The sequence below is a fragment of the Lytechinus variegatus genome, chromosome 6 (assembly GCF_018143015.1).
Source record: "Lytechinus variegatus isolate NC3 chromosome 6, Lvar_3.0, whole genome shotgun sequence".
Lineage (NCBI taxonomy): Eukaryota > Metazoa > Echinodermata > Echinoidea > Temnopleuroida > Toxopneustidae > Lytechinus > Lytechinus variegatus.
Window position 1 is genome coordinate 40,792,888 of NC_054745.1, and position 60,343 is coordinate 40,853,230.

Here is a 60,343-nt window from a genome sequence, read left to right on the forward strand (position 1 = left end):
AGTTGATAAGTAGACGATGTGGATATTGGACCAACTGAAATTAGCCGACATGGCTATTGGACCAAATGAACGGTGGACGAACTGGTTAATGGACGATTTGGCATTAGACCAAATGGATTTAGACGAAATGGTTGGTAGACGAAATGGTTGTAGACGAATTGGCTGTAGTCTAACTGGCTATTAGACTAAATGGCTATTAGACGAAATGGTGATTGGACGAAATGGGTGGTAGACGAAATGTTGATGGACGAAATGGCATTAGACGAAATGAATGTAGACCATGTGGTGAGTGGACGGGATGGCAGTAGACGAATTGGCAATTTACCATGCCAATTCGTCTAACTACCGACTCGTCCACTTACATTTGGTATCTACTATATGTAAACTTTGTTGACCAAGGGCCCGTTGCAAAAACAGTAATAATCAATCGCAACTCTAAAAAAAAATCAACAGCGCGCATTTGGGACTTGCGATTGATTTTTTGGCTTGCGTTTAAACGCAACTCTTTCTGCAACGGGCCCCTGGGGAGCGTTTCATGAAAGGACTTGTCAGATGTCGTTGGGACAAATATTATGGTAACAGTGCCTCTTAGCCAACCTGACAACTTGTCGGACATGTCGGATGAAAATGTTAATGAAACACCCCAAGGCCTTTGTGAGCAGAGATGGGATGTGACAGATTCTGTAGAGACTAGGTTGCCCGCCCAGATTCATGTCCATCGTTAGGAGTGAAGCAGGGCTGCATCTTAGCCCCAACTCTCTTCTTGATTTTCTTTGGCATAGTGATAGATCAGGCTATCTACTTCAGGGGGTACGTACACGCTTAAAATATTGGACCACGTACTGTGCACTGTGTTGGGTAATGTATGTTGGTAAAGAATATATATTTTGGCAATTGTTATCCAATTTTTAACAAATACATGACCCAATTATAAGTTTGTATTACCCAATTTGGGCAGATTTTAAGCAATAGTTGTGACGACAGTATATTGCCCAGGATTGGTTAAAAGTTGAGCATTATAGCCTAACCATTTTAGAGTGTATACATCCGCTTCCGTGCAAACAGGGGCTGGTTCAATCTTCGGATCTTCCAGGCTCACAACAAATCACAAGAACATCTTGGGCGTAAACTGCTATTTGCAGATGACAGTGCTCTAGCACCACACAGCCAGCAGGATTTGCAAAGCATATCATGCTTCTCTAAATCATTAAAGTTGTTTGATCTATCTACTCTTCCAACCAGCACCATGCAGGGCTCCGTCTTACAAAGAGTTAATTGATCTAATCAATCGTAACGCGATGAAAATCCATCAGTGTCATATTTTTATAGGAAATTTGCACAATGTCCTGTGTAAAACAAAGAGAAGCACAGTGAATTCTCGAGAAAACAAAGAATGCATGAATATACATCATAGCTAGAAAATATTTTGAACAAACATGCATAAAACATCTTGACGTTGCTGGCTGTCCATAGTTGCGATTGATTGGATCAATCGTAACTGTTTTTAAGACGGGGCTCTGAAGGCTACTCTCCTCCAGTCATAACCATTGAAGGCACAGAGTTAAACGCTGTTGATCACTCCACATATCTCGGAAGCAATATCTCCAATGAAGCTAGACTTGACAACAGATTGACAGCAGACTATCTAAGCAAACATTGTGTTTGGTAGACTACGGAAGAGTGTCTGAAGCAACCACCATCTGAAAACAGAGCCTGAAGTAAGCGTCTACAGAGCTGTTGTCGTTTCTGCCCTCTTGTATATGGAGCATAGTCCTGGGGCCTGTTTCATAAAGAACTTGCAACTGTTACCATTATGGCAACTTCCATTGGTAACCTTTATTTTGATTGGCTGCTGAGCCCTGTTACCATGGTAGTTGCCATAATGGCAAAGTTGCAACAGTTGCAAATTTTTATGAAACGGTCCCCAAGACTTTGTATCGTAGTCACATACGCCTGTTTGAACGTTTCCATTAATGGTGTCTTCGTAACATCTTATGATTCGCTGGCAAGACCGTGTGACAAATATTGAGGTTCTCAAAAGATCAGCCATATCTAGCATCGAAGCCATGCTCATCCAGATACAGCTGGGCTCTGCTGGACATGTCTGCAGATGGAGGAAGACAGACTTCCGAAAACCATGCTATTTGGATAATTCTGTTCTGGAAAGGGGAAGAGAGGAGCACCTCGCGAACGCTTTAAAGACTCCCTAAAATGTAACCTAACATTGTCCAAATAAGTCCTGCCTAATGTCATGGGAAGCACATGCAAAAGACCAATAAGGCAGCAACTTCTTTTGAATTAAGAGGTACTTATCAAGAAGAAAGGCGCCGAAAGAGAAATGTAGGCGCCCAAAACAAGGATGCTTCTCGTGATCAGGTATAATTACGATCAGGTACAATGCTTGTCCTAGATGCGGGAGAGAGTGTCTTTCTTGGATTGGACATTATCTTCCCATTGCAATCTTCGCTAGAAATGTATAGCCATGATATGATGATACTATCATTTGGTCTATCATCAATTCGTTCACTATCCAAGTGGTGTAATTGCCATTTCATCCACTCACCTTTTCGTCTAATAACCAGTTGGTCCAATAGCTTTCTAGTCCATAAACCATTTGGTGTAATTGGCTGAAATGATTAAAGAGAGAAAATAGGTATTAGACTAACTGGTTATCATACGAAATGGTCATAAAACGAACTAGTGATTCGATGAAGTGATTATTGGACCAAAGAGTTGTTAGACTAAGTGTTGATAGACTGAATGACGGTAGACCATGTGATGGGTTTACGAGCTGGTAACAGACGAATCTGCAGTTTACCATTGTAACATGGTATTAAAAAAACTTTGGGTAAATCATGTTTACTGTGAATATAAATGACCCTAAATTATAAACACAATTTTTTCAACATTTTCCCAATCAAAACACCTTAATAATTATGGAGCGAGTTCCCCTTTTAGCTTGTCTCGATTTCTTTCCCACCCTTTCCCAACAACAGCTATCCAAAGTTCAACGCCTTCAGAATTCTGCAGCTAGACTGGTGACCCTCACCAAGAAAAGCCTTTCACATAACCCCTGTTCTGCAGTCCCACTGGTTACCAATCGATAAGAGCATCATCTCCAGACTCATGTTGCTTACTTACCACACCACACAGCCCATGGCTCATCACCAATCTATCTGCAGAACTGGATACAGGCATACCAACCCTCGCTTGTTCTACGATCATCAGACTCTTCTCTACTCAAAATTCCTAGATCCAAGCATTCTTTGGGTGACCATAGCTTTTCCCACACCGCCCTTCTCTGTGGAACAGTCTTCCTCTTCCTCTCCGCCAGGTTCACTCCGTCTCTTCTTTTACACAATTACTCAAAGCACATCTTTGCATCTTTTTACTGGTACTTTATTCTTCACTTGTATTTACTGTTATTATGTTTAAAAGATATGTAGCATTTTAATCATATAATTCGGTCTAATTGATAACATTGAAGTGGCCTAGATCATATAGATTAGTTAATTACGAATAGAAATAAATCTGATCATTGAAACGGAGAACAGTTTCGTGTCCGATCCGGGACGCTTCTTCAGCTCGTCTGAACTGGCGGGAAATCGTTGTTGCCGCTTGGTTGCAACGCACAAACGTCTATGAGACGTTAATAAATTATTCGGATTACAGGGATGTAAGTCCAAGAGAGGTTGTGGCGTAGACTGCTTCGCGGACTCCCCTCTTAAACCATCTAAGTTGTTTGTCCAGAGCTTAGAAGAGCTGAAGAAGCGTCCCGGATCGGATGAGAAACTGTTCTCCGGTTCAAACCAGTAAGTCCAGATAATCATGTCTATTTCTATTCTTAATTTGTATTTTCCTGTATGAATCAAATTATACATCAGTTTATTTGTTATATTACTCAATTACGCTTATTTGTTTATTATTTGATTAAAATTAAAATAAATGTTTCTGTTAATCAAACTATGTTACGTCTGTTTAAATGTTCATCCAGTTTTTAGCCCCGTTTCATTACGTTTGAAAGTTTTTTTTCAATTACTAGGTGTAAGACAATCGGAATTTATGTCCTTTTTTATGATTGTACATAAACGCCATGAGCGTCATGCCTGACGGATGTGTGCGCTTTTAAAGAATCCACCAATATCATTATTATTGTTATTATTATTAGTAGTAGTATTATAACCATCATTATTATCATTATTAATCATATTAATTATATTAATTTTCATTATCCACACTGGGCTGCACTCGACCCAGGTGAGGTGAATGGGTACCCAGCAGGATTAATTCCTTTTATGCCTGAGCGCCTAGGCAGCCCAGCTAAAGCCGAGATAATAATAGCATGGCCCGCTGGGAGAACAATTTTCGGAATCTAAGTGGCTACCCTGGGTAAATCTAACGCTCCCATTATAATAACCTGTTCGCTCATTGGCGTTGTGTTTCATTTCTAGGACGCAAATCTAACACCTCAAAGACACCCAAACCAGTCATTTTACTCCGGTGTACAGTGTAAAATTGTCGGTTTAACCTGAATTCACCTTGAGTTCACACTCGAGTTCAACACCTACAGGTGTTATCAAAACACAATTTTGTATAGCTTGTACACTCTTTGGTGTTGTGTTAAATCTCTAGAGTGTATTGTTTACACCTTAGAGTATTGTCCTCACGGACACCCACCGATGTTTTGTCCTATAGTATCTGGTTATGTACCAACTTAAATTGGTATACCGGATTGAAAATAATTATATCTAAATAAAACTTTATAGAGCAAAGATCATGAAGCATTACGCTAAGAATTTTTATTAAATCAGATAACGGGCGATTCCATGATGTCAAAACAAATGAGGCACTTAAATTTGTTTTGCAGTAATGATAAAGTACTGGGTAGTAATGTAAAAATTACAACCAACAAAAATATGTCGTCCATGGGTAAATTAGAGGTGAAAATGTGTAGTCGTTTTCACCTTAAATTGACCCATTTACTTATTTACTTATTTTGTTTTATTTATTTATTTTATACTGCAGGGTATGCCTGTTCAGTTCTTAAAACTGCTTTACAAAGGCGCCCTGCAGTTTAAAATACATGTCAATATAACTATAAAATATACCATTAAAAAAACGTCAAAAATACAAACTATTAAACATCAGAAACAATTAACACCAAAATATAGAGTGGGAAGTGACAATTTAAACATACAAGTACATAGCATTGTAAATCAATGGAATATTATTTCGCTCTTTATCAATTCGTATGAAAGGCTTTGCATAATTTTTTAAAAACTAACAAGGAGGTACAGGCTTGTAAATTTGAAGGAAGTGCATTAAATAATTTGGGTCCGAAATATGCGAAAGATTTTCTTTTATATTCAATTCTAGCTTTGGGAAGCTGAAGGGGGCATCGCAAAGAAAACCGTGTCCTGTATTTCACGGGCCGTTTACATACTAAAGGTTTTAAATAATTTGGAACTAAATTATTCATCATTTTATATACAAGAACACAATACTGATATTTTATACGCTGATCTACTGATTGCCACTTCAGTGACTGCAACAAAGAAATTTGTGATGTATTATAATCTTTTTTCAAAAGCATCCTGGCATATTTATTTTGAAGTTTTTGTATCTTATCTAAATGTATTTTTGCACTGCTTCCCCAAGATGTACTACAGTAATCAATGTAAGGTAAAATCATAGAAAAGTACAGCTTCTTCATGATATTAAAGGACAGTAAATACTTAATCCGTCTTATACAACCTATTGGTAATCTATTTTTCAAATGGTTATCAGTTTTCACATGACTACCCACTATTACTTAATCATTGACAAAAAATGAATTTTATTGCTCAAGCATTCAGCTAAGAGACAAAAATTGTTGCAGAAATATCCCGTACGACACGTATTGAATCGCCCTACCTAACAACTGTTTGATTTTGGGCATTATTTCGTAAATAAAACACAAACCGTTATCTGATCGTCACCATGGCAATGCAATAAATGAGCTAATGATGTCATGTCCGCATTTCCCTTTTCTTATGTTGTTCCCTAATAATAATATAAGTCCATACATGTGTGTACGATTTTGCAACGACAATTATCTTACACTGATTTGATTCATTACTGGAGAGCACAAATTGAATAATATCAATTCATGTAATAAAATAGAAAAATAAAACGTGTAATGATATCATATCATCAGGTTCTTCATTGCATACTGTTCTTCCTCTTCACTGACATAAACAAACTGAAAGCATCGTCAAAATGCTCTTATGTTACCATGGCAACCATCTCTGTGAATCTCGGATGAAAAGAACGACTCGACGATGCAAGGCATAGATTTCTACAACTCAAACTTTGCAGATAATGAAGATCACTGTTGCAAGATGGTATGACATTATACTCCTGGTTATTCGCTCGTTCTTCTTTCTCTTCATCATCATCATCATCACTGGGACCGTCCAGCGCTGGAAACCCAGATTATAATCAGGAATGTCTATTGGAATTCCAGTCCTGCATGACGTGGTCATGTTTGTCAAATAAATATTTGTTTGTATGAAGAGAGAGAAAAAATAGACATGCTTAGAATCATCTCACCGAAATACATTTTAATGCAAAACACAAAAAGGGAATACATTTGTTATTCCTTGTTTGATTTTGGTGAAGATTTTCAGTGTTCTGTTTGTCTGATTTACTTTATCTCTTCATTTCATATGATTCTTGAGTCCCCCTTTAAGACATTCGATTCTACGAAAGAATAGTAAAACTAATATTTATGTATTTGATGTAATAAAGGTTTCTTCAGAAAAATATCAACAAACTTATGTATATTTTTTTCCTGTGGAATGTTTCATCTAATATGCGCTTTTCTGGAACATTTTATACTTACATAATGTTGTATAGGCCTATGTATGACTATGAATTTGATGTATTAAAAGAATAATCTTAAGATATAAAATGGCAATGACGAAACAATTTTTTTTAATTATTGAGATATCATTGTGCAATACAGTTGCCAGATAATTAAATTCAGGAATAGTTTGTATTGCCATGGTTGTTCCTATCTAAAACTTATTACGTAAGAGTTTGTTGCATGTTGCTACCCATATGAACCAAAAACAGGAAGAAAGAAATGACGCTTACCGATAGACACTTCTTACTCTCTCTCTCTAACGTTTTTTTAAACCGTTTTTCATTGATTTGTTTACATGACAAAGGCGATAATTATAGCATTAACATACACGTTTCTAATATCTAAGTTAATAAATTCTCCAAACGGTATAACTGTAGAAACTAGAATTTCTGTGTTGCATGTTGCTCTGTGTAGCGGGAATGCTGAAGCAAGATTTTTAAGGGAGGGGGGTGTGCTTCGTTTGTTATTTACCATAGGCATCATCCCCTGGGAATCAGACCTGGGCTCCGTAACACAAAGGTTTGCGATGAATACCAAATATGAAATAACACTTCTGATTGGTTCCCAGTCAGTATTTTGCGACAAATGCGCGTGTAACAATGATCTTGATTGGTCAATTCATCATGTTAGCGATTGATCGCTAATCTTTGTGTTACGGGGCCCTCATGAAGTAACCAAAAGACAACTTGTGGTGGTTTTGATTAAATGACGTTATCGAAAATCCTGGGCATGTCAGCATCATACCAATTTCTATTAGGTATGAATCCAAACATTGCCCTTTACCATGGTTTTCATATACTTATGCATATGTGTGTATAATGCGTGTCACTTTTAACAAGCGACACATTATGTGTAGATACCAAAACAAGATATTAAATGATGATCATATTTAAAAAAAAAATGCAGCAATGACAATCTGACATGTTAAATCAGTGGTTCGTTCGAATTCCTTGATTCCTTGGAGGGGGGGTGGCAAACTTTGAACAAATATAACTTCAAAATACAAACAATTTGTGAGGAATTGACATCATGAGCTTCCCCTTTGCATATTCGTGAAGACATGCCTAGAACTGTTTCACCCTTATAATGCAAAGGTTTAAAATGCCATAATTTTGTAAATCCAATTTTAATGAATTTGTTTAGTGTTTGTTTGTCTAATAGTACTTTTTAAAAATCATATAATTCTCAGCACGGAGTATCCGTTGTAATTTAAAGTCTCTCTAATCGTCCGATAGATGGCGCCCTTATACTATGATATCAGAGACAATTGAACGAATTACAAGACCTGGATCCGGTTTCAGAAAAAAGTTATATAACGAATCTGCTATCAACCAATCAGACTGAAGAATTGGGGTTAGGAATTTAATATAATGATTATCTTTGCTGGAACATACATTGGAGACATAATACAAACATTAATGAAAAATGAATTAATTGCCATTATGATTTGTGTGTGTGTCAGACAATGTGTGGTGTGTGTGCTAGCTGCAAATGTATTACTCCAAGTCGTTTGATAGTATTCACGTGCAGCGACAATGGGGGGGGGGGGGGGAGGGGGGATTCTGAAATATGTCTGCAGAAAAATTTTGGTGTTTCTTCAGAGTTACAATAATTCCGTATTCTGACATTTCTTTTATCTTTTCTTGTAAATGTTTTTTGTAACTTTCACTGAGCATGCAGTTCGCCAGAGCTATATGATGCATAAAGTTTATAAGGGCTCATATATCTGTGTGCGCAAAACAACGTATATAGATAAAATGCATTCTGACAATTGTGTTATCTTTGCGTTGTGTTAACTTCCTTGCAAAATGCAAGAGAAATCACGAGAGGTAGGGGGCTATTGTAACTTTATGGCGAATGCGATATTTATTCGCTCGAAAATGATGATTTCTTGCTGCATCCCGCAAGAATATTTTGGTTTACAACTGGAAACCTCTCGAAGACATTAGACAGACGGATTGGTAGACTTTTCAGCTCTTCTTTTTTGTTTCTTTCTCTCCAACTTGTTTCACTTATCTCTTCTATTTTTTTTCGCTATTTAGCAGTCAGAGGAATGGTCAACTCTTATCCCCATATAGCGCCACTCCTTTTAGTGATACCATCAATGTCTGTCGTAAAAGGACATTACAATTTGTGATATTTTGTTTTATCTGTCTCAGAGTTTTTGGAAATTCTCTAAGCTGGATAGAAGCGAATCTTCTGATGAAATACTCGTGTTTTTATCATGTCATGTTTAAATATTTGGGATTCAATTTACATACGGCAGAGTGAAGAAACACCAACAGAACAGTTGAATTTGGTTTATATTTTCTTTTATTGTGCGAAATATGATAACCATAAGAAAACACAGTCAAATAAATTAGAAATAACACAAATAGAAACATTAAGCACATTAGATCTAACAAACACAATTAAATAAATGACTTCATTTGAAAAGTGAAAAGGATGGGGGGGGGGCAAATCATAGAGGCAAGCTCTTACCATGCTTACAGCTTGTAGTTAGAAAAACAAAATCTAAATTAAAAAAAAAAAGCATAGACACAGATTCCAAACCATCAGTAACCGGAGGAGTGTGAATGGTATATTTGTTCTATAATAACTGAGATGAGTAAAAAAAAAAGATAATGAAAAGAATGAAGTATATAAATGTTCCAAATATAAACGCATATTGAGCACATACAGAGAGTTTGTTAGTTGCTAATTGTTGTTAGTTTGTTTATAATTCCAATGCTTCTAGGAAACTATGAGGTAAGGTTTTCATATGATCTCAAAATATATGAATCGGTAGCGGAAAATAAAATTATACATAGATAAATAAATGTAAAAAAAAGAGGTAGGAATACGCAACCCTGTGGAACTCCAACAAGTAATTGGAAAAGTAGACGAATTGACATGATTTGATAACGCAAAAAGACTACTTCAAGTGAATCTATAATGCACATAAGTTTACCCAAGGGATAGTTTCTCAATTCCAGATGCTCATATCTCCTTTGACTTGAAGGGACAGATGGGACTTTTCGCAATCAACACGCAGATGCTTTCTGGAACATTTCGAATCTATTGTCAAACGCGGTCCATGACAAAGAAGCATTTTTCAGAAAAAATAGGTGAACCAGAAGAGCAGATTCGTCGTGGACTTTGGTCAAACGCGATATTTGCAACTTTTCATCAGCTCCGAAGGACGATCTCTTCAGGTTCACCGACAAAGATATTTTCGACAATGACCTCATAGCTGTTGGTTATCCGGGCACTGTCAGTAGATTTGTCTATGTTTTATAATCCGACCTCGTTGCAATTGCAATTATTTGCTATTGTCTCATGTCTCAGAGACAGAGTCTGGCCGCATAGATTTTTAGTAGCTCTATAAGATGATACCATTGAAAAGTTGAAATTCGTATTAAAAAGTGAACTAAAATGGCAAAGAAAATCACTCTTTTCAAAAGGGGTTAGGTCCATTTCAGTTAAGTTGCAAAATGGGTTAGGTCCACACAGAATATTTTTGGAAAATAATGAATACAGGTAGATTTTTTTAAATACCAAATTTTATGTTCTCATGGTAGGGTATTATGAAAATTCAGTTTCGCATAAGAATATTGTAATTATGGGAGAATTAAAAAAGTTTTGCTTAGAGTGGACCTAACTCCTTTCGGAACTAAACTCTTCTGAAGAACTCGTTTGTCAAAAGGGGTTAGGTCCATTTTTCATAAATTTTATTGTTTTCTGTCTCTAAATCCCTAAATTTTTAGTCACTCTGATGATACCAAAGAAAATTTGAAATTCAAATGAAAACGTGAATGGAAGTGGCAAAGAAAAAACACTTTTTTATCAAAAGAAATTGGATTCACTTTACTTGCAAAAGGGGTTAGGTCCACAATAATTTTTTGTTAAGTATATAGAAAAAATTGAAGACAGGTAGATTTCTTTTATGCCCAATTTTATGTTCACTGTTCACATGATAGGGTAGTACATCATGACAATTTAGTTTCTCAGATGAATATATTCACCGGGGGTGAACTACTGTGTCACCCCTCCCTCACTTGAATAGCCTGACGTCATGATAAGATATCAAGTATGTGACCAAGTATTTTTAATGTTTCTTAACCACACAGCAAAAACTGTGGTGTTAACCGGTGTACATATAGAGGACCACACCAGTAATTTTACACCGGTGTTAAATTGGTGGTGTTAGTTTTACACCTATAGGTGTTATTAAAACACCTATGGTTGTTACATTTACACTTTTTATTGTTATGTACAATCTGTAGGATGTTATTTTAACACCTCAGGGTGCGGTCCTCTATTAACACCAATTGGTGTCAGTTTTAACACCACAGTTGTTACAGTGCATCATCTGTAAGGGACCCTCTATATTTCTATCTATATATCACTCACTGTATTTGTATTTATATTCATTTATGTATATTTGAAACTGTTATTGTCCATAAAAGTGTTTGCAAGAGTTGAGAATACATTTTGAAACTTTAAAAACTTGACGTTACGCCGGTGGCCTGCTTCTTTCGCTCTCCTGGGTGTCATTGTCTCCGTCTCAGCCGTTAGGGGTCAGCAGCCAAGTCTCGATCTAGTTTCGTCTGCGAATCTGTCGCGTCGAACGATAGATTAACTCCTTGAACGCTGAATTATTTGGGGGGGGGGCGATAATGACAATTGAATTGGCTTGAATTTATAAACAAGCTTTATTCATAAGGCATGACATTTTTTTTTAATATACACAATGATAACATAAACAAAAACATTAATAACTGTATGTCGTATAAATCAGTAATACATCAATACATAGATTTCCAATTATTATAAAGATATACATCTATATACATTGAGAGATGACTGATTGAAATTTAACCTAAACAGGTGTAGCATAATACAATATACATAAGTTATCTAATTATCGAATACAAATCAGGAAGTAAATAATTGTAAAACTTTAGAGATATATCTTTGGTAATGGTGGGTTTTAGATAGCTTGAATGAAATTTAAAAAGAAAAATGTACTATGTTAAAACTCACCCCTTTTATTCATAATCACTATGAAGAACTTAGAAAAATTATCAATCAAGTTTTCATTATCAAGTTTCATTATGAATATATAAATTTGTCTTCATCGCCAAGGTTCTTAAACTGTTTATGCATTTCAGCTATTTTGTCAAATAACACCACCATTTCAGTTGTGTGTACATTACATTCTATTATCGTGTGATACCCATCCCAACCCTTCCTGAATTAAAATAATTGCACGCTTTAAATGTGATGGTATTTGATCTGGACGTCTGTGTGTTCCAGTTTCAAGTGGTAAATTATGGGAACTTATTCGAAATCGACAGATGTTTTTCCGTATTTTCTGATTTTAACAGTTAATAGATATTTCCCTGTTTGTATATTCTGTTTAAAAAGTGTATAAGCTCTCAATTTATTTTGTACAACATTTGCTCGATCATTACGTAAATCCAATAAGAACTGGCGATTGAATATAATTGTACCGATTATATTTTCTGTGAGTATAGAGTTCCAAATTTCAACATCGATATTGATCAGTATAGACCAGTTCGTAGTTACTCATGGGCAATTTTGGTCAAATGACCTTTCATTTCTTTCATCATGATAGGCAGATTTTAAAGCAAGATACTACGTAAGCTTTCCTTACATAGCAGGATGAAAAAATTGCATAGAGGAGGTGACTAGAATAGCACACCAATGAACACTTAATGAAGGTATTTGTTGCATTCCTACTTTGAATGCATATCTTAGAATGTTGCACAATGTACTTGACAAACTGTGAAATACCAGTCGTTCGTGGAAGCATTGTTGTTTTTTGTGGATGTAAATGAAAACGACAATTCAAAAGAATATATGAATAATCAAGACATCAAAGTTGGTGCTTATCTCATTAGATTTTAAAGCACCATGTCACTTTACTACAAATGACCTTCTTCTGATCATGCTTAGAATCTTTTGATCATGCACAGAAAGGAACTACGAACTGGCTTATTGTATAGATGCTACCAGAGAACTTTAGAGATATTTATCACATTCCCCGGTATTAAAGGTATTGTTTAACTTTGTGAGCAGCCGATTTAAAAAATCCTCAAATCAAGATGAAACATGTATACAAGTGCATGTATTAGAACTAATAAACCCTGACAACAACCATTATTGAGAATGAAAAGCTAAAACTACATGGCAAACCCTGATTTTGTAAATAGGCGTCTTATAGACACCTAAATAGTACATATAAGTGTATGGGATGAAACTAAGATGGTGTTTCCGGTCACTTTGTATTTCAATTGTGAAGCACTAAATAATTATTTTCGAACGCAATTTTTTCTGGGCTTCATTTTTGTAACATATCACAGACACAGGTGACAAGTGTGACCTTCTAGCTCAGATTTTTTAAAGTCAAACCAATGTTAACCAATCCCTTTAAGGTAAGGGAGAAAAACCATCTTTACGATTACTGAATTTAATTGTATGAATGTGCAAAAATGCAACATCAGCGCAGCAAGAGTTTTAAAAAAATGAATTAGAATGATTGATTCAACGCTAACAGACTGATCTGAGTAAATTTCATCTTCTATCAATACATTATTAACGTAACAATCTGAGGGTGTGCACGGGGGGGGGGGGGTAACCATGCAGAATAATAGGAAAAGATTTAAAGATAATTTCAACGGATATTACCATTGGATGAATGAAGGAAGGAACTTATTGGATATGGAACAAGTAATGGAAATAAAGTTATCGGGAAATACATGAGATTAGAGCATGGCATTAAAGCAATTGACGCCGTTCAACTACTCAATTGTTTGAATATCTGCTCCAATCCCCCGAAACAACCGCAGAATCATAAACGTCATAATTGCTTTTAAGCTAGTTTATTCCTTTTTTTTTATTAATCGTAATTGTGATTTTCAAAACTAAATTTATACCTAATGGAATTTTATATTCTATGATGCATTTTAGATAACGAACATTGGCAAATATAATTTTTCCAACCAAAATTGCAACACTGCAAAAAGAGAGTAAAATACATATCATCCGCTTTAGCTATCATAAGTTTTGTCTGAAATTTATATCACTTGTAAATTTCAAGTACAATTATTTCAAATGTATTGCCGTTAAAAATGTTACGTTAATAACTGTTCGAAAACTGCTTTCTATGGCATGAACCCCCTCCCTCGTTTGATCATTCCCCGTATAATGAACTAATAACCAATCTACAACAATTGTGAATTCTAATAAAGCGATTCGTTTTTGTGTTCTGCCTTGTGACTTTGCAATCATAATCAAATCCTAATTTCAAATAGAAACAACCTTTGTGCCTTTTTAACAGTGTTAAGCGAGAGCATGTAAAGAGAATGTCCAATCTCTCTATACAGAAAATGATAATACACATTTTAAAAACAGTTTTGTAAATAATTACTAGTTACTGTATTTCACTAGACGATCTACTTATAAACAAGAGGGTTATCACTTTACAGATTTTTTTTTTGTAAACTTAACCAAAATTCTACAATTTACATCAACTATCATGGCTCCGTAGACTGAAATATTTTCAACAGCGATTTCCAATATGTTTTTTTAAGGATGTCTGAGCTAAGAAACATCGAAATATGTTTATATATTTCATATTTCTTACATATAACGTAACGTATTCCCATGCTTTGGTGATAAAAAAAAACATTCATGTGGACTCTTAGACCCCCTCCATTCCCAGACCAGGCTATTGTTTTCATATTCCATTTTCTTTTCTTTTATTTCAGCCTCCAGTGCACGAATTGACCTTTTAATCTCTCAAAGAATTATGCAAGGTCAATCTCAGTTTCTTCTTTTTTTTTCGAAACGACCCCTAAATCTGTCATCGTAATACCAAATTCAAGTAATATATTTGCATGCCATCTGTGTATAATTATTTATCATTTTAAGAGTTAACGGTGTAGACCATGTCTCCAGGAATTCCCCTCAATCTAGACCAACATTTGGGGCCCATAAATACCTAGAAAAGAATTTGAAAAGAAAAATGTGTTCATGGAAATTACAAATTTATAAGATTTTGCCTTATTTCTTCAAATCAGAAAAAGAGAAAAATAATGTTTCATAAAACACAAACTTAATCACGCTTATTTCCCAGCTAAGATAGTGGACCCGTTCTTTTCCATTTCCATATTCTATTTGTTATACTGCATTTTTTATTCCGTCAAATTGTATCTGTACTTTGTATTATGTTTGAATGGAAATGAGATAAAGAATTGAAATAAATTAAAATTTCTACAAACGTTTTGTTCGTAAGTTCCCTCTTAGTTAAATTGTGTCATTATTTTTCGGCATGGTAACCTTTGTTTTAGGTGATTTTTTCCTTTAACTCTGATTCCTAAAAACCACCTGGCTTGCTACGGTCTTTCCTCAAGCCTGTTTTCCTGGAGTTCGCGTTTGTCTTGCTGGCTCCAAAGCCGGATTACCACTTGACACTAGAATCAACAACACCAAATTAGAAACAAATCTATTTTTAGGAATATGAATCTAATTTCTCTGCAAGCCCAGACATTTTCCCCCAAAATATATTTCCACCGATTGCAACTATGCGACCAAATTTTGAGGGTGGGTTTTGTTTTCATATTTTGTCTTAGGAGTCGGAGATGGTGGGGAAGTGGAATTTGATATGAAATTCTGGTATAAAATGGTGTCAGATGGACCACGATTCATCAGAATATCTACAACTTTCACCTGAGATACATTTCAGAGATTCTAGACGTTCAACGGCAATCCACACCAGTCGAACATTCCCGCCATACACCTATCGATATCCGAGCCACCTACTATCGCATTATCGCTGATCATGTCGTCTGCTACAAAGGTAAAGTATTTTACGAGATGATTGCTTATGTGCAAGACATATGCTTGCCGATTAATAGTTTTGAACTAGCTCCTCACTAGCCATGGTCCTGCTTGAGAAACCACAATGCTGCACAGTGTGTTCACAATGTGGAATACAATGTGAAAAACACCTTCACACTGCTAAATTTGAGAATTTCAACAGTGTGAATCACGTATTCACATAGTCGACCATGTGAACACGCTGTGAACAGTCAAATTGTCGAGGTGTCCACAGCGTTAAAATATCTCCACACGGTCGAATTAGAGCATTTTAACAGTGTGAATAATATGTTCACATAGTTTACAATGTGAACACACTGTGCTCACACTGTGTGACAATGTGTACTTTTGAGTAGAAGTCCCTTCTAGAAAAAAAAAATACAATGTCAACCAGTGTGCTCAGATTTTGTTAAATCGACAAGCTTCTTCGAGGGAGATTGTAAAGATAATTATGATGTCATGATACTTGATTTTAACAGTGTAAAGAAAGGCAATGCTGTGGAAACTTTTACAATATGACTGCTTAGTGTGTTCACATAGGTTACGCTGTGGTTCACACGGGAAATATGCCTTATTTTAACAATGTAAAGAAAGTCACACTGTGGTCACTTCTACGACGTGAGTGTTTAGTGTGTTCACATACTTTACCTTGTGTTCACAATACAAATATTGCTTGATTTTAACAGTGTGAAGAAACCCACACTGTGAAATGTGTACAATGTGAATGTTCAGTGTGTTCACGTAGTTTACTCTTTGGCTCACACTGTGAATAATTCTTTATTGTAACAGTGTAAAGAAAATCCACACTGTGGATGTGTGTAGCTAAATTATTGCCCTGTCCATTTTTTTTTCATCGCAATCAACTTGACATGTTTGACTCATGGAAGGTAGTTATGAAGATTTTTTTTCTTTGTGTGTGTGTGTGAATTAGGTAAACTGAAATTGTGAGCGTTTGGTGCCATTTTGACAAAGCGCGTTATTGTGAAGAGTTAAATCCGTTGTTTGAAACTGATATGCATATTGTATAGACGTTCACTGAAAAACTCCAAAAGGAATGCCACATTCATTGCATTTTGATGGTAATAATGGTGATAGATATAAGGTGCCAGTCGGAATGGGATTATTACATCCCAATCCAAAGACATTTAAAATATAAAGCAACGTCCGTAAGAAAGAATTAAAAAAAAATAACTATTGTATGATCTTACCGCACAAAACGTTACTCGTCTAGAAAGTGAAAAAGTGGAAAGGAGAAGGTAAAAATAAAAAAAAGTTCAGAACGACATGAAGAACACGAACATTTTTTAGCTCTTTTACAAGAAGAAGAAGAGAAATGAAAGGAAAAAGAAGACGAAAAAGGAAAGAAGAAGAAAAAAGAAAAGAAGGAAAAGAGGAAGAAGTAGAGATGACAAATGATGACAAGTATGTTGAAGACAAGGGCCGCGGAACGTTTTTCAAAGGAGGGGGGGGGGGGGGGCTGACAATGCAAAAAATCACAATCATATGGTAATTTTTACTTTTTTGTAAAGAGTTTTTGGGGAAAAAGTCCGGTGGGGGGGGGGGGCTGGAGGCCCACCCGCTTCCGTGGCCCCTGTCAAGAAGAACTAACTCGAAATGGTAAAAATAAGAACACTAAAAGTGTGAATTGAAGGGGGGGGGGGTTGTCCTGTCTCTACAAATGCACATTTCATTCACAATAATAGGAAAAACCTTCAAATATCACCTTCTCTCTGAAATTGGAATAACGATCACAACAGGAAAGGGAATGCATAGGATGTATTCTGCAAATGTTAAACATTTAATTCCGTTTCCTTCTTTCCAGTGTCTCTATTTAGGATTGGATTTTATGAAAAAAAAATCAACCCTGGGCCAAACATTTCTCAAATACTTGAGTTCGTACTACACTATCGGAGACCAACGGGAATGTAAATTCACTTCTCAATCCTTCAGGATATTGTACCCCGAATGAAAAGTTAATTTTAATGTTAAAAAAAACCCTAACGAAATAACAAATGAAGGCAACGAAGCGGTAAAATATGACAATGGTCGACTAAGAAAACGACAGAAATAGGATTCTGAACGTGTATCAAATTAATGAAATGAAATTTAAACTAAAATGCATCGAAAAAGTGAGCGAATGTATAATCAAATTTATGGGTGACGGTGTAGTAATCTAACCAGTCCCCTTTTCGATTTCTTTTTAAATCAAAGAAGTCCTTCAGTTATTTCAACTTCCTGTTTCAACAGTTCATGTCTACACATAATTTACTCTGCCTCTATATCAAATGTTCCAAATATCTTTTCCATTTTTTTCTTCAAATTGTGAAACTTGTTTGTAGAGTAACGAAATTCACCTTTAATGGTTGTTATTTGGTTACACATATCGATTCTTAAATGGTTTTATATACATACAATAATTGAAGAATTATTATATTTGTATTTTTTATACAGGTTGCGTGCTTGGTTGCAATTACCTTGATGTATACCACACCTCTATTTGGATTTGTGGTAAACCACAAAGCAATGACAATTGAACCAATCGACTCAAGCGGTGACAAATTTGATACGGAGACCTCAAATCTATCTACGACTCCAGAATTCTCATCAAGATCAAACGGGTCCATCTCTGTCGATTTACAGTCATCGTCACTGCACACCGAAGAAAACGTCACGGTTGATGCGCAACGCGACCAACCAATCAGATCCTCGGATGGAGCTGTGCACACGGCACGCAAAAGGTCCGCCGAGTGCAGAGAGCCGAGCACGGCCGCCCTCGAAGTGCAGTTGCAGCTATTCCGAAGTGGCTTCGTGACAACCGAAGCACCGACGGGAGCATTCGCCGCTGGCGAGAACCCTCTTACATACCTTACGAATTTAGGGATTCCACTCTTTTGGGATGGAGAAGATTGCCGACTGTCTCCGATCAGTCTCAGGGATGTCTTCCCGATGACCAATATAGATGGACGAGCAGCGTGCCCGTGGAAACTTGTTCAGAACTCGTCTCAGATCAGGTAAATGCAGAAACCTCCTACTTTCGTTTCATAGGCTACAGTTGTACCAGCGAATACGGCCCAAAATCGACCGACGACCTGTCATTGGTAATAATAGAGTTTTCGCATTTACAATTAATTCGATAGTTACCGCGGTCTTACAGTTAACATGGTTAAGGCTCCGCTGTTTTTACTAGCACCGTTCAGCCGCGTTGACAAACTCCTTTTGGTCTATGCTGGAAAATGTAAGTCGACATGCTGGTTGTCACTCATAAACAGCTTCAGATAAATTAATGGAGTTTATAACAGAGTTGCTTTGCGATGCACGACTGATTTAATAACACAGGAAATGTATTAAAACAGCCTGGATGTCTTTGTCGAGAATTGATGAACCCTAGCAAACGTTTTGTCATAAGTTTTGGAACTGACGAAAAGCTGTTTGTTTGACCAGGGTCCAGAACGAAACTGCTCTCTTGATTCTCAGATTTTCGACAAACACTTTTCTGTTTTTCATTGTCATGAAGGGCATTTAAGAATACATTTTCTTTGTTTTTTCCTTTGTGCGTCATCGAGCAAAAACTCCATACACGACGGCGCTGCTGTAAAATTGTGTCACAAATTATCGACAAAGACTTGTCGGTTGTTCATCGTCCTGAAGGGAATATGACAATATCTTTCTATGTTCTTGAGGGTTTCCTGCAATATCGAGCGAAAACTCTATTTACAAAGAAGTATTCCCGTCGTTTAATCTCCATGATGGTCTTTTTGTAGTCTCTCCCCCAGACTCAGTTACATATATCACTTACCCGTCACTCATAGTAATAAAAAAATAACGTATGAATAAATAATACTAATGAAAATAATTAACACACCACATTCGTATATTTGTTTAATTCAAACAGGTACCCACGTGACCTGCTGTTTGCCCAATGCGCATGCAGGAAATGTACATCATTCGTGTTTGAAGAATTCAGTGAGGTTAATTCTTGCATACCATTGGTCCGTGATGAACACGTGTTGAAAAAGACAGGAGCCTGTGTAGATGGTGAATACGTGTAAGTATTATACACTTTTTACACAGGAATTTTCTTAACCCCGGACTATCGCTAACCCCGTACTATCCTTAACCCCGTACTATTTTTTTTTCCTTTTCACACATGCCAAATTGTTATTGCTAACCCCGGAAAAGGAATGCTTGCTTTTTACACACGAAACTCGCTAACCCCGGACTAGTGGTTTTTGTCGATCATTCGTAGTACAAGTACTTCACTCTTACAATTTTTACACACGCTAAAATTTCCTTAACCCCGTACTATAGGTGGGGCTAAATTGCTATTTAGCCCCACTATAGGTGGGGCTGGGGCTAAATTGCTATTTAGCCCCACCTATAGTACGGGGTTAAGCTTAGCCCACTTTCGTTTTACACTAGCGATCTTAACCCCGTACTATCGCTCTTAGCACCGCAATTGCTGGGATAACCCTGCTTTTTGCAGGGCCAAATAATCCCGTACTATAGGTGGGGTTAGCCCACTTTGCAAAAATGCTGTGTAAAAAGAAAGTGGGCTAAGCTTAACCCCGTACTATAGGTGGGGCTAAATGGCAATTTAGCCCCACCTATAGTACGGGGTTAAGGAAATTTTAGCTTGTGTAAAAAGGGTATTATTGTGCGCAGGAAATTTCATCATAAGCAGCCATTTACTAGCAATTAATATTACTACAACACCACTGAATAAATGATTGAATGAATAATGAACCCACACACACACACACACGCATATGAAATTATGTTTATATTATTGTCTCTCTCATCGTTGTGTCTCAAGCCCTGAAGAAGGCAGTTTAAATGGTCGAAAGCTTGGCAATATATGATTATGTATGTATGAGTGGGGTTGTGCCATTGTGTACAGTTATCTCAACATTGCTTTGTGAAATATATAGACTTGACGGCCCCCTTACCATTTCCCTTTAAAGCTGATGGAATTGAATTAATTCAGTATCGTATTCTTCTTTCAACTTTATTATTTTTTCCTTTCTTTTTTCTTTCTTCTTATAGGTACGAGCCTGTAATGGAGCCTATCCCATTCGCCTGTGCGTGTATACGGCCACGAACGCGCCCGGGTAATATGAACTCTAACTAACTTCACATCCCCTCGATCGCCCCGAAGAGGGCGTTTGTTGAAGCGTGTTGCCTTTAAATCCTCAAAATGGCGTCTCTTTGCTCGATTTCGGTTCCGTTTTAGGGAGACAATTCAAGTACCACGTTTCGGTTTGCCTATTGGTCGATTCGTGCGTTTCATAGCAAGTGTGCACAAGTTTCGCCCTTTATGACGTCATTTCTGGTCTGAAAACGGAGAGATCAGTTTACATGTCATTTAACTCAAAACCTGGGACCATTTTATAAAGAGTTAGAACTGTTGTAACTTTGGCATTATGGCAACGACCATGATAACCTTGATTTTGATTGGCTGTTGAGCCCTGTTGCTATGGTAGTTGCCGCGATGGTAAAGTTCCAACAGTTATAACTCTTTATGAAACGGGCCCCATGCAATTATCACTGTACTTCTCTATTAACAGTTCAAAGTGATAAGTACAGACCTCATTAAACATGACGGTCATACTTTGATCTCACGTGTAGATCTACTGACTCATCAATATTATTCGTTGTGATTAGGATTCTTTTTTTCAGTTACATAATCCTTTAGTTTTCTTAGTCTCAATCGAGGAGCGTAATATCAAGCAAAAGAAAAAAAAATAGGTATCCAGTACTCCCTCTCATTATTATGAAACGCACGAATTGTCAAGAATTACATTTAATAATACTTGCATGTATGACATAACAACTAAATTTAGTTGGCATTTCTTCTTCTTTTTAAGTGTGAACAAAGATCCTTTTGTCTCGTTGGTGTACAAGAGTAAATGCTAAAAAAATATATCGAAAAACGTTTCATTCGAAGCAAAGCATTCGAAGCAAAGATGAAAAGTTTTACTGAATTCGGTAGTGATTGTCAAATTGATTTAATGACAATACGGCAATTAGCATGACTTGTGCATGAACATGTATATCCCAAATGCAGATTGAAATACCTATATAATCTTGCTAGGTTAAGCACGGTATTCAAAGGACGAACCACCTTGGTGATAAAGATTTGAGTGAAGAAAAAAGTTTGTTTCCTTGTTGTTTCAATATTCACGTAAATGTCATAAGTTTGTATTCCAATTCATTTTTAACGATTTATAATATCTATTTCATTAATCATAATGCATGCAGACTTGTGAATGAATATGATATATATTGGAAGAAAAAAATGGTATTCACTTACTCATAAATATATATATTTATAACGTTTGATGGTTTAATAATATAACTATAAAACGAAATCATTAAACAAACTGTACGATTTATTAAAATGTACCTTAGGTAATGAGGAAGAAGTCAAAGATTGTACGTCGTATCGACGAATCAGTATCAGTTGATTAATTAATAAAATAATAATAGTAATAATGATAATATAGGGTATTTATATTTCGCACATATGTCCATCTTGTTAGGTGCTCAAGGCGCTCCTGTATTACCCGGCTAAGCTAGGCGTTCAGAGCGCACACAGCTTCTTAAGGAATTACTTCCTACCGTAATATCAAACTTTTAAGTGACATTATATGTCATACAATGCAATTTTTAACGCTCCAATTTTTTTTGTATTAATCACACACATGATTTCATATTTATATTATTCATTTCCGTTATGGTAAATCCTCTCGTTAGGGACTCGGTAGGTTAGGGTTTTTTTGCCGGTATAAGGCCAGACTAGTTTTGTCGATGTATGTGTAGTACAAGATATGGGCATGAATTAAATATGAATTCAATGGGACAATGTTGAATATAAGATATACTTATAAAAAGAGAACGTTCTCTTCGCTTAGAAATGCCAATATCGTGTAATTTCTTGCTATTGTGTTCTTTGATATGAAGTTGTTTTGATTCTGGTCCGATAAATCTATTGTTTCAAGAGTATTGAATCATGAATTTTTTTTTACTTTTAATAGATTTGAGTAAGATACTTACCTCAAATGAATTGTTTTTATATTTGTTTAATCCAGAGAAGATAAGATTACCACGTTTTTGACATGCTATGTTATTCTAGTGTGGTCCTGTGATATTCTGTTATTTGTGATATTGATATTTTCATTAAAAGAGTAAGTAAAAAAAATCAAATATTTGTACGCAGAAACCTTTTTTTAGGAATTGTGAAAAAAAACTTATATGAGATAAAGAGCTAAGTATGTGTATATGCTTGAGGGAGAGTGTTAGAGTAGGAAAAACAGAGAGAGAGAGAGGTGGGGGAGAGACGTGATAAAGCAAAAGAGACAGATGCACATGTAGCGACATGGAGAGGGAGAGAGAAGGGGGCAACTAGGAGACAATACCTTGAATACACATTATCATGACCATTATGAAGTGAGGACTTTGTACCATTCCCTTATATACAAATGAATCTGATTTAGTACTATCTATGGTCCTGAAACTGAGGATATGTCCTCGGTTCGCTGTGTGCAAAGACTTAACTGTGAAGTTGTGTCTAAGTCCTCGGTACTGCCATTATCTAAATTGGGGTAGCGATATGATTTAAAGTATGAGAAGAAGGAAGTGAATACCGCTGCAGGAGAGAGAGAGAGAGTGTGTGTGTGTGTGTATGAAAGAGAATGTATGTAATTTATGTGTGTATATGATGGCGTAGGCGTGTGCAGTAGCGTAAGGACTCAAAATTTTGAAGAGGTCAGACGTGGCGTATGGGGCAAAATCTATCCAAAACTGCGAACGAGTGGAAAGAGCGAGCAAAAACAATGACCTTTTTTAATTGAAAAAAAGAAAAAACCCTTGTAATAAATGTTGACATAATATGCAAAATAGATCATATTTTACCCTTTTCATTAACTTTTTTAACGAAATTTAAAATCAATAAATAGAATATAATATGATATAAACACTTCAAAGTTTCCGAAACAAACATACAATAAAATATGCAGTGTCAGCCAGAATTTTTACTTGGATATTCATGCAAAATATGAATTCATTTTGCGCCGATCTTATCGGCGAGAAAGCATGTGAGTCTAAGCCAAGTTTGATTATTGCACAACATATAAATGATATAATTCGCCAGCATTTATAAAATGAATAATAATCACGAACAAGAAAAAAAAGCAAAGGAAAGAAAGGAAATAGAGAAAGGTGAAGTATCATAATACTTTCCGAATTTCTGAATATGATAAATTCTATCACAAAATTAAATTTTTGTAATAAAAATATCAATATCTCTGCTCGCTCGCTTCGCTTCACCGCCCGCAACTTTGTACAAATTTTGCCCGATACGCTATATCTCGCCGTCTCAAAAGTTTTGGGTCATTACGCCATTGTCTGGAGGTGTATGTCAAGTTCAGCTATTTGTAACACAGAGACAATGAGAGATAGCAGACTGCATTGGTCAGTTCGCCTCCCTTAAAATCTGTAATTTGAAAATAGCAATGGGAAAACAACGTGGCAGACATTTGGGAAAAAAGTGTTATGAGTACAATAATGCAATACATACATGTACATGTATGAAATGAAGCGTAAACAGAAACACGTTGGAACGACCAACTTGCAAAGGAATTGTGAAGAAATTCGAGATTACAAAAAAAATCTCTAACCGATGTTATAGGAATTTCCCCTTCAAAATTTGAAGAAAAAAAACGCATCGCGTGATATATTCTACACGCCATTTGACAATAAAGGGTTACAACTATTCTAAATTTGTTAATATTGCAAATTCATTGATAACGTAGCTCACCGGCCAATCACTCAATGTTTCCTTATAGTTCTAATAATAATGGCAAAGTTAAAATACAGTTGTAAGGTTTTATGAAACAGAACCCCAGCGTAAGCAATAACTTGGGAACACCCCGCATGCGAGCTAAAACTTGTCGACGAATTACAAAGACAATCACACACAAAAAAAACCTCATTGAATATTGCAGTACTTGACCCTTAAGTACTTCCGATATTGTAAGAGAAAACTTCCGCTTTCCGCCTTTGATATTTTCTATCAACACTCTCGTGTTTATGAATCAACTCGGATTTTTATCTGGGCATGAATATTTTCCCTACGTTTGATTTCATTTAATCACTTCGTATGATGTTAAAGGGGAGGTTAACCCGACGATAATAATAATAATAATGATATGTCAATTTATACAGCGCAGTTACTATGTGCATATACTCAACTGCGTTTTGATACCTGAGTAGCTGAACCGCCATATTAGTAGGCGCTAAAGGGTTCAAGGAAAAATCCTACCTGGTACCCATTCACCTCACCTGGGTCGAGTGAAGCACAATTTTGATAAATTTCTTGCCGAAGGAAATTGTGCCACGGCTGGGATTCGAACCCACGACCCTCTGTTTCAAAGTCCGGAGACTAATCCACTGGCCACAACGCTCCAAGGGCCACGTTGGTCACTAATTATTATTAATAATTACTATTAATAATAGCGTGGGCTCCGCAACATAAAGGTTAGCGATAAATCGCTACTATGAAAGAGCAATTCTGATTGGTTCCCGGTCAGTCTACTGAGCAAAATGCGCATGCAACGAGGATCTTGATAGGCCATTTCAGTGAACGCTTAATCGCCAACAATGATAATAACAACTTAAACTTATATAGCGCTTTTCATGAAATCATATCAAAGCGCTTTACAATGTAAAACATACAAAATATACAAATTAGAAATCATTAAATTAAGAGAGAGGAAAACAAAATCAAGGACACTGTAAATGGGGCGATGTTGGATATGCTTTCTTCATAAGGTACGTTTTTGAATTTGATCGAAATGAAGTGATATTTGAGATGCAACGAAGAGAAGCTGGAAGAGTGTTCCAAAGACGTGGGGCAGAGCTTGAAAAGGACCTATCACCAAAAATTTTAGTTTTTGCTTTTTTGACTGTTAGGAAATTTTGATTTGCAGAACGAAGGGACCTACTGGGAGTATATGCCTGGATCAATTCGGAGAGATACATAACCTTTATGTAACGAAGCCCTGAACAACCATAAACATTTATATCGGTGGAGGTTTGATGAATATCATTCAAAGAATTAGGGTGTTATGAATCTTTAACATTTTAATTTTGTGACGTCACAGATTAGCAAGTCAATCCTATGTGCCATGTGATCTACCTCTACGCCGGACAATCCTTGCCAAATCAATATTCATTTTCCAAGGCCCGAAAATAAGCCAGTTCAAGGTTAGCTCATGATCAACTTTTCTCAAAAAACCTTTGTGATTTTTCATTAGAATGAGTACTATTATTTTCAAAAGTAGATGTTGCGTAAGCGCTACCGCTAGAGTATTCAAATTCTAAGAACAAAATATATTGTATAGACCACGTGACTAGAATAGTACATCAGGGATAAAGTTTAGAAATCTGTTTTATTGTCTGCCGTTGGCACATTTCACTTTTGTTCAGCTTGGATGTGATAAAATGAATATTTTGAAAGGAATACATGAATAATCATCAAATTATGAATGCCTGTGTCAGTAAATTTGAAAGCCACCTTCATGGTTTATTTCAAATGACCTTTTTCTGCTCGTGCGCAGTCTACAATCGTGAACAGGCTTATTTTGGGGGCACTCTTGAAAACACTATCAAAGATTCCCCAAGCCTAAATTCTTTTCAATTTAAGTTCTTTTCAATTTGCAAATTTAATTGTTCCTTATCATTATGCTGCTAAATGTAAACTATATCGTGATTATGTACTGTTGTTTCGCCTGGATTATTAACAAAATATATAAGAGTACGAAAAATACATTATGTACCATTCATTTTATGACAAAACTCTTCCACTATATTGAAACAATATTTTTAGATTTTAAAATGAATTATGTTAAGATTTGCCTAAACCTAATACGAGCTTTTAAGTTTCTGTCCTAAACTTAAAAATAATTCAACGTTCACAAGGCTTTAGTCAGGAAACATAGCTAACCGTGTTCAAAGCTGACCACCTGGCCAGGCGAGAGGGGGGAAACTTTATCGCTTTCAATTTATAGTCCCTATATCTTTTCAATCCCGTTGCGATCATTCACCATATTCCATTTTGTGAATACCATGCACAATTTAAAGATATTAGCAACGACATTTTCTCTCTTGTTGTAGGAGGAAGGTTTATATATAAATATTATAATACATACATATATATTAATATGTGGAGATTACCACTTTGGCAATTTTCATGCATACAATTGGCTGAAAAAAAAAAGTATTATACCACTTTCACTAAAAATATCTTTATTACCAAACGATTTGCCTAAAAAGTGAAATACCAGGACACGACGAATGAGCACTTAAAACAAAATTAGCCATTACGATAAAACTTGGCTGAATTAAAATATTAATTCCTCTTTATGATCTCATGTTACATTTGAAAAAAAAATGACCTGCACTGTAAAAACTGTGGTGTTAAAACTGACACCAATAGGTGTTAATAGAGGACCACACCCTGAGGTGTTAAATAACACCCTAGAGATTGAACAGAACACCAAAGAGTGTAAATGTAACTACCATAGGTGTTGTAATAACACCTATAGGTGTAAAACTAACACCAGCAATGTAACACCGATGTAGAATAACTGGAGTGATCCTCTAAGTACACCGGTTAACGCCACGGTTTTTTCTGTGTGATGGCTTTTATTTGAACAAAAGGGATCCGTTTCATAAAACTTGTTAGAGTAATAGATTTGCAATTTCATTTTAAAGCTATACCGAAATCCTTCAATTTGATTGGCTAATAGTAAACTTGTTATCAAAACTGTGCATTTGTTATTACAATAGATCTTGAAGAAACGGAACCAAGGCGCGTATTTTGTCAGAAGGGAAATAAAATCCCAATGCCATAGTATACGCGGCAATATTAGTTAAACTCTCTAAGGTCCCTTTTCAGTCTCTTTCATTTCTCACAAGTCATATCTGTTTTGTATATATATATATATATATATATATATATATATATATATATATATATATATATATATATATATATATATATATACATATATATATATATATAATTATTTATTTATTTATTTCTATATATTTACATATATGATAGAAAAAAGAAATGGAAATATAATTAGCAATAAAGGTCGTAGGTGGCGGTAGTTCACAAAGGCCTACACAGCAATTTTCTGAAATTTACTAGTTTGGTCTGTTTTTGTTTCTTTTTTTTTTGGCAATAAAAATTGCCGTAATATAATATTTCATCTCTTCCTTTGCTCGTCAAAAAAACCATGAAATGATGAAAGTCTCCTAAAATTGCCAAAATAGATCAGAAAAATTCTATAATGATAAGAACACTTTGAGCACTGACATTATTTCGCAATTTTAAGCATTCCTGTAGCAATTTGGCAAATAATTTGAAATGCATCCGGGCACTTGAATTCTTGTCCGAAGAAGTCTAAGTGTCAATCAGTATTTTGAAACCACAAATACAAAATCTATGCCATTAACCATTTCTATAAAAGCCCAGCAAATACAGTTTTTAAATCATTCCGCTTTGTGAAAACTTTGTCTTTTCTTCTTTGCTTAATGAAGGATCCGAAAATCATACAATTTTATCAATATTGTAAAAATACATGTATATGTATCGCTTTCAGCATGTTCAACATGGATATGGTAAGCATTTTGCACAAAACATTATACATTCTTTGAGATTGACGGATGTGAGTGAAATAGAATAAGATCTGAAATTTTGTATTTTTAATGTAAAAAGTGTTTAAAAATGTAAAAAAAACGTATAAAATCACTTTGTGTGCTAGTATGTCATAAAAAAGAGTGTTCGCACATGCACTGTTAAAACGTTGCTTAAACTGAATATACGAGTTGATTAAATCCATCACTCTAACAACTAGTTCTTTTAAACTAGGATTTTAAAGTTTTAAAAAGATATTTAAACTGTTAAACAAGTCGATTAAATCGATGTAAATCATAAAATCTTAAACAATTATTGTTTAAGTATTTAAACAACTTGTTGTTAAAGTGACGGGCTAAAACAACGCGCTTAAAATTTTCAGTCTTTTACGTTGCCCATTTATTCTTTCGTTTTCTTTCGTTTCATCTTAGAATTTTTTCATAATTTGCTTTGTGGCTATCTTCTGCCCATTCATCATCTCAAAAAGACCGGAAGCGAACGGATCACCACTCGTCCACATGGGAAACCACAGCAACGCAACGTGCCAAGAACCAAACGGACATGAATTAGCCTCAATGTTAGCCTCAGCGATGGCCGAAGACCCTACTGTGGTCGAAAGCACACGAGCCCTGTTTCAGACACCCCTCGGCACGTCTTCGGCCGAAACGATCCTTCGAAATTACGAGTTCAACCTAACGACGCATCTACACGATGTATCGGAATGTCCTCGATATTTTCTCAACGCTTTAGATTACGCCATAGAGAGTAGATCGTTATGTCCATGGCGTTATGTTCTTCAAAGCGACACTGAAAGGTTAGTGTGAACATTAAGGGGTGGTGTTCTGATAGTAGGCCAATTCAATGTTCCTTTCTGCGCATGATCAGAAGAAGGTTACCGGTATTTGTACCAAGTGACATGGCGTTTAATATTTCATGAGATACGCACCAACTTTGATGTCTTGACTATTCATTCTGACTTTTGAATTGGGTTTTGAATAAAATACACCAAAAAACAACAATGCGCCATTATTGACATTATTTCATTATCGACTTGATATAAATAACAACATACTAATGCATTCATAGCAGAAGGCATTATATGCCTTCATAGAGTGTTCCTTGTGTGTTATTTTAGTCACCTGGTCTATGCAATTTCTGCATCCTGCTATTTACGGCTTGCATACATACTATCTTGCTCTAGAACCTGCCTATCATAATGAAAGAAATGAAAGGTCATTTGAATGAATAGACCAGTTCGTAGTTACTTCATGGACAATTTTGGTCAAATGACCTTTCATTTTTTTCATTATGATAGGCAGATTTCAAAGCAAGGTATTACGTAAGCTTACCTTACATAGCACGATGAAGAATTTGAATACACCAGGTGACTAGAATAGCACACCAATGAACACTTTATGAAGGTATCTGTTGCATTCCTAATTTGAATGCATATCATATCATGTTGCACAATGTACTTGGCAAACTGAAATACCAGTCGTTCGTGGACACATTGTTGTTTTTTGTGGATATAAATGAAAACCACAATTTAAAAGAATATATGAATAATCAACACATCAAAGTTGGTGCTTATCTCATTAAATTTTAATCCACCATGTCACTTTTAAATGACTTCCCTCTGATCATGCGTAGAATCTTTTGATCATGCGCAAAAAGGAACCACGAACTGGCTTATTGTCCTTGAGGTAATTCCGAACTTGTCTATTAAACTTAAGTTTAATCCTAGTAGTCTAAACCACAATTCTAAACCACACTTCATTGAAATGCTGGCATCATACTCTTTATACATTATTCGTGCTAATTATAACGTACCAACGAATTTATTGAAAACTATTATTTTCATATTTTCCTGTTATCCTGCATTTCACGACTCAATTATTTTTCATTTACGTTTTGCAACAGTATAAGAATAATTTTTAATCGGTGAATTAGTTGACAACCGACACTCCAAAAAAAGTATGGTCTCATTCAACCCAGGTATAACTAAACTTTGGCTGTCAGAATACCACACTATTTATTTTTTGCCTTGCTTATAAAATGTTCAGATTTCAAACTTTAATAGGCCTAATGATCATGAAATATTTATACTGGACATTTAAACATAGTCTAACAAAACTTTTCAATGGTGCCAGAAGCAGGAGTGGGTGGCATTTTGATAAATAACTATTTCATTTAATAATATAATAACGCAGTTCGTGTACAGCGCATATCACATTTTGTCGTAACGACCCTTCCAAAGGACTTGGATGTTATTATCCTGGCTTTAGCCCGCAGCCTTTTCACTGCGCGGTGGCAATTCAAGGAATTCATTCCTGCCAGGTACCCATTCACCTCACCTGGGTTGAGTGCAGGCACAATGTGGATACATTTCTAACTGAAGGAAACAACGCCATTGCTGGGATTCGTACCCAGGACCCTCTGTTTTAAAGTCAGAAGACTAGTCCACTGGGCCACAACGCTCGAACATGTCATTGACCTGATTTTGCCTTTGACATTCTTAGGTATCCAAGGGACATTCTCGTTGTGCAGTGTGAGTGCAAGGAGTGCGTAATCCCAGAATTAGGAACGTTTTCATCTTACAAAGCTCGATGCCACCCTGTAATTAAAGGCCAACAAGTCTTAAGACGCACCGGACAGTGTATTGATGGTGTTGAAAGGTATGCAGGTTTTAAACGTAGGATAACCAGTATCGAGAAGCCGAGAAAATCCATTCTATGTATTTCAATGACTTGTCAATTAAGGATATACAATTTTTTTATAGCTGCATCAAAGTGATAAGAAAATCAGAGGGTTTACAGTGTTTCATATTTGGTATTAATGAAAAGATAATCCAAGCCTATATTTTTTCGATTTGAATATATTTTAGGACGGGTTGTTTTGTCCTATACAAACTATATTTTTTTGAAAACTTCGTATTTATTTTTTGAGTAATATTTCTCTCTCATTTATTTTTTTCTCATTTGATGACATATATCTGTATTTGTACTTTGTTATTGGTTGTGTCATCTATTTTTTGAGGGGCCCACATTGTACAAGCATTGCTTTTTAGTGGGTTCCTCCATTTCCATCTTAATTTAATTTCTATTGAGAAATAGTATACTTATTTAAAACCTCCAATGTGTTGCCCAAATTGTGAGTTTTTTTTCACAACATATGTATTATTATTTTTGTGTCTTTGCAACGGATACAAATACTTATGTTTACATATGGTATACAATTTGTTTTTGTTTGATGGAAGTAAAATAAATAAAATTTAATTGAATTGAATTGAATAGAGAGAGTAAAATCAAACTAACGAAAAGATAGCAATTTCATCTGAAGTGGACGAGAAATAACTATAAACTTATTGGCAATTCTAAGTGATTTATTTTCTGTAGAAAAGTGCTATGCATGTCCGCATGAATGTCAAATGAGCAAACATAATTTCCCCACTTATTATTTTGTATTTCATTAGGACTGAACCCCCATGTGTTTATTTAAATGTATGTCCCCTAAGAATGTGAAAATAAAAAAAAGACTTCGATCCACTGTGCATTCATTGCAAGAAAAAATATTTTTCCTTTTCTTACAGGGGAGACATGTATGAAATATGAAATTAGAATGATTTCGAAAAATGAATTACCGGTATGAAAACGGAAGGTTGGTTAATGACATTAATGGTCTAAATCTTGCATGACGGTATGGAGTTTGTATCTACACATCATTTTTGCCGAACTTTAGAATTCAACAACTTCATTTCATCCTAACCATTATCACCATTAATATCCTCATCATGTCCTTAAAATGAGTCTCTCATTTTGGAAAGACTACTTGAATAATCGATGGCAATATGTCAATTTCAACAGTTGCAGCTCTGATTCTCTTTTAGTTCGATGTGGTGTCCCTCAATGTTCCATTCTAGGCTCACTTTTATTTTTACTCTACATTAACGACATTATTAGAACTTCCTCTATTTCATCCTTCGTTTTATTTGCCGACGACACCAATATATTTTATTCTCATAGAGACCTTAATTCATTAAACAATATCGTAAATCGTGAAATAGACTAAGTGTCAAACTGGTTCAAAGCCAACAAACTCTCCCTTAATACAAAAAAGACACATTTTATGTATGTCAGACACCATTCCCATAACATTAACACACCGATTCACATTAACATTGACGGCACCCCCTAGAACAGAAAAACCAAATAAAAAATAACAGAACATGAAAAATATCTAGAACTTTATGAAGACTCCATGATTATCAATTACTTTAGTCTACTTTTTTGATCGCGAGCGTTGATTATTTTCCCTCTGATAGGTTAAGGAAACCCTTAATCTTAACCCGTTTTATCATTTTATGTCTTTGCATGTAGGTACGAGCGACAGTTCGAGCCGATCCCTGTAGCATGTGTGTGTGAAAAATCCAGAATATTTCTTGGTACGCACAATGTGTATACATCTTAAGAGGTGGAAGATTTTGTAGGCTCACTATAGAGTACTTAAATGTGACGTCATCAAATTTCCATTTGGGATTTCAGCATTTTCGATACCATATTTCGGTGGAGCATGATGAAGAAAGTCGGGGGCCGTTTCATAATGCAGTTCGTAAGTTAAGTGTGACTTTAAGAACGACTGGTGATATTTTCTTGTGGTAAATGATGTTCACCATTTAATGCTCATTGGTGATTATTTAGCGCGTAAGAAATGTTCACCAAATACGTTTTTAACTTGAGTGCAACCGCACTTGATTACAGTTCATATTTTCAGCTTTGATTTATGTTATTTTATACATTTCATGATGTTCATGTTCTGTTATTTTGTTATTTACCATGTTCATGCTATGTTATTTATTTATGTTGTATACGGACTTACCTTTTATGATTTTTTAAGTGTTAAACAACACCAGTTTGTCTTTAGTCTAACCCCTATAGGTGTTATACAACACCGATTAGTATTAAAACAGCATCGGTTTGAATCCAAACTGGTGTTGTTTCAATACTTCCCGGTGTGGACATATAGATTCGGAGCTGGTGTTAAATCAACACCGGATTTTTTACAGTGTTCAGGCGTATTCCTTCAGAAGCTTGTGCTTTCAGGGAACTATTTATAAATGTATTGAAATATTCGTCTGTTAATATATATTAATATTTTTATTACATGCGGTTTTGTATAATTCATATTGAAAATGATATTTTGTGAAAAATAATAAATGTTTATTTGAATTGAGTATGATGAAAGGGACCAAACCAAAAGAACGTTATTGAAAAGGACGCAGACCAATAGGCATTTTACCATACTATAATCACTCTGTGTTACATACACAAATATTGAAGAATATTGAAAATATTGACAAATATGGACACTTGAGGAACTCCACATGAAATTGAACTGGGATTTGATAAGGTATCTTTGTAAGATACACATTGGAATCTATCATGCAACAAATTTTTTAACCAAGTCAAAGAAGTTCCTTTTACACCATAACATTGTAATTTATTTGATAATATAATAATCATAATCTCAAATTTCATTTGGGAAGCTCGTTGATGGTTTTGGGGTGGCTGGTCACATTTTATAGGCCTACAGTTCTTAGAGCTACTTTACAACGTAAATTTAGTAAGAATTAGTGTAAGAATAAAAATATCAAGTGATATAGACCGGCATTTCAAAAGACTTGTCATTAGAGTTGACCTAGCCCTGCTGGAAGAACACAGTATCACACGGTGTGTTTACATTATTCACGCTGTTAAATTGCTCTACTTAAACAGTGTGAAAATATGTTCACACTGTGGACACCTCGACAGTGTAACAGTTGACGGCGTATGATTGACTACACAGCAAAAAGTGTGGTGTTAACCGGTGTACGTAGAGGACCAAACCAGTTATTTTACACCTGTGTTAGCGTGACAGTGTTAATTCAACGCTTATATGTGTCATATATAAAACACCTTGTTGTTACATTTACACTCTTTGGTGTTACGTTCATCCTCTATTAACACCAAATGGTGTCAGTTTTAACACCACAGTTTTTACAGTGTATGTGATTCCCACTTGAAATGCTTAATTGCCAGTGTGAAGGAGATTTCACATTGTGTTCCGTACTGTGAATAAACTATGTGACACTGCGTTTTCCCCCCGTATACTAGGGCGTGCACTGCAAAATATCCGGTGTTGATTTAAGACCAGCCCACAATTTATATTTGTCCACACCAAAGAAGTATTGAGTATCTGGTGTGGACATATATAGATTCCGGGCTGGTGTTAAATCAACACCAGAGTTTTTGCAGTGTGTCCTCCTTAATTGCAGGTTTTTCGAAAATTGCTTTATAATTAGACATATGATTACCTGATTTTATACTCCTATGAATACATAGTGAAAGCCTAAAAAGTAAGTCAATGACATAATAATGATAATGAATAATATAGGTATATTACCAAGGGAAGCCGCTTCAGTTCCGAAAACTGTTCTCCCAGCGGGCCCTGTTATTATTACCCCGGCTTTAGCTGGGCTGCCTAGGCGCTCAAAGCATTCAAGGAATTTCTTCCTACCAGGTACCCATTCATCTCACCTGGGTTGAGTGCAGCACAGTGTGGATAAATTTCTTGCTGAAGGAAATTGCGCCATGGCTGGGATTGGAACCCACGACCCTCTGTTTCAAAGTCCGAAGACTAATCCACTGGGCCACAACGCTCCACTCTTACGTTTATCAAACCGGTGTGTTACCACCATATCCTATTCTAACCCCATAGGTATTGAATAGAGATTTTCCTGCGCAGATGATTTCACGTCCAGATTGGTTCCATGACGTTTGCTCCGACGACAATTGCTCAGCTGCAAAGTCCACATATCAATCGAATTACCAACTTCAACACTGGATTTAATAATATACTCTATGCTATTCTATGCTATTGCGATAAGCGATATATAAATGTACATTATTATTATTGTTATTATTAAACCGAACCATAAACCTATAGGAACTTTACAGGAAACCTAATCATAACCCTATTTTAGACGAAAGAAAGACCGGAGCTATTGTCACCGGAGGAAATGTAGTGTCACCTTCAGATTCCCCAATCTAATAGTTTTCCACGCAGGCGGTCCGTTCGCTTCCTGCTATACCGAAATGATTACGTCCTGTAATAGAAAAGAAAGGAAACAAATTCAAAATAGGCGTCTATAAGACGCCTATTTACAAAATCGGGGTTTGCCATGTAGTTTCAGGTTTTCATTCTCAATAATGGTTGTTTTCAGGGTTTATTGGTTCTAATACATGCACTGGTACACATGTTTCATCTTGGTTTGAGATTTTTTTTAATCGGCTGCTTACAAAGTTAAACAATACCTTTAATTCCTTCTTTGGGATGATAGAGAAGAAAGATAAAGAGGGAACAGAAAATGTTAGAATATATATATATATAGATGTGTAAAGCTTTACATGTACAACAGCTTTTTGGCAACTCTTTTTTATTTAAATATTGTAAAGAAATGGATGAAGAGAACAAAGGTAGGCGTAGCTTAAATCAAGGTTCCCAGAGCTATCTACCCTTTGGAAAAATTGGTGATGCCGAAAAAATGCCTCTGCCGGGAATCGAACCCGGGCCCCCAGCTTTGAACGCCGGTGCCTTAACCACTAGACCACAGAGACGGGTTAATGGCTAAGGCAACCCTGATTCAATTGACCGTCAGAAAGACAGATTTTCGACACCATATCAATTACAATTTCCTTTGTTGGGTGAAGGTGAGTTTCGAACAATGTTTCGAAGGTGAGTTTCGATCAAAGCAATAGCTTTGATCCAGCTGAGGCATGGCGGCTTGTCATTGTTCGAAACTCACCTTCACCCAACAAAGGAAATTGTAATTGATATGGTGTCGAAAATCTGTCTTTCTGACGGTCAATTGAATCAGAGTTGCCTTAGCCATTAACCCGTCTCTGTGGTCTAGTGGTTAAGGCACCGGCGTTCAAAGCTGGGGGCCCGGGTTCGATTCCCGGCAGAGACATTTTTTCGGCATCACCAATTTTTCCAAAGGGTTGATAGCTCTTGGGAACCTTGATTTAAGCTACGCCTACCTTTGTTCTCTTCATCCATTTCTTTACTACATATATATATATATATATATAAAAATATATATATATATATATGTATGTATACATGTGTGTGCACGTATGTACATATTTATCTATACACACTCACACATTATGCGCCCAAAATATCGAAGTCCAAAAAAATCAATTATACTAGTTTCGATTATTTTGCTCTTAAGAAGAAGAATAAAACTAGTTAAAATGAAATTTCTTCACCTTTTCTGCGATTATTTTGTTTATTATTTTGCTTCCTTGAAGGAGAACATAGATCATTATTTCGTTTATATTAAATATATACATATGCATATACATATCCTTTAAACGTGATAGGTAGGAATTACATTAGGAGGAAATATTTCAATAGATATGTTCAGATTTCAAATAAAATTTTGATTAAAGAAAAAATATATTTATTACCAACAAAGCATTGTCATTGGGTAAATCGTGCATTCATGCAATGGCTGTGTATTTACTCACCTTTTAGCAGCTGTATATAATATTTGTTCTGGGATAACACTGACAGTTTTGACCATTTACTGTGCATGCTGGAAGTAAAAGACAAAATAATGCAAAAAAAATCGTGTCATAGACTCAGTACATTCAAAGTATAAGCTGAAAATTTAGAAACCCGGCTTTTTCGTATATAGTGCAATTTCTTTCTTGCCCCAATGGCTGACCATATGTAAATAATTTTGTTTTGTTTCATGACAGGTATACCGGTTTTAAAACGACGGTCGCTTTACAATGAAAACAGAGAAGCACGTCGATGTTGGCAAATTGTTTGAAATACTATAAACTCGATAAATCTAAAATAAACTCTGTTGGAACAAAGTACAATGCCCTACCACTTTGCCTTTTTTATCTCATCTATGTCCAACACGCGAAATGTAATATCGTTACATATATAGAACAATACAGTTAATATTGAATTTAAACAAGCAGCTTACCGACAGTTTCTTTCATCGTATGCTCGTCAGGCAATTTGGGTCCAATGGGATCTAAATAAGTAGCGCCCTCTCCAGTTTCTTGTGCGAAAGTACTGTAGACAACTGCAGCAGCGAGAAGTAGCAACAGCGTGGTGAAAGTCTTTAAGGCCATAGTTTTCCACTGTTGTATCTGAGGAGGTTATGCAAGTGAATGGTTATCGGTTTATATACACAACAAAAAAGTAAGTCCCCCCTAAATCAAATTGCTGTAACTTTTGAACGGAATTATTTTGAGACATGATATATTAGTAGGTGGTTTTCTACAGCCATTAGGCAACTCCTGGGGAAAAATTAGATTGATCGATTGAGTCATGCATAAGTAATTAAAGATTGAATTAAAAATGACCATATTTGAAAGTCACAAGAGTCGTTTCTCAGATTGTGCAAATACAAAGTTGGGAAAGTTATTTTTAGGTGAATTTTATGGTGTTATGCTGTTTTACTATCCATCATTTAGCCACTCCACACACAATTTTGATATCGTATGTTCATGGTTGAGTGAGCACAATGTATTGCAGGGGACGCAGAAGCGGGAGGGGGGGGGGGCTTCAGCCCCCCCCCCCCCCCACTTAGTTTTTCCAAAAGCATGTACAAAAATGTAAAAATGACCATACGACTATGATTTTTTTTTGCATGGTCAGCCCTCCCTTCCAACTTTTGGCTTAGCCCCCCCCCCCCCCCCACTTTGAAAACCGTTCTGCGGCCCCTGTATTGTGACGTATCATCATAGGTGTTTATGATAGTATCCTCTACAACTTGTAAGATCATGTTAAAATTTGAAAATGGTGGTGGCTCCCCCGATTTATATAGGCCCCTCCCCCATATTAAAATTCTGGATCCGCCACTGATTTATCCATAAATTAAACTGATAATGAGAAATTGTTAGGAAAAGAATACATTTATGCAGTATAAAGAGTATTCATTCCTAAGGTTTCGAATGTGCTCGCTCAATCATGAAAATGTTTAAAATTCGGAAAGTGTGTGGGGATAGAAATGATGGATGATAAAAGCAACAGCAATTAAAGTCACATTTTAAACCGAATTCGCCCCCAATATTCACTTTAACACCCTTTGAAATGAGTCCGTGACATTAAAAATACCAATTTTCCCACTTTGATTCGTGCTCACTCATCTATGAATAAACAAATCGATGTCATTTTTGCACAGAATTCTGCCCATAGGTTGATAAACATTACTGCCAATGACCTTGCTAAAGACAGCCTTGAAAAAAGTTCCACCATATTGAACAAGGGGTTATTTTTTCTTAAACATATGCACCCATAATGTACACAAGTCTATGAGAGAGGAAGTCAAAATTTTAAATATGAAATGAGGGTTTGTTTCATGGGCGGTTTTTGTTACTTCTACCAACAGTTATTTCATGAAACTTCGCATATGGCTTCAGAGTAACACTATCTAAAAGGCGTGCACACCAAAATAACAATTTGATACGGCACAGAGTGGGGCCAGGCCTTGAAATTTCTTCTCATTTGCATAATTTTCGAATATTGTGTGCTCACTGATGCATTAAACATCGGGATTTTCATAAACATCAAATCAAATAAAGTATACAAGGAGGTTTGTGACAGATATCCATAGTTACAAATTTCATTTTTTCCAATAACGTAAAAAAGAGCTAATCACATTCCACATGTTCATTCAAGCGTGGATGGTTATTTAAACGCCTTTGAATCATTGAAGCATGTTAATTGGTCATGAACATAACGAAAAAGTTGAGAAAAAATGATTTTCAGTTACCAAAATGAAACAATACTTGCCTATGATATTTGAAAATCGTATTTTTGTTTTTTAAAATAAATGTTCATTGAAAATAACTGTCATCATATTCTATCATTTTTATTGAAAGAAATGTGTCAAAAATCCAATTATAGCAAATTTGAACTTGTGTTCATTCAACCGTGAAATTTAGCCAAAAAAAGTTGTATCGTCTTTTAGAAATTACCTCCTACAAGCCTTCTGATTTTCATGATGAGAATGTGGAATTAGTTCCAGTAAAATTGAATCAAAGTCATGATATTTGGCTTGTGACTTTTGAAAAGTGACATTTTTGCCTTCTGACGGTGCTCACTGAAGCATGACGTAAAATACGTCCATAACATTTACTCAGAGGGTAGCTTATAAAATTACCTACACGCTCATTTAAAAATACTATAAAAACTCGCTTTGGTTCGGAAATTATTGATGTTAATTATTCAAGGGGGGACTTACTTTTTTGTTGTGTATATTTTGACGTGCCGTATTATTTGGCTAAAATTGGGGAATTTTGGCTACAGCTACACCGAATGATTTCTGGGACTCTCTCGCAAATTTGACCCTAAACACGTAGCCTTCCTAGCAATAATAAATACCCTTTTTTTTTAATTATTTAAGTGTTTTTGACACCCTTATTACGTTACTTTTCACGTGTTTTGGGGTCGCACATGGTATCCACTCTTCAATGTAAGTGCCCCCCGGGGATTGTCCGTCATGACATTGAAGACTTCGTCCATGGTCGGTGATTCAATTCAAATCAATTCATTGGTCACACTGGACAAACGGCATAATTGCCATTTTTCGTCAGCTTCGAAACGTCGGACGAAACTGCTGTTTCCACTCACAAATTTTCGATGAAGACTTTCCATATGTTCATTTTAATTGACTTGACTTGCATTTCTACTGCATTTTCTGCGGGCTAGGACTCATTAAACCTCTTTTGCTGTACGAGAACTCCCTATTACTGAAAGAGAAGGGCTAGCAAACTAACACATGTCGCTGCTTTGTGGTATGGTTGATTTATTCAATAAGCATATGGAATTGAATAACAGACACATTATGTTTTGCTTTGATTTTGTTTTTGTTTTGCTTGACAAAAAATACTATTTTGTTATTGTTTATCTGTTTATGTATATATTTTCTTGTTTTGAACAAAATGTTGGCAATTGCCGGTGACGTTCTGTAATAAATTCAATTCATAATTCATTCACATCGGTAGCGTCATGAGCAAATATTTTGAGGGGCCAGATACGGTGTATGGGACAACATTTCTTTTAAAAAACACACAAAAAACGATAAATTTAATAAAAAGAATTGCGCGAGCAAGGCGAACTTCCAAAATTGCTAACCGTTTAAGCAAACAAATCTAATTTCATGATTGCACACTTAAAATTTTGCGCAACATACTGTCTACTGTGTTTGGTAATGAATGTTGGTAATATATATATATATATATATATATATATATATATAAGCATTTTGGTTTTCCACGTATTGGCAATAAGACATCAGGAATGCGAAACAAATTCACGAGTAATGCAGTTTTTGCAATGCCAACTTTAATAAAAACAACTGTCATTCAAACTTGTCACAATTCACGAATCTTCCCTGAAGAAGGTAGAGGTCCACCGAAAATTTAGAGAGTGAATAAAAAAAATTAATTGGTGGCATTGCAAAATCTGCATTACTCGTGAATTCGTTTCGCATTCCTGATATATATATATATTATACAGATATTGACTAATGGGGTGTGTAATATAAACATTCTTTGGACCGCCGGATTTGTATTTTCCCGAGGGGTTATATTTTCCCGAAGCGCGCAGCGCTGAGGGAAAATATTAATCCTTTAGGTGGTCCAAAAATTTTTTTTTACACATCCCATCAGTCAATATCTGTTATATTAGATAGCCTCTAATGATGAAGATAAAGTTAGGCCTAACGATGCGTGCAGCATGTTTATGATATTCACAGTGATTGATTGAACTGGTATAGATCTAACGTTAGATCTTGATCTATAGATATCTAAGTAACGTTAGTCTAACGCAGTGAATGACCCTTTTCTATTCAAATCAACTTTGTTTAGGCCTAGCCATAGATCCAAATCTAAGTTCGAGCCCAGTCCAGGTCCAGGACCCAAGGCAGGCCGATAATGCATGGTAACATCTAATCCACAAGAGGGCGCCATACACGTAGAAAAATATATTCATGGACCGGTTGGTCAATATATTCATCGAAGGTGGACCGGCTGGGAAAATACATTGATTTCGATCATATCACGTGACGCGTTATGGACCAATCGCGCTTGGCTATCTGTCTTGGCTATCTAATATATAAATATATTTCACACAAGAGAAGTGTTAAACAACATCAACAGATGGGTGTTTATACACCATTAATTAGTATTAAAACAGCATCGGTTTGATTCTAAGCTGGTGTCGTTTCAAGACTTACTTGGTGTGGGTATATGTAATAAATAAAATAAATAAGTGATAATTAAGGACTTGCATAGCGCACCTTGTTAGGTGCTCAAGGTGCTCCTATATTACCCCGGGCGTGTGCTAAATCAAAATCGGAGTTTTTGCAGTGTAGTGGGTAGCACTGGTGTAAATCCAGGCGGTGTTGAAATAACACCAGTTAAGAATCAAACCGATATTGGTTTAACCATATAAAACTGCTCTAAAATTGCAAAGCCCGTCTAACGTTATTGTAAACAAAAGGTCGATCACGTTAATTACAATCAATTTTCATCTAAAGGCGACCGCCACCTTACGATTTGTCATCGACTCATTTTTTAATAAAACGTAGTAAAATTTGATGCTAATAATGAGACTTGGAATATCTTACTGTGTAATGTTCGAAATCATCATATGATTATCTATGTTCTAATCTGTGACTTTTCTATCATCCTTCTTAGAATAAAAGCAAGCAAATCTAATCTCTAGTCGCAATGATTTGTCTAGTTCAAATTTGAACGAGAAAATTCAGCACTCCGAAGTGCAGTCACTATACACGCTCTTTAAGAGCTCAATTAGCACTTCATGTTTTCGAGTGTAGGTGCGGTAAGTCCTGATGGGTGGTACTCGCAGATGATTGCGTGGCAGTCGTTCCTGGCTTCTTCTGGAACCCACTGCGGGGTGATCTCCACTTGGTTGTTGAACATCTGGTTGCGGATATCAGCATCGAAGATCATGGCTCCAAGACCTGGCTCTGGCACCGGTGCCACCATACCTTCCCAGTTGGTGTAGTTGACGGGTTCTCCGCTAAACCACTGCCACTGCCCAGTTGGGCCTACGTGAAGACCAATCCATACAGGGACCGGTTCGACCATCATCCTCACAGCCCACTCGTACAGATAGTTGTTCTCTGCCAGGCTGTTGACTGTAACAAGTGACGCACCCGGGTACATCTGGCCGCAGTACGTGTTCGCTGCTCCCTGGAATAGCCCATTTTCATTATTGACGATAATTGGACCGGGAGCAGCAATCTGCCTCAGGAAAGCACCACTGTCGAATCTGTATCAAGAGACAATCAGAAGATATAAACGTAATATAGGCCTAAATCAAAAGAATCGTATGAAAATGTTTAGGACAAAATAATCAATTGGGGTTAAATGGGGTTAAAGTAACCTGTGAATAAAGATATGGGTTATGAATAAACAAAATTTCTATCAATAATATATCGTGAATAAAAGGATTAATCTGAGTTGAAACGTGGTTGTGAAAACGCACATCAATGAAATATCCGTGTCGGCTATTAAAAATCATCATAATGACATAAAGAAAATTATAATTGTATATATTGAAATTATTCAAAAGCAATAATAATTCTTAAAGCAGTCGTTTAACTGTATTTAGACTTTCAAAATTCAATTGTATTAAACAATGAAATAGATTTTCTGAAATAATATAATTCTGTAGATAAGATATAAAATCTTTGCGATGCATCTTCCATATCAAAAATCTAATTCATGATTTGTAAATCATGCAGCGGTCTCTTATATTTTCTTTTATCGATTATTTTCTTTATTTATCCAAGTGATGAATTTTATACCTCAAATCCATCTAGGTAAGCTATCCAACGTTTGACACAGAAATAAAGATATGAAATCTAGTGACATAGTTACAAGTCATAAAGGTATACACCTTTAAAGATAAACAAGTAATAATTTCAAAATATATATGTATATAATAATGTGATGATATGAAAAAATAGATTTATACATAACATAATTATGAATAATCCGACAAACTTTATAATTTCTCTTTACACATGTGTAAAGAGAAATTATAAAGTTTGTCGGATTATTCATAATTATGTTATCCTGTTTTGGGGACTGTCCTTTTTTATGGGAGATGGTAGGGAAATAAATAGTTTGCACTTATTCTGGAAGGATAAACATATATTTAAGCTGCATAATCACAATAGTATATTCTGCACGATTTGTAAGTGAAATGATATATGAACGACTGAATTTAGTTTCCAAAGATTACAGTTAACTATAAACTAACAAAATGTTGTTGAATCGTATTTACTGTTAGCATGATCATGAATGTCAGAGTAAAATATTTTCTTTTGAAAAATGTACGTTCCTATTTGTAATAAGACCCGTTGAAATCATCCTTTTTTAATTCAGTATCGGATAAAATTAAAATATAGGAATATAACAATGTTGAAAACAAAAATGATTTAAAAAAAAACATGAATTACAATATGTATAACGATCTCTGGAAGAATCTACTTTGATAGCAAGCCTCATTTTAAATTGATAATTTTTTTTCAATTTTCTAGAATACTTTAAGAAATAAATAAAGAAAAAAAAACGGCAAAGTAGTTTCTGTACCTGTGTTGAAACTTGTGTTTACAATTTAAGAAACAGAAAATTCGATGACACCTTCATCACTATTCAAAAAGGTGAAAACAAAACATGTAACCAAACGACAATCGTATTTTTCAAGTAACTGATGAAAAAAAAATCCGCAATATTCAAAGTTTAACCCCGCGCTGCTTTATGGTATCTTTGCAGGAACATTACATGGAACGCACATCAATGGAGATTAAATTTTAAAATACTATAAGACAGAATTTGTCGACTAGACTTCCGTTATATTGTTGCGACGTTTCAAGTCCTGTCTGCCGAATTATATTTCATTATCTCAATATTTCGTCCTGACGACTTCGACGAAGTGCTCAGGGATCCGTTTCATAAAAAGATATAATTATAAATTTTCCAAAAAATAGCACCTACTGAAATTCTTCATTTGGATTGACTGATCGTTAAATTGCAGAAATTATATAAATTATGAATTTGTTATCATAATAAGTATTTATAAAACGGGGCCGTCAAGACGACGTGAAACGTCTCAATAAACTAAATCAAGACCAGTTATCAAGTTTAATACTTCTAGTTCAATATTAATACCCTGATGATTGGTGGTGGTATTTATTTTTTAAGCAACCTAACGACCGAAAGCTTACGGACCTTGTATTGAGGATAAATGCATTACCAACCGGCATGACCGGCGCTACCCCACCAAAAGGAGAATAAAACCTGGGTCATCGAAATCCGAACCCCCCCCCCCCCCCCGCTCTACCGATTAAGCTAGTAGCTCACAGACATATCAAACAGAATTTTGAGCTCAGCGCACACTATATGCGATCCGATGCGATTTTTGTTGAATCGCATTTTGCAGTAAATGTGAAGGTTCCAAGAGCACCAAGAAGTATAAAAAATCTTTTATTTAGAATTTGGCATTCGAATAATAAAATCATAATTTTACTTTGCGGCAAGCCTTGTGGTTGGAGTTAAGTCCAAATTGACTTCAGGTCGCTGCCTATGATGACGCAATTGCGATTTGGATTTGAATTTGCTTTTATTCCTACAGGAAGGCTCAAACCGAATTTTGATTCCAGCAGTCCTTACCACTATTCTGAACTCTGATCACTAACATTTTATCGGCTGGAATGTTCATCTCAAATGTTAGATTTTTTTGAAATCGCAACGGATCGCATAGTGTGCGCCGGTCTTTAGTTCTTAAAACTTACAGGTAACAGCTATCTCCTTCCTGTATCCAGTACTTGGCGCATGGTTCTTTCCTGTTTGGGTCTGGGCTTACTGGTGGTATGACAGGTCCACCGCCACCTGGGTGGTGGTGACCGGGTCCTCCGTGACCATGTCCTCCTTGACCCTCACCTCCACCGCGTAACTGGGCACTGCTGAGGGCGGCCAGTGCCGCTACACACACTAATACGCATACAAAACCCCGCATCTTCTAGGACAACGCGCAAGACTTCTTGACAACTGAATGATCCTTAAGGCGATTCGCTTGGAGCTCGAGGAGAGTCTGTTCTGCAGGTGGATTATTTATTTATTTATTCACGTTTTCTTTAAAAGACAGGGTAGTCTCAAGCAAGCCAAAAGGCCTGCTTTACAAGGGAGCCCTATCAAAATGTACATACATGATTTACATAACAAATACAGAAATAAACACAGTGAATGAAAATAAATAAAACAAAAAGAAAAAATCATAAATGAAATGAGTATAAAACAACGAAAATAATATGTAAACACAAAGACAAAGTAGATGGGCAAGTACAAGTAACGAAAAAAAAAACATCATGAGACAATGGTCATTATGGTTACTTACAGGAAATCTGTTCAAAGGGTCTGGTGTTGCCTAAGGCGTCTTTTGAAGATTTGGAGGGAAGGGGATGTTTGAATATGAAGTTGTAGGGAGTTGAAAAGTTTGGTTGCAATATATGAAAATGGACGTTTTTTGTTATCTGTTTTGGGCTTGGGAAGGTATAACTGATTGGTAAGAACATGTCGAGTAGGGTAGATGGTATGACGGTAAGTAATTAGTCTTCTGAGATATGGAGGGGATAATCCATTTAATACCTTATAAACTAGAACGCAATATTGATAATTAAATCTCGTGTGTATGGATTGCCACTTTAACTATTAAGTAATTGAACGGTCGGGGTATAATAATCAGCGTTTAATATGAGGCGGGCATATTTATTTTGACATCTTTGTAATCTTAAAAGGTTTTTCTTGGTTGACGACGCCCAGACTGTACTGCAATAATCAATGTGGGGAAGGATTAATGAATAATACAATTGTTTTAAAGATTCTTCATTCAGGCTCTGTTTAATTCTTCTAATAGAATGGATAGAATAAGTTATTTTTCTAATAACCTCGTTGACATGAGGAGACCAGTCTAGATGCTGGTGTACAACAACTCCTAGATATTTAACCTCATTTACATTCTGAAGCGTTTCACCATTCATTTTTATTTCTAAATTTGATATCTTTTTCTTTCTGCTTGAAAACAACATGACCTTGGTCTTATCTGTGTTAACAATCATACCGTTTTTCCAAAATTATTTCTTGAGGATATTAATGTTTCTTTGCAACTGTTTTTGTACAGAGTTTCTTCCATAACTTGGAATGAAAATAGCTGTATCATCTGCGTATAAAGATAAGTGTGTTTTAGGTTGGAAGCGTACGCTAGTAATATCATTAATGTACATACAGAAAATCAAGGGCCGCAAAATGGAGCCCTGAGGTACTCCTGAATAGACAGGGAGAAAATCACTGAGGGCGCCCTCAAAAGATACACACCGCATTCTACCGATAAGGTATGATTTGAACCATTCCAGTTCTAGTCCTGTAATACCAAAATACTCTAACTTCTTTATAAGGAGGTTATGTGGTATAATGTCGAACGCTTTTCGTAAATCCAAGAAAGCGGCACCAACCAATTGACCATTGTCAATGCTGTCATACAGATAATCACTGATTTCAGTTAGGCATGTTGCGGTTGAGTAATTTGACCTAAAGCCAGACTGGCGTTCACTCATAAGGTTGGTTTTTTTTAGGTAAGTAACTAACTGTAAGTGAACAGCCCTTTCAAAAATTTTGGCAACTACGGATAAAAGAGATATTGGTCGAAAGCTATTTAAGTCACCACATGATTTCCCCTTAGGTATAGGTACAATCTTGGCAAGTTTAAAATCGTAAGGAAATCTACCTTTCCGGATTGAATAATTAAAAACATGAGCTATTGGCGATGCAATCTCATGTGCACCCATTTTCAAAAGTTTAGGGTGTAGATCATCAAGACCAATGGACTTGGAACAGTCCAAGTTACTAAGCTCTCTTTGAATAAATTCAGTAGATATTTATTCAAGGATAAACTTGGATTGGGCTCGTTTTAGTCCATTTAGAGCTTCGTTTCCAATATCTTCGTTGTTCATTCTTTCTAAAGCTGATTTACCAACATTACTAAACATCGAATTAAACTCACGAGCGATCTTTAATCTATCTGACACAAGTTCACCTTCAATCATTATGTCCGACTTGTTACTTGGAAGTTTGTTACGTAGCAATTTAAAATGTTCCATCTTTTCTTCATGTCACTGCCCGCAATTCGGAGCTGCTCTCTAAAATACGCCCTCTTTAACTTTTTATTGAGCATATTGGCTTTGTTTCTATAACTTTTAAATCTGCTATAATAGATGGGATCTTTGGTCTTGTTAAACCTTTTCTTGTTAAAGTCTCTTTCTCTTGCAATGTCAATGTACTGAGTGTTAATCCAAGGTAATCCTCTTATTTTAGTTCGAACAGAAATGTATGGAGCATGCTTGTCACACAATTGAAGGAATAACGAACAAAAGGTTTTCCATTTTAAGTTAACATCATTTTGGGCTTCTAACAATTCATCCCAATCAATGGCACCTAAGTCACTAAGAAAAGCATGTTCATCCAAGGTACGAAAAGTTCTAAAACGAGAGATTTTGGGCGTGAACGTACTGGCCGAAAACTTTGCTAATGTATAAACCAACGAGTGGTCACTAAACCCAATCGATTAGACTCCGCATTGTAATGTGCCAAAGGAATCAGAGGCGAGTATTAAGTCGATTAGGGTACTGCTATTAGCTGTCACTCGGGTTGGTTGTTGAATTAGTTGATTTAGTTCAGCCAAGCTCCCTATTTCATTTAGCCTTTTGGATAAAGATTTTGTTGTTAACATGTTACAATTGAGATCACCGAGTAATACAATTCGATCAGAAAAGGCAGTGACTTTATCAAGATTATTTTCAAGTGCATCGAAAAAAGACATTGAGGCATTGGGCTGCCTATAGATTGTACCATGGACCTACAGGTCCATGATTGTACCAACGAAAATGCTAGTCTCATTTCTAGGCTTAATTTAAAGCCATAATAGCTCAAGTTCACCATCTTCTAGGTCAATTCTTCTTGTATATGATATATTACTACGTATATAGCAACAAACTCCTCCACCATATTCTACTCGATCATTTCTCTCTAGATTATATCCATTTATTGAAATTAAGTTATTAGAAATATGTTCATCTAACCAGGTTTCAGATTGCCCTATTAAATCATATGGGTTGTCTTTTAAAAATAATTCAAGATCAACTTTCTTGTTTCGCAGACTTCTTATATTCAGATGTGAAACTTTCATGCCCTTTCCTTTTGGAAAACTCAATTCCTCTCTTTCTAATTTATCAATATCTGAAAGCATATCGGAACAATAATCATCATCTCCGAAATCGTTTTCATCAAAGAAGGGTAAGACAGAGAGTATACATTTTGAACATCTCCAGTTTACAAAGTGTTGATTAGGGTCGAGGTACTCTACCTCAGATATATTTGCACATTTTACATGTACCCATAAATTGCAATGAGTGCATAATAACGCCTTTTGATTACATTTTACAGACTTATTACATAAAACACAAGGGTGTAAGGTAACCATTTATACTATATTTTTATGTTTAGTTATTATAGTGGCGAAAAGTTATTATATTGTACAAACTATGATTTCAACCAGCCTATTTTATATAATAAAAAACATTAACAACGAAAATGTGAATATTATGTGAATACATCAAATAAGGGTAACAGTTGTTAAGAATGCGACAAAATATCAGATAAATTAAAACTATAAATAAGAAATGGATGTTGTCTTTGTGAAATTAAGTAAGGTAAGATAAAATGTCGTAAAAGGTTCAACGTTTGACGAGAAGTTGTTTATGGCGTACATGTCAAAAATATGGCACAATAGAGTGGTATGGATATATGCTTCTAACTTAGATGGTATATGTCGCATTTACTGACGATTTCCAGAGTTATGCTTTTAGAGACTGTAACTTTTGAAGTTCAGATTCTCTTGTAAGAGTCTCGAACCATTTTTTTCCTTTTACCTGGATCACGCCGTCCTGTGTCCATACTTTATCCACGAAGTCATAGTGGGCGTTCTTGATCTTCCAAAATAGGTTCGATCGCTTCCTAGTTAAATTTTCATTTATGTAGATCATGCTCATATTTCCTTGGCGCTTCCTGAGCTTGCTCCTTGCCTGATATACAGCACTGCGGACATGATATGTTGCGAATTTCACAATTACATTCCTATGTTTCTTCTTCTTATTAGCATTACTACTGATGTCTGCTGGCAATTGGTTACCTTTTCGAGGGCCAAGGCGATGAGAGCGGTCGATGTCGCTGGCGTTTACGTTCACACCTAGTTCGTTACTACAGATGTTGCGGATGATTTCGTCGGTGTTTTCATCTGTTTTGTCAATGCCCGAGAAGACTAGGCAATTTCGACGGGAATACTGCTCACCGTCGTCGATCTTTCCTTCCAACTCGTCGATGCGTTCATGAAGCTTCAAAAATTTCTCCTCGTTCTTTGACTTGCCAAAATCGATGGACTCTGTCAGGCGCTTTCCAATGACTCCCTCGATTTCTGAAATCAAACTAGATTACAGTAAAGATGACAGTTTCTTGATGACTATCTCCTCGGATAAAAGAGTGAGGAGAGCAGCTTCTCGAAGAGCGCCAGTAAGCTCCATTTTCCCATCAGCGGTCATTGGTTGGCTTTCTTGGGGTTGACTTATCTGATTAGCACTAGCAGTCAAAGGACTACAGTGTTGGGTTTTGCTTGCCCGGTTTGCCAGTGAATCTTTGGGGGTAGACTTCTTCTTACGTAACAAGGATCCTGATGTGGTCACTCAAGCTGATTTCAATGGTAAAATCCTACCTGGGGAGAAGTGACAGCCGCTTTTATACCATTTATCTAGGTCAGTAAAGTGTTTCTGCTGATAGGTGTAAGCCTACACTCATTATAGTCACTTCCTGTCACTTCTGCATTATCCTTGGTCAAACCAAAGTAGGCGTGCCTACTGACCACTATTAAAGTGTGAATCGGTAGACGCTGGAGTGGATAGACAGGATTGTTATGCAATACCTCATGATTAATTATCATTCATTTGTCAAAGATCTTAGATCTTTATTTAGCCAATTGAATGATTAATTGCAACTGGACAACGTCCTTTAGGAGTATCTAGACTTGTATAAGACATCATTTTGTTTATCGGGAAACAAAATTTTCTCATTGATACAGATACAATTTACAACAAATTAAATTGCATTAAACGCTGCTTTTGTCATCCCGTAGTCCCCAAAAAGTAACATTAATCGTATTTATAACAGTTAATCATAATAAATATTCACCGTAATTACTGTCAAGGCCATGGAAATGGTTGAGTTTTGTGGATATATGTAGCCGAACTACTTAAGGGACGAGTCCACCCCAACAAAAACTTGATTTGAATAAAAACAGAAAAATTCAACAAGCATAACACTGAAAATTTCATCAAAATCGGATGTAAAATAAGAAAGTTATGGCATTTTAAAGTTTCACTTCATTTCACAAAACAGTTATATGCACATCTCGGTCGGTATGCAAATGAGGAACTGATGACATCACTCACTATTTCTTTTGTATTTTATTATATGAAATATGAAATATTTTTATTTTCTCGTCATTGTCATGTGAAATTAAGTTTCATTCCTCCCTGACCACATGGAATTCCATTATTTTAACATTTTGTGCTTCAGGCAAGGAGGTCCTAATTGTCAAATTCGTAAAAATTGAAATATTGTATAATTCAAACAATAAAAAACAAAATAAATAGTGAGTGACATCATCGACTCTCTCATTTGGATGTAACTGGCTCGTTCATATAACTATTTTGTTAAAAATAAGCGAAACTTTGAAATGTCATAACTTTCTTATTTTACATCCGATTTTGATGAAATTTTCAGCATTGTGCTTGTCTGATTTTTCTCTATTGATTTAAATCAACATTTTTCTGAGGTGGACTTGACCTTTAAGTTCCTCTTTGAACAAGGGTTGTCAGATTTCTACCATTCTCGTGTATTGTAATACATTTGTATTCAAATCACCTAATAATGATTATATATATATATATATATATATATATATATATATATATATACCCTATTTGGGCAGATTTTAAATAATAGTTGTCTGGTTGTGTGGACAGTGCATTTTTGCCCAACTATTTTGAGAGTGTGGAGTTTGCTCAATATGAAAATGATAATGTCATATTCAACCGCTTTTCTTTTCAGTTTCTTTCTCTTAATGAAACTTTTTTCTTCCGGGGTGGTCCATGCCCCCACTCCCAAATATAAACGCCAATACACAAAATGTTTTCCCCTTTGTTTTCTTTGCGTATTCTTAAGATTATGAATAAAAGTCAAATGGGGTCAGCTTTCAATTGTATAGAGTAAATCATTACTAACTGATCCTGGGGATCGTTTCATCAACATGATCAACGTGTTTCGTCGACAAAGTTAGGGATAAAATGATATCATTTCTTATGCAATACCAGCCCATAGTTATTCTACAGCTCATCCTATTTCCTTTTTATGATAGTGTTACCTCTCCAGTACACTTTCCCCTATGTACATTAATAAAATCATTGATTGACCAGATATTACACACTTTTGCTTCACTCCTTAACTCTCTCTCTCTCTTTGTCTATCTCTCCCAATTGCTATTTACCTTTTGCTTTCTCATTTTGATTCTTATATTGACAAGAAGTGTCTTCTTTTTTTGCTCTTGTGATAATATATAAAATGTTTTCGGTCGTCTTTATGTTATGCAATATGTGTTTTAAAATACAGAGCCCTGTGGAAGGCCAGTGATTTTTTTTCTTTGAATATTTCAATTGTACACACATATTTTTGTATTGAACTGAACAGGCTACTCTGGATAAAGATGTGCAATAAATGATTAAATAAACATGATGTTTATATTTAACCCTTTCAAATTCTATACGCCTTAAAAGGGTAGATTTGATTGATAAAGTAATGTGTAGTCCCATACATGCATTTTAGTGAGCAGTGCGCGCGACTTCTAACCCCATCGATGCAATCTACGGTGACTTATTACATCTTACATCATACACCTGTTAGTATAGCAGTGACATTGTGAAATATGAAAACTATATTCGGTTATCCCAATTAATCAAACTGAAGGCCCCAAAACTTAACTTTACCCCTGATAATATCAAATTTGAAAGAGAACCGAAACTACCCGCATAAATCTTCTCCTATACCACGTACAGCACTTCTATATTCTGGTCCATATGGCCCAAAATCAATATAATCGACTCCACGGCATTAGATCTCCGAATGTATCACCAATGGTAATCACGGATGCATCATTACGTTACATTTTCATAATAACAGCGGACAATTATTTTATTTATTTTTCATATATTTCCGCACTAACAGCAAAGTAAATTACATTGCAATATAACATTACAATGCATCAAAAGGGAGTTGATTAATTACATTTGAATGATCATGAGAATTACCTTGCAGAGGAAAACAGAACAAAGCCTACTGGAAAATCAGACTTCCTCTGACAAATCACAACACACTCATACATATTTTTAAAAATTAAAGCAAATAGTGCACAACAAACTAATTTAAACACTACATGCAGTTTATAAGAAGTGAAAAAATATTATGCAAGACCAAACACACAAAACAAAAAGACATCCATATCCGGTCTAAGCAAAAAAAAATAGATGCAAATGTAAATCATAAAAAACAAATTCTGGCGTTCTATTGTTAAACAGAATAAAATTCGAACCTTGCTGCCAAATTAGCCTTGTCTTGTGAGTTGATAAGTTGGTAAATCTTGCCTTAGAAGTAGGCTTAGATTTATAAATACCTATTTGCAACTATGTTACCACCATATGAATCCTCGAATTATACATATCTCAAATGTAAATGGAGCTTGTTGTATTCTGCCGTACACTATGTACACACGACCTTAAGGGTACAGAGAATGTACTCCATGACACGGCAGTGTATGGGACCATAGCAATACTTTTTAAACATGTTTTTATTAAGGATTTCATTCAACATAAATGCAACAAAATTGACAAATTTTCATTTAATATCAAAAAGAAAATACAAAAATATTTACCCCCCCCCATAAAAAATGAAGCAAATAATGATGGAATAAAATACCTTAAAAATGTAGATTTATACTAAAACAATGAGCTAAGCCCAGACCCTCTATGTAACTTAATAATAGATATAAATATGGTTGAATGATTTGCAGAAAAAAAATCAACATAATATAATCATTGCTTCCTAATCCATTTTATTATATGCTTCCACATGCGATTAAGAAAGAAAAAATACACGTACATTGACATATACACCCATATACACATCCAAACGGCTAACACACCCACACACATACATAAACAAACATATATACAAATATGTCCATTAACATTTAAAAGTCAAGTCCCCCTCAGAAAAATGTTGAATTGAATCAATAAAAATAAATCAAACAAGCATGCACATTGCTGAAAATTTAATCAAAATCGGATGTAAAATAAGAAAGTTATGACGTTTCAAAGTTTCGCTTATTTTCAACAAAATAGTTCTACGAACGAGCCAGTTACATCCAAATGAGAGAGTCGATGATCTCACTCACTCAGTATTCTTTTGGTTTTTTTTATTGTTTGAATTATACAATATTTCAATTTTCACGAATTTGACCGGCGATTAGGACCTCCTTGCCTGAAGCACAAAATGTTAAAATAATGGAATTCCACGTGTTCAGGGAGGACTGAAACTTCATTTCACATGACAATGACGAGAAAATAACAATATTTCATAGTACATATCATAAAGTACAAAAGAAATAGTGAGTGAGTGATGTCATCAGTTCCTCATTTGCGTATTGACAGTGATGTGCTAAAAACTATTTTGTGAAATGCCATGACTGTCTTATTTTACATCCAATTTTGATGAAATTTTCAGTCTTATGCTTGTTCAATTTTTCCTTTTTTATCCAAATCAAGTTTTACAGTGCGTCCCACAAGTGTGGAACTTTGTGCGCACTTGACCTTTTGGATTTTACTTTTGGGCCCCGTCTTAAAAAGACTTGCGATTGATCCGATCAATCGCAACTATGGACGGCCAGCAACATCAACATATAAAATGCTTGTTTGTTCAAAAGAATTTCTGGATAAGAATGTATATCCATAAATTCATTGATTTTTGGACAATTTGGTGTGTTCTCCTTAGTTTACAAACGACTTTTTTTCATACAAATTTCCTGTAGAAGAAATTATGACACTGATGGATTTGCATAGATTTACGATTAATTGGATCATTCGTAACTCTTTGTAAGATGTGGCCCTGGTTGCCTCAAAGGATCGCGCTGTTACTCTATTTTGATACCATTCTTCCACTTTGAGCACAACGTACGACAGGGGTGACCAAAATTAAACTTGTTCAGTCAGTCTTTTCAGGTGATTGACATTGGCTTTTCTCTGTATCACCCCAAAACACACCTTGACAGTGTCAACAATGACAATGAGATTCCATAATCGGTCCACATATCGATAAGTAAAGATTTCTTCTTTTTTTTAAATCAAGGAAAATTGTGTATGAATTATTATAATGAACTCACCCCAGTTCTATCAATCAACAATAATCCATTTTGGAACATCCACAGAAACAATTAAACCATTGACATTGGCACCAATTGAAATTTTAGCACCTTGCTAATATGGCCATAGGTCTCATGGTAGACCTATATACGGAAACGGGAGGAAATAACCAGTATTTATTTACTACAAAGATACCAGCATACTTTTTTGTGGCAAATTACAGTCTCAAGCACACACCCACACACACTATTCATATTATGCAGAATTAAACTATTCCAGTCGTTCAATTCGTACACGATAAACACGTATGAGCCATTGCAATCTTGCAGTGGCAAGGTTGCTCATACATGATACATAAACCGCGAGACAAAACCCAGCTAACATTTTGACGTTTACTAAACATTCTTAAAACAGTCAAAGTACCTTATCTGGCCGTTATGTCAAAAGGGTTTTAGGATGTCCATTTGTGGATTTTGTTTTTATAAAACGTTTAAAATAGGCGTTAAAAACGACTTTAAATGTAAAAAAAAATAAAAATAAAATAACGGTGATGTGGAAGGGGCTGAAGACAAAAGGGCGAAATGACCCTTCCCCCCCCCCCCCTTTGGTCAGAACCCTTCATCTCCAAGAAATGTTGAAGACTTAAAAATGCATATTTAACAGATTTTTTTATCAACCAAATCCTGTAGAATAGCATTTAATTCTTCAAAACTAGCCAGGAGGCTTGGGGAAAATATATATGCCCCAATTTGCACCCTCCCACTCTTCTTAGGATCGTGGTGTTGCCAATGTTCTGAACTGATTCCCACAAACTAGTGTAGGGGGTGATAGAATCAACGACATCCCTCATACAGGTTATTATTTATATATATATCATCTTTATTCGCCAAATAATATACATGTAACATATTTATGTGGCACTTCTATAAAAAAACAAAAGAGAGAGAGAGAACAAAACAAAACAAATTGTACACAATAAATCACAATTAATAAAATATAGGGAGAGAAGATAGATTAAATTGAAACTAAGAAATACATAGGAATTCAATCAACTGACCCACTTCTTCCCTTGTTAACGTGTTGCAGATACATTCCTGATCTCTTACTGCTATAACTTCTTTCAGAACATTCACATCTAGTTCTTTACATGCCCGGACATCACAGTCCTTACTCTTATTACATTCACTGAGAAAATATTGCACCTCATTTAAATTATCACAAAAAGTTGAAAAAGGGTTCCTTTTGGCATATTTCAGAACCATTCTTATGAATCCCTTAAATTGTGGATTATTACGCAATTGGTACCATAAGGAATTGAATAGATAAATTCAATTGTGTTGAAATAGGCTATATCCAACGATTTCCATCTTTTATTTATTTATTTATTCATGCATGTTCACAATTTACAATGTAAAAGAAATACACAGATAATATATAAATATATACGAAACACAAGTAAATAATGAACATACAAAGGTATTGCAACATAAGCTAAAACCTTGATTGGTTGAAGAACCTTTTAAACTTGTTTTGCATCCAAGCAAACAAAATAAAAATGAATACTCAACTCTTCCTAACATTGATGTCGATTCTCGTGAATTTGTACATTTAAGAAACAAAATTATTTTCTCATCCATGTTATTCGCCATAAACATAACATTCTTTTATATAAATAAAATGAACGTACAGTATTTGCTTACATTTCCTACGGGGAAACATTAGTATTTAAGTACAGTGGCCATAGAAGATCCACAGTTGCTTTCAACAAACGAGTAAATCTGGTTCGTGGGCTTAATGAATATCAAAAATCTTGATTAAGATAATTTTCGAATTATGCAATGTTTAATCTTCATTCTTTGCCATTGCAAAGTTATTTCATCCATGCATCTTTATCAGCATTATATCCATTCAAATGATTTATGTGCAATTTCTATGCACTCTTAAAAATATTGGGTAAAAATGCTCCATGATGGTAATTATGTATCCAACCAACATTGGGCATTTCTTTTGGGCATTATTATTTATCCAGTGTGATGAAAATTTGCTCATTCTAAAGTAATTTCTGCTTATTTTTTAACCTTACTGGACAATATGCTTCCCGCATTGGGTAAAATACTGCCCAAAATTGGTTGGATACATAATTACCCTCGTGCTGGTTAAAATTTTGCCCAATATTTTTTACAGTGTGTGAATGATTTAAACTATGTATTTTATAACATATTTCTTGTAATTGAGACCTTGTACAATTTGTGCAATTCAGTTTTATTGAAAAACATGTCTTTTTGATAATCCATAGATTGAATTTGAATAAAACTTACAATTGTCGGGTTCCTGTTTCATAATGAATGCACAATTTCTATAAAAAGTTCACTATCGGTCTATCCTATTTCTGTTTGTGGTAACTCCCGTAGGAACTCGGCAGGACAGCATTTTTTGCTGGTAAACGCCAAGCTGGCATATAACCAATTACCTATGAAACGTTTTACGTCTAGGTTAATCAGTCATAGTGGCTGACGTTATAGACGACAGATATCACTCTCGGGCCTTTTTATCAAAGTGGAGACAATGGCAGGGTTGGGATTCGAACTCACAACCTTGCGATTATGAGTCCATTGCTCTAACCACTGGACCACACGACCTTACTTACTTATTTCAGTAGCTTTTAAACAGCTTTGGTAAATTTTCTATTTCAACAATTTTGTGAAACTGGATCCTACAAATGATAAATTTATGATTATTATCAAACTTCTTACCCCGGAGCACGTTTTGTGGTTCCAATACTAAGGTTTTTTCCTGACGATGACAAGCGCTGCGCACACACTACTTAAAGTTCTGGCCACTTAAAACAATAATCAAACACCTTCCTTATCCTCTTTAGAAAATAGAAGATATTTGATAGCTTTCTTGAAGTGTTCAACATGGGAGGCTGTCTTCGCCACAAGAGGAAGTTAATTCCATAGCTTTGCAGCAATCACAGGGAAGGAAGTTGCACCTGCTCGTCTCATAGGATGGTGCTAAATGAGCCAGATTGATGAAGATCGAGGCCGAGTACCAACTTGAGAGCGACGAATAAGGGTGTTATCGATGTATTCCGGGCAAACCCCAAAAATTATGGTTGTTTAGTAATGAGCTTAGGCCGTGTTTATGCTTCCACTTTTGAGGCCAGAATCAGCGTTTCCAAACGTGATTAGTCCAAAAGACGGTTGCGTCCATGATAACTTTCATTTAATCGCTGTTTCAAAACGCCGATCGTAAACTCACAAAAAGGAGCGTTTGTTAACGTCGTTTGACCAGAATCAGGCATTCAGGGGAAGTATAGACAGAACCACGATCGTAAACGTGTTTAAATGACGTCATTTGGTACATGATTCCGGTGAGATGAAAATCCGCGGGCAAATACAGTCGCATTACCCCATGTTATCTCCACGTAATAACAAAATTAGAAAAAAAAACTTTCGAAAAAAGGCGCGCCCAATTTGACCTCGCTTTCCTGCGAAGCCAGCTGGAGATCGTGATTTCGCCTCTGAAAAGTTAAGCATAAACAGCTGTCCCAGAACCACGTTTACGATCGGCGTTTTCAATCGACGTTTGAAAACGCCGATTCTGTCCTCGCAATGGAAGCATACACACGCAGCAAAGGCTGGTCTGTGTCTCACGTACGGGCAGCCAACGGAGTTGAAGTCGGAAAGGTTTAGTGCGAGCCTCAGTATCCATGAGCAGTATCGTGACGATGTGGAGGGGCTGCTGCAGGGCCAAATACGAAACGTCATACCAGCTGTCCGTTTCGTGAAAATCCTGCAAATTGTGTTGGTTTACCCTTAAATGTTTTTACAGGCATGTGAGAAAGAAAGAGAGAGTCCATCCAAAAAGAAAATTGATTTGAGAAAAATAATGATGGAGTGAGGAGAAAATTAGATGTTAAATACGAATTTGACGATATATCGCTTGATTTAACAAAATAAGAAAGTTTTGACGAATTACGCATAGCCTACATTTTATAGAAAGGATGGACCGATGACGCCACCCACCTACTAAATGTGTTTTGTGTAATATCAAATGAAATTGTATATATATATATATATATATTATTACTATTCTCTGCATGTGGCATAACTATATCGATTGTGAATCACGGTAAGGTATAACAAATGAATGAGTTCAGTGGATGAATAATTATTTTTATTGCCAAATATGTGAAAACTGAATATTGCATAATTCGTGTAAACATAAAGAAATAGCGAGTATCACCATTGACTCTTCATTATTCAACGCTGAGTTTGTATTTTCAACTCTTGTGATTAATGAGCAAGTTGTAAAATGTCAACATCTACCCGTTTGATTTTTATTCTGACACGAGTCACACGACATTTAGGAAAAATAGCTAGCTGTTTCATTTTGTAAAGAAATCAACTTTTGGTTGGTGGTGGATTTCCCCTTTTAAAGATTAGTAGTGCCTATCGATTGTGACAACGAACTCGAAATGAGTTTTAACAGAATCCAATCAAATTACCACTAAGTGTTGGTTTGTAGAAATAACAAAAACAATGTTTGCGAAATGGCTTTAGAAGAAAATGCGTACTTGTCTAAAATTGAGCAAAACAAGCATGGAATCCAATGAAATGTTGGGTATTTGTCCGAACAATATTAATACACTATCCCTCTGTATTAATGGTTATCAGAATTATCTGTTTTCAGCGAAGATTTATTTCAAATGCTCTCTGCAACTACTTTCTTTTACCTTTAAATGATGATAATATTAATAATAACGGTGTATCTACCCAGGGTAGCCACTTCAGCTCCGAAAACTGTTCTCCCAGTGGGCCCTGCTATTATCTTTCCCCGACTAAGCTAGGCTACCTATTCAGGTGCACACATCTTTTTAAGGAATTGCTTCCTGCCGGTATCCATTTACCTCACCTCACCTGGGTCGAGTGCAGCACACTGTGAATGAGTTCCTTGCTGAGGGAAATTACGGCATGGCTAGGATTTGTACCCACGGACCTCTGTTGTAAAGTCCGGAGACTAATCAACTGGGCAACGACGCTCCTAAAATAACAGTAGGCAAACCTGTTGTATAATTGTAAAAATCACATTCCGCTATCATGACATGAAAGTTTAGGGTAGAGAGCTTCCACGATGTATTCTTTATTTTCGGAGCAGGTAAAGCTAGCGAGTTGAA

At 35.7% G+C, this 60,343-nt stretch overlaps 3 protein-coding genes and 1 long non-coding RNA gene across 5 annotated transcripts; 2 read left to right on the top strand and 2 right to left on the bottom strand.

Annotated features, from left to right (window-relative positions):
• The first annotated feature begins 15,717 nt into the window (after positions 1-15,717).
• Positions 15,718-21,145, top strand: LOC121416652. The gene is made up of 4 exons (XM_041610131.1): positions 15,718-15,773; positions 18,245-18,804; positions 19,686-19,838; positions 20,837-21,145. Exons 1-4 carry the CDS (start codon positions 15,756-15,758, stop codon positions 20,919-20,921), a joined length of 816 nt encoding a protein of 271 aa, XP_041466065.1. The 5' UTR covers positions 15,718-15,755; the 3' UTR covers positions 20,922-21,145.
• A 7,797-nt stretch (positions 21,146-28,942) lies between these two features.
• Positions 28,943-33,316, top strand: LOC121416653. 2 transcript variants are annotated; one of them, XM_041610133.1, is made up of 3 exons: positions 28,943-29,310; positions 31,016-31,171; positions 32,873-33,316. In XM_041610133.1, exons 1-3 carry the CDS (start codon positions 29,015-29,017, stop codon positions 32,961-32,963), a joined length of 543 nt encoding a protein of 180 aa, XP_041466067.1. In that variant the 5' UTR covers positions 28,943-29,014; the 3' UTR covers positions 32,964-33,316. The 2 variants fall into 2 exon arrangements, with proteins under 2 accessions (XP_041466067.1, XP_041466066.1); XM_041610132.1 differs by lacking the exon at positions 32,873-33,316 and having other exon boundaries at positions 31,016-31,342.
• Positions 33,317-35,134: 1,818 nt separating this feature from the next.
• Positions 35,135-55,288, bottom strand: LOC121417491. The gene is made up of 4 exons (XR_005970359.1): positions 55,185-55,288; positions 37,534-37,702; positions 37,064-37,131; positions 35,135-35,637 (listed from the first exon to the last, which is right to left on the bottom strand). It is a non-coding gene; the product is annotated as an uncharacterized LOC121417491 (long non-coding RNA).
• LOC121417490 (30 kDa spicule matrix protein alpha-like) lies at positions 42,359-45,698 on the bottom strand. Its single transcript, XM_041611212.1, has 2 exons — positions 45,388-45,698; positions 42,359-42,857 (listed from the first exon to the last, which is right to left on the bottom strand). Exons 1-2 carry the CDS (start codon positions 45,609-45,611, stop codon positions 42,374-42,376), a joined length of 708 nt encoding a protein of 235 aa, XP_041467146.1. The 5' UTR covers positions 45,612-45,698; the 3' UTR covers positions 42,359-42,373.
• Positions 55,289-60,343: the final 5,055 nt, after the last annotated feature.

What these genes read in the sequence shown, in the direction of transcription:
- LOC121417490 (XM_041611212.1), bottom strand. Translation starts at nt 45,611, where the DNA reads ATGCGGGGTTTTGTATGCGTATTAGTGTGTGTAGCGGCACTGGCCGCC. An exon ending in GAAGGAGATAGCTGTTACCT is followed by an intron (nt 42,858 to 45,387) that starts GTAAGTTTTAAG and finishes CTCTTGATACAG; the next exon opens with ATTCGACAGTGGTGCTTTCC.
- LOC121416652 (XM_041610131.1), top strand. An exon ending in CAGAACTCGTCTCAGATCAG is followed by an intron (nt 18,805 to 19,685) that starts GTAAATGCAGAA and finishes TAATTCAAACAG; the next exon opens with GTACCCACGTGACCTGCTGT. An exon ending in TGTGTAGATGGTGAATACGT is followed by an intron (nt 19,839 to 20,836) that starts GTAAGTATTATA and finishes TTCTTCTTATAG; the next exon opens with GTACGAGCCTGTAATGGAGC.
- LOC121416653 (XM_041610132.1), top strand. Translation starts at nt 29,015, where the DNA reads ATGGGAAACCACAGCAACGCAACGTGCCAAGAACCAAACGGACATGAA. An exon ending in CTTCAAAGCGACACTGAAAG is followed by an intron (nt 29,311 to 31,015) that starts GTTAGTGTGAAC and finishes TGACATTCTTAG; the next exon opens with GTATCCAAGGGACATTCTCG.